At 39.0% G+C, this 72,089-nt stretch overlaps 3 protein-coding genes across 15 annotated transcripts in view; 2 read left to right on the top strand and 1 right to left on the bottom strand.

Annotated features, from left to right (window-relative positions):
- The first annotated feature begins 2,584 nt into the window (after window positions 1-2,584).
- Window positions 2,585-32,091, top strand: CRBN (cereblon). 2 transcript variants are annotated; one of them, XM_054480109.2, is made up of 11 exons: window positions 2,585-2,691; window positions 7,041-7,147; window positions 8,055-8,257; window positions 9,374-9,523; window positions 14,491-14,650; window positions 25,912-25,974; window positions 27,370-27,454; window positions 28,117-28,232; window positions 28,697-28,761; window positions 29,597-29,728; window positions 31,084-32,091. In XM_054480109.2, exons 1-11 carry the CDS (start codon window positions 2,625-2,627, stop codon window positions 31,262-31,264), a joined length of 1,329 nt encoding a protein of 442 aa, XP_054336084.1. In that variant the 5' UTR covers window positions 2,585-2,624; the 3' UTR covers window positions 31,265-32,091. The 2 variants fall into 2 exon arrangements, with proteins under 2 accessions (XP_054336084.1, XP_054336085.1); XM_054480110.2 differs by lacking the exon at window positions 9,374-9,523 and having other exon boundaries at window positions 2,620-2,691.
- Window positions 15,870-53,772, bottom strand: TRNT1 (tRNA nucleotidyl transferase 1). 12 transcript variants are annotated; one of them, XR_008501411.2, is made up of 10 exons: window positions 53,685-53,772; window positions 51,501-51,675; window positions 44,404-44,597; window positions 41,227-41,365; window positions 37,164-37,290; window positions 35,243-35,436; window positions 34,166-34,419; window positions 33,682-33,963; window positions 32,819-32,962; window positions 15,870-18,151 (listed from the first exon to the last, which is right to left on the bottom strand). XR_008501411.2 is itself a non-coding variant. In XM_054480113.2 (9 exons), exons 2-8 carry the CDS (start codon window positions 51,646-51,648, stop codon window positions 33,715-33,717), a joined length of 1,305 nt encoding a protein of 434 aa, XP_054336088.1. In that variant the 5' UTR covers window positions 51,649-51,675; window positions 53,685-53,772; the 3' UTR covers window positions 15,870-18,151; window positions 33,682-33,714. The 12 variants fall into 12 exon arrangements, 8 of the variants coding, with proteins under 8 accessions (XP_054336088.1, XP_063517892.1, XP_063517888.1 ...); XR_008501410.2 differs by lacking the exon at window positions 15,870-18,151 and adding an exon at window positions 28,755-29,771; XR_008501409.2 differs by lacking the exon at window positions 15,870-18,151 and adding an exon at window positions 28,755-30,789.
- A 16,208-nt stretch (window positions 53,773-69,980) lies between these two features.
- IL5RA (interleukin 5 receptor subunit alpha) overlaps window positions 69,981-72,089 on the top strand; it is a 44,048-nt gene continuing 41,939 nt past the window's right edge. Inside the window, exons 1-2 of the mRNA XM_054480115.1 lie at window positions 69,981-70,410; window positions 71,732-71,873. The gene's annotated coding sequence lies outside the window, so the exon portion shown is untranslated. The remainder of the gene's footprint in view (window positions 70,411-71,731; window positions 71,874-72,089) is intronic.

Genomic DNA, 72,089 nt, shown 5'->3' on the forward strand with positions numbered 1-72,089 from the left:
CTGGGCATGGTGGCTGATCCTTAATCCCTTAATCCCAGCACTTTGGGAGGTGGAGGTGGGCAGGTTATTTAAGCTCAGGAGTTTGAGATCAGCCTGGGCAACATGACAAAACCCCATCTCTATAAAAAATACAAAAATTAGCTGGCCGTGGTGGCTGGTGCCTATGGTCCCAGCTATTCTGGAGGCTGAGACAGGAAGATCACTTGAGCCCAGGAGGTGGCAGTTGCAGTGAGCCAAGATTGCACCACTGTACTACAGCCTGGGACAGAGCAAGACCCTGTCTCGAGAAAAAAAAATTATATATATATTTTATATATATATGTTATATATATAATATATATATGGAGAGAGAGAGAGAGAGAGAGAAAATACAAAATAAAGGCATACAGAAATGTCTTCTCCCAGTATATGTATCCCTTGCTGCTAATATTGTGTAGAAGCCAGAAATTGACAGAGCGATGGTCTTTTTCATTTACGTTTTCTCCCGTCTTCTACCACCCTTAATTCTGTACTATTAAAGTTAATTCTTGAGCTGTAAGACAGTGATCTATGAACATATATATTTCTTTTCCCTCTGGTTTGCAGAGCTCCTTATCCATTGATACTGCGTGCAAGCAAGAGGAAATGTTAGGAACAATTCAGTATGATATCTTCTTTCAGGATAAAGTTACCAAATTAAACATAAATGGTAAATGATCATGTTTTCCTTTTGGTTTTAATAACCAGTGCTTAATCCAAGAAACCTGCTTGCTTAGATATTTTTGTTCAATGATCATCTGTTATCCTTACTGAAAGGTGTAGCTGTGGATGACTGGGTAGACTCTGGAGAGAGAAAATGAAGGAGGGAGCAGGTGGTGAATGTGAAGACGGGAGGAGAGGAGGAGAATGGGGGAGTAAAAGATTCACAGATGTGAGCTCTGGTGATCTGTAGCAATGCACAAAAGAACAGAGAAAGAGCCAGTGCTTCTCCAGCCACATCTGTGGACTCCACCAGGCTTGCAGCTGTGCTTTCTTGTCCGGAGAATTCTTGATTGACCCAGGGTTCAGACAATTCTGGTATCACCTCTGGGGAGAATGACTGGAAAGTCAGAGGTTACTTGTTTAGAAGCTAGATGCTTGTGTAAAGAAAATTCTGCTGCAGGTAAGCACAGGTTATTGAAATTGTACAAACTGTAGTGAGACTGATAATGCTACAGCATCAAACACACACACATATTACTTAGTGCATGCTCCCTGCTTGCTTGCCTTCTCTCTTTCACGTGTGCACACACACACGCACACCAATACACTGGCCATTCCTTCATCGTTCTGTGCTGCCATTCTGGCATAGAATCATCCTTCAATTGACTAGAGTGATCACTTTAACTCCGTTAAATCATTACGTAGTATATGTAATTGTTATTAACCTAATCGTAAAAGGTGATGCTATGATTAATATTGCAGACATTATTAACTGGAATAAATAGGCGACACTATTTGGTTCGTTCTTATTTTGCAAATGGGCGAATTGAGGCCTGCGGCCATAAGTGATTTGAACAAGACCACAGACTGATTCGGAGACAGGAGGCAAAATGACACAGGAATGATTCACAAGCCTCTGTCACAAGGGAGTTTTCCGCTTGTAACTTATCAGGAAGGCAAATTTTCTGAAATCATTTTTTCAAATCTCAGATCCATGACTTTTCTGTTGAGCAATGCTGCTGCTTCCTCTCAGCCTCCGCCCACCACCACCACTACCATGTTTAGATGTTGTATTTCATTTAAGGACTTCTCAGTTTTCCTTCCTCGCTGAAAAAATGATACTGAAATACACTACGAAAACTTTTGTCCACCCTCCAAAACAAATATCTTACCAGTCACAACTCCACCATTATAACAGAATTATCTTCATTTTTTACATAGTCTTTATTTCTTTTTTGCCACATAGTGACTTGTTTTTACATAGCTGAAGTCATGAGTAGGCTAGTTTATATTCAGACAATTTTATTTACCAATTATAAGGCGTTTTCCATTCTGTGCAATAATCATTTCAAGTATGTTTCTGATTAATACTTGTTAATTTTGGAATGTAATGTACATATATGGAAACTACTGAAGTTATTGAAGTTGTATGTACATCTATTGAAACTACTGAAGAAAATCAGCAATAATTCAACCACCCTCGGAATAACTGATGGATTTCCCCAGCCTTCACATATATGCTTCTTATTTTAAGAATTGAAACTAATGCTGCATGAACAGGTTTCTATTTGCTCCCTGCCCCCTTCGTTTAAAAACAAGGTGGAGACTAAAGGCTCTCAGCCTCAGTTTCTCCATATGCAAAATATCAAGATTAAATAAGTCATGCTAAGGGCTGGAACAAGGTGAGGGCTCGGCAGCGTGTACGCCGGGCACTCAGCCGTGGATGGCAGGGGACGGCGTTCTGTCCCCGGGACAGAGCGCAGGCCTGTAATTGTCCCTCCCGCCTAGGGCATCACTTCCAGGCTTGGGTACCCGTCGCCGTCTGCTCCTCTGGGGCCGCCAGGGGGCGCTGTGGCCCCGGTGCACGGCAGCGGCGCGACACGGACCCTCCCTCGGAGTCTTCGGCACCGCCCTGTCCCAGCTTCCTTTGCGGGTAAACAGACATGGCCGGCGAAGGAGATCAGCAGGACGCTGCGCACAACATGGGCAACCACCTGCCGCTCCTGCCTGGTAACCACCCGTAGTAGTTCCCTGTAGTCGGGAGTGGGGCGAGGCCCGGAGCCGCAAGCGGTGTAGCTGGGCCTGGGAGGCGGGCGTGGGGGCGCCAAGACTGGCGAGCCAGCCCAGCAGGGCCGCACCGCAAAGCTGCTTCACGTCGGCCCTCGGCCGGCGATGGAGTCGCGGCGCTTTCTTCGCTGCTCTGTTGCCCCGAGCCCTGAGCCAGGGTGTCGGGGGGGCATTTGCTCTAAGAACAGGAAACCCATTCTCTCCATCCTCCCTGTGTCCTGAGTTTGGCTCCTAGGAATCAGAAACTAGAGGACCGGGTCAGATTCACAGCTGTTACTTTTGCTGGTCTCCTTCCTTTTAATAAGAGTGACAGCTAACATGTACTAAGCACTTACCATGTTACGAGCCTTGCAGTTAACGCTTTGCATGCATTTCGCCTTTTAATCCTTCCCACATCAGTTTTCAGTTTCCGACTTGATAAGCGAGTATTGGATTTGCAGATTAGTTCAATGACTTGCCCAAGGTTACACAGTAGAGTCAGGATTCCAATCCGGATGTGTCTGTCATTATAGCTCTAAACCACTTCTCTATTTTGTTTTTCTTACTATTGGTCTTTCTCAGGCATGTACGATTATGCTTAATCAGAGATACTTAGTTTTTCTTTTTCCTGTATGTTGTGTGAAATGTTTAGACTTTGGCCTTGTGTTGAAGTACTGAACAGAAAAAAAAAAAGACATGGAATATTGTATAAACTTTTCGTGGAATGCCTTTCAAGAGATGCTTTCCAAAAGGCGTTATCATCCAAACTTGAAAGTATTATTTGAGTCCCTTCGTTATGTGACAAGTATGTTAGGTGTTGTGGAGATGAAACGAGAGATAATACACAATCTGATAATTGAGGTTTACTGTCTAGGCCGGGCTGCTGAGAATATAACTAAACATAAATCAACTGCAGAGGCGGTTGATTTAGGGCCAGATAAATGAATGCTATTGTGGCTCTTCAGAGGCAGAGGTTGTTTAAGGGTCAGAGGATTGGGGAAAAACCTTTCAAGGTAGATCAGGAGACATCCAAAAGCACATATTTAGGATATGGTTGTGGGATATAAGGCCTAGGAGGTAGATTGGATCTAAGTTGCTGGGAAACTGGCATCTCTTGCCAGTGGGTTTGGGGTTTTTCCTGTGGATTGCCAAGAAACAGTTTTGGGTTTCAGGTAATTGCCTAAGGAAATCTATGCTTGGAAGATTAATTTGTCCACTGGTAGCAGCGTGGATTAAAAGAGGAAGAGACTGAGTGCATGCCCACCATATAGGAGAGAACTTTTCTATAAAAATAAACCATAGTCACTGGTTGTTCTTGAAGCCATTCTAGCTGAATTGACACAAGGGTAAGTGTGCCAGCCTTTGATGGAAAGCTGAGCTGTTTTTTCAGAGACATTAGCCCTACTCTCTGTGCCAAATCCGGTGTTTCAGGGAGAATGGTAAATAGAAGAGGGAGGATACTGATCTTCTGTCGGCATTCACATGGTGCCTCTGCATGAGATGAGTCATCAGACTTCACTGAAAGCTCTGAACAGTCAGCGTGTTTTTTTGTTTGTTTTTGTTTTGTTTTGTTTTTTGTTTTTCAGAAAAACATCGGGAGAGGGCCCAGAGATGGTGTAGATATAGCAATAATGCCTTTCCAAATTACATAAATTTTATTTGTAGAGAAACATTAGACTTTACATAATTCCATGTAGTACGAGTTGTTCTGAAGAGTAAACCCTCTAAGTTCCAACAAAAAGCTTTATATTTGAGATGTAAATAATTTATCCTAGGCAAATTAAACATTAATAGACATAACTGACTAGGGAAAAGTGGTTTTTAGCCGTATTTATGAAAAAAAAAGTTACTAAAGAAATTATTTAGAGACTAGGAGTCAGAACAGTTAAAATGTAAATTTTTAACAATATTAATTCCAGCCTTTGAGCTAATAGTTTATCTTTTAAATTTTCTGTAGTAGAGCAATAAAGTGGGTCGTGCTGCATGCCAAGTGATAGCCATGCTGTTAGAGTTGGAAATACAAATAATTTGATGCAGAATATTTTTCTCATCCATTTAGATAGCTCTTTTTTATCTCTTGGTGAAAGTTACATGTTCCAAGGAAAATGTGTATGAAGTGTTAGACCATTGACTGTTTACATATAAGTTGAAGTAATTCTGTTTTTGACAAAGTTTTATATCTAGGAAGTTGTAACAATAAATAGAAAGTCCAAGGCAGTTACCATATTGAAAAACATTTTTATTTTCTGTCAGTGGCCTGGCTAGAGGTGGTTTGACTTAAATAATGATATGCAAAGGAAAAAAAATGATTATTTCGTAATGACATTTTATCGATTTAGAAGTTTATTTGGGGCATTTAAAAATACATGAACTGGGAGGTGAGAAACGAGATTCAGTAATTCTTTATTGTTAGTCTAGGCCGGGGCTTCCCAACCTCAGCACTTGACTTTTGGGCTGGAGAATTCTTTGGGTGGCATTGCCTTGTGCATTGTAGGATATTTAGCTGCATCCCTGGCCTCTACCCACTAGATGCCAGTCGGACTCCCTTAGTTATTACAACCAATATCCCCTGAGGGGCAAAATCACCTGTGGTTGAGAATCACTGGTCTAGGATAGGAAATTTACTCATAGTTTGTATGAAAAGGACAGACTCACAGTTAGTAGAATAGCATATGTATTGTGTAGCGTTTTCTAATTTTCTTTGCTGTCATTGGTAACATCTGGTTTTCTAAGACATTCTTTTAAAATGTTTTATGCTTCATGCCAACTTTATTTTTAAATTTAAAATTAAGCAAAATAGCATGAAAATGATTGCAAAATTTTCTTTGTTTCTTTCTTTTGAGATGGAGTCTTGCTGTGTCGCCCAGGCTGGAGTGCAGTAGCACAATCTCAGCTTACTGCAACCTCCGCCTCCTGGGTTCAAGCGATTCTCGTGTCTCAGCCTCTCCAGTAGCTGGGATTACAGGCACCTGCTACCACACCCGGCTAATTTTTGTGTTTTTAGTAGAGATGGGGTTTCAACATGTTGGCCAGGCTGGTCTTGAACTCCTGACCTCAAGTGATCTGCCTGCCTCGTCCTCCCAAAGTGCTGGGATTACAGGTGTGAGGCACCACACCTGGCCTTCATTTTAAAATAATGTAGCGACAGCCAGGGAAATGTTGTCACTAGAGAAATGCTGTGAAATTCTTCCTGCTAGGTTATCTTTCTCTCAGTTTTAATTAACAGATCTTGCCTGCTTTGTTTCTTTTCTTACTTATGTAGGAGCTCTTTGAAGTTGAGAGTTTGAGAGAACGTTAGAGGTTGACTTGTTCAAGCCTATCATTTTGTAGATGAGGAAACTAAAATTTAATTGGGCAGAATGAGTTGTCTGAGTTGTTAAAATTAGTTACTGGTGAGGGAGAAGAGAAAAATCTCCCATATAGAAGAATTTTAAATAACTTATATAGATATTTCCCCTTCAAGGGAGTGGAGCATAACTCATCACTCCTGAAGTGGAGGCTACACTTAGTGATTTGCTTCCAAATGGTACAATGTGAAAAGGAGGGGGAAAGGAGCTTTACAGTGGAAAAACCTGACACATAATGCTTTAGCCAGGTGATCAAGGTTAACAGCAGGAATAGTTCATAATATACAGGCTTGATATGTAATAAAAACAGCACATTGGCGACAGACCCCATTTCTAAAAAGGAAAAGAATAACAACCCTTCACTTCTGTGGCCTTCCTCCCTAAAACACATATCCTCAGTCTAATCATGGGAATTACATCAAACAAAACCCAGTTGAGGGATACTCTACAAAATACCTGACCAGTACTCCTCAAAACTCAGAAACAAGCAAAGTCTGGAAACCACCCTAGCCCAGAGGAGGGTAGGGAGACATGATAACTAAATGTAATGTGGGATCCTGGAACACAAAAAGATTAGATAAAAACTAAGGGGATCCAAATAAAATACGAAGTTTAGTTAGAGTAATGTACCAAGACTGATTCCTTCATTGTGGCAAATGAACCATACTAATATAAATTAACTATAGGGGAAAAGGATGTGTGACACACGGGAGCATTCTGTACTATCTTTGCACTTCTCTATAAATGTTAAACTATTCTAAAATTCACAGTTGACTTAAAAAAAAAAAAAAACATAGCTACTGACAGAGCCCAGAATAGACCCCAGCCCTCTGGCTACCTCTTCCTAGTACTTTAGAGTTTACCAAATGCATGTGGTTTTAGAAGTACCCCTTTTTTGAAGAAGGAATTGTGTGTTTGAAAGGTTTTCATTCATCTTTTTTTTCTTACAATATTCTACTCTTACAGCAGAGAGTGAGGAAGAAGATGAAATGGAAGTTGAAGACCAGGATAGTAAAGAAGCCAAAAAACCAAACATCATAAATTTTGACACCAGTCTGCCGACATCACATACAGTATGTAATTTAGTGACAGATCTAATATAATAGATATACATTTAAATGTAAATAGAAGTTCATAAAAACAAGTGACTGATATTTGTATTACTAGATATCAGAAATTGTGGATGAGGACATGGGCTATTTGCCAGTAGATAAACATTTAACTGTAATTTTTAAGAAGCTTAATACTATGTTGTGGTAGAATTGTTTGAGGAATTGTTGCTCTTTATAGTCTTTCTAGTAATTGAGCTATTAAATACTTTTCTGTACTTCTAGGTACTAGAGTGTTATTGAACATACTAACATTTTATACTTGCTGTTTGTGATATTTGGACATAGAGATATTTCTTGGTAAAAATAAAATATTTTGTACTAAAAAAATTCTTGAATTTCTGTGGTTGTGAGATATTCTTCATAAAAGATTAGAAATTCTTCTAAGAGTTAAAGTTAGATTAAAAATTATATTTTCACATGGGATGCTTATATACCACATTTATTAAGTGTTTGTAACCCCATTTGTATTTTTTTTTCTTTTTTTTTTTGAGACAGTGTTGCTCTGTCGCCCAAGCTCGAGTGAGTGCAGTGGCACAATCTCGGCTCACTGCAGCCTCCACCTTCCAGGTTCAAGTGATTCCCCTGCCTCAGCCTCCCGATTAGCTGGGATTACAGGCGTCCACCACCGCACCCGGCTAATTTTTGTATTTTTAGTAGCAACAGAGTTTCACCATGTTGGCCAGGTTGGTCCTGAACTCCTGACCTCAGGTGATCTGCCTACCTCGGCCTCCTAAAGAGAGGGATTACAGGTGTGAGCCACTGTGTCCAGCCTGTATTTCTTTTAATGTGATTTGCTCTTTAGTCTGTTGAGCTTACATTTTTACTACATATCGATCATGACACTGTACCTATATATGTTCTTATATAGTACCTAGGCGCTGATATGGAAGAATTTCATGGCAGGACTTTGCACGATGACGACAGCTGTCAGGTGATTCCAGTTCTGCCACAGGTGATGATGATCCTGATTCCCGGACAGACATTACCTCTTCAGCTTTTTCACCCTCAAGAAGTCAGTATGGTGCGGAATTTAATTCAGAAAGATAGAACCTTTGCTGTTCTTGCATACAGGTAAAATATTAGAGTCCATTTGCTTAATACATTTCCTCTCATGGGTAATTGCAGTGGTCACTGTTGAAGCCAAAGCAGGCTGTTATTTTGCCTGTACAGGAGAGGTTGGGTAAGAATGTGAGGTTAGGAATTTGGTTAAGTAGAAGTTTGATAGTGCAAGTTGGAGTATTTTTGTTCATTTCATTACCATCTAACTCTGCTCTTCACCTTCATACACAATTTAACTTTCTGGTATTTGAAAATTTTTTAATCATTTATATTTGATGAAAAACATTTCTGGAATCTTAGTTTCAGTAACTGTCTTTATTAAAGAGAAGTAGTGCTTTTTTAACATAAAGGATTACTTTTCCAAAAGAGTGGTCTTTTCTTTCCCTCTCTCTCAAAATTCATAGGTTGTACCACTTTAAATTGAAGCTGAATTTTAAGTATCCCGTGGCAAATAAAGGAAATCTGCGGTAGAGGCAGGAAATACGTACAGGAAGCTCCCACCCCAGTACAGTGCTGCCAGTAAGCAGCAGAAATGATAAGTCATTTGACAGAGTGAAAGAATGTTTGGTTTGGGAAATGAGTTTAAACCCCTGTAAGTTCTAAATTATTTTCAGTGACTAGAAATCTATTATTTTCCTAAAGTTCTCTGATAGTACTTCCTGAGTCCTTCTCCTATATCCCCCATGTGATTTAAAACTAAATAAAATTGGCCGGGCACAGTAGCTCACGCCTATACTCCCAGCACTTTGGGAGGCCGAGGCGGATCACCTGAGGTCGGGAGTTTGAGACCAGCCTGACCAACATGGTGAAACCCCATCTCTACTAAAAATACAAAAATTAGCCAGGCGTTGTGGTATGTGCCTGTAATCCCAGCTACTCAGGCAGCTGGGGCAGGAGAATCACTTGAACCTGGGAGGCAGAGGCTGCAGCAAGCCGAGATCATGCCACTGCACTCTAGTCTGGGCAACGCAGCGAGTCTCCATCTCAAACAAATAAATAAATAAAATTATACTAGCTTTGTAGTAAGAGTTGATTCTATAAATTGTTTACCCATATGTATTGCTTTGCCTACTTTGCATATATTTAAAACTCAAATGTTCAAAATTCCTTTTAAAATTTTCTTGGAAGCAATATACAGGAAAGGGAAGCACAGTTTGGAACAACAGCAGAGATATATGCCTATCGAGAAGAACAGGATTTTGGAATTGAGATAGTGAAAGTGAAAGCAATTGGAAGACAAAGGTTCAAAGTCCTTGAGCTAAGAACACAGTCAGATGGGTAAGAAATAACATATACCTTAACGCCCTTTGAATGTTTCCTAATGAAATAGTTTTCTTGTACTTTTTCTATTCTACTGACCCTTCATATTTTGTAACTTTTAACTAGTTGTTCTCTTTCCCTTCTAAGGTATAGCCCAGTGGTTTCCAACCTTGCTATGCATCAGAATCACCTGGGAAGCTTTTAAAACTATAGAAGCTTGAGTTCCAACCTCATCTCCCATCTCCAGAGAGTGATGAGGCTGCAGCATCTTTTAAAAATGATTTTCAGGTGATTCTAATGTCTCTCCAGGTTTGAGAACAGTCATGTAAATTCAAAGGGAAGTGCTGTTTGGGATTTGGCTTCTTTAGGATTGAAGGCCTCTCGGAGCATAAGAGGATAGGGAGACCAGAGGCTTGTGAACTGTTTGTGTGCTCACCAGGACAGCTGTGGTTTTTGTAGCATTGCTATGATGTTTGAAAGCCACACTGGTTACATCTGCCAACTGCTCCAGCTGAGCTATAAAAGCCATTTATATTTAGTGTCCATCTCCAGTGTGAATTTTGTATCACCCAGAAATGCTATTTACATAATAAGTGATCAGTAAATACTTGTAGTCTGTGTGCCTTGTGACATTTAGAAATTCCCAGAGTGTACTGTTTTAGCAGTTATTCATTTTGACATAGCTCTCATGGCTGGGTTTTGCACAAATTCAAGGGATACACATTAAAACAGACACAAAAAAGTCCAGTTTATCTTATTTTATCCTCTTTTAAAAAGGAAACAAAGTAAAGCATTTGCTTTGATCACTGGATATTATCTCTTAAGGGAGTGCTTCTCAACTGTGGCACATCACCTGTGAGGTCTTACAGATACACAGTCCTGGTACACAATGCAAGTACTAGTGAATTGGTTTCCAATTTATACGCACAGTTGAAAATCTCATCAGACCTCTGTGTTGCCCAGGTAGTATCTTCTGAACACAGGCAAGTTCTGAGTATTTTGGGGTTTTTTTGGGCAGGGTGGGGGATTAAGACTAAAAAAACAATGTGAGCAGCATGAGGGCAGGAACGTTTTGTCTGTTCACATGGTGGGCGTTCCTATATATTTTTGAATTATGAAAATATTGACATGTTAGGCAGCTCCTTGGAGCTAAAGAGAGCATAGAGGAATGTGAGATGGGATTGCCAGAGCTCTTACGGTGTTTAGTTCTCCCCAGGTACTTCCCCAGAACATTCATTGTGCAAACTTTGATAGCCTTACCACATTGCACTGTCCTGACAGGATATGTCCGTCTCCCTCAATAGATAAGCTGCTTGAGAACAATGACCAAGACTTATTTATGTTTTACATTTAGGACCATAAATTTTATATAAATGAATGAAAGAATGATCTCCTGGGTGGGGGGGTTGGTCTGCATTATGATAATTAGCAAACTGTTTTGTTACTGTGGATTTTGCTAACAGTTCCATTTTTAAAGTACTTCTTATTTTCATATAATTTTGATTATTTGTGAATACTATTATAGAAATCATAAAGGAAAATTGACTTGGGGAAAAGTATATTTCTCAGACTGTCTTGACATTAGTGACTTTTGATTGTGGAAAAACTATTGAACACAAGATGGCAGTATACCGTTAACTCTGAAAACAAGACAAGGAATGGATTTTTGACTCTAGTAAAGATTAACATCAGGCCGCGCACAGTGGCTCATGCCTGTAATCCCAGCATTTTGGAAGGCCAAGGCAGGACGATCACCTGAGCTCAGGAGTTCAAGATCAGCCTGACCAACATGGAGAAACCCCATCTCTACTAAAAATACAAAGTTAGCCGGGCGTGGTGGCGCGTGACTGTAATCCCAGCTACTTGGGAGGCTGAGGCAGGAGAATCGCTTGAACCCAGGAGGCAGAGGTTGCGGTGAGCCAAGATCACACCACTGCACTCCAGCCTGGGCAACAAGAGGAAAACTCCATCTCAAAGGAAAAAAAAGATTAATATCAAACTGATACAGGTGGACAAGACTTGGAAAGGGCACATTCTCTGTAGTATTCTGTAGACCCATTATTAAGGCCTCTCATAAGGGTATGTCTGTCTTCATTTAAAAGGCCTCTGTGGAATGAGATTTCTCTTGGCTCCACTACTTCTCTGGCCCTGTAACCACCTTCGCTGGAAATGGTGAAATGAAAGAAATTCTGGAGATGATTTAGTTCAGTCTCCTCTTTTTCTATATCAGAATGCCAAGTACTAGAGAGGTTAAGTAATTTGCATAAACAGCAAATAAGCGACAGACCTGATTGATTCTAGGTCCCGTGACTTCCAAACTGGTACTCCCATTATACCAGAATTTCTCTATAACACATTTGAAACTCAAGCCAGCTTCCCTGTCTCCAGTAAAATATTTAATATTCATTTGTTTTTCTTAGAGAAATAAGCATATAGAAAAATAAAAATTAAAAAATAAAAATATCCATTTGTCTTTTACCTAAATGACACTTCATTTATTAAAAGTACACTACAGAGGCCAGGTGTGGTGACTCATACCTGTAATCTCAGCACTCTGGAAGGCCAAGGTGTGCGAATCATTTAAGGCCAGGAGTTCAAGACCAGCCTGGCCAACATGGTGAAGCCACATCGCTGCTAAAAATACAAGAAATTAGCTGGGCATGGTGGCATATGCCTGTAATTCCAGCTACTCGGGAGGCTGAGGCATGAGAATCATTTGAACCTGGGAGGTAGAGGTTGCACTGAGCAGAGATTATACCACTGCACTCCAGCTTTGCCAACAGAGTGAGATTCCATCTCAAAAAAAGAAAAAAAGTATACAACCACCAAAGTCATGTGTGTGAGAGGGGGGAGGGCGGAGGGGGGTGGGCATCTTCTGAACACATAGAAATTTTTTTTTAATAAAAACAGGTCTCATTGACATAGGACTCTTCAGAAGTTCCTACTTCTTAGCATGTAGAGAGGAGGGGATTGATATCCTATTGGCATCACAAGAGAAGATCTCTTACGTGTCTAGACTGAGACCAGTAATTGTTAGTCAGAAAGTTAGTTGAAGCTAGAAATCACAAAATGTTACACATATATAGCTTAAACATTTTGTTTTAACTTTATAAATTCATTCATTTTTCATTTGGAGAGACCAAGGTCTTTCAATTGAAGCAGGTCTGCAGATTGGAGATGACTGTAGACTTTCTGGCACTTTCATTGTACATTATTCACAGTTTATACTGCTAGTTTTTCTTTAAAGAGGGATTCTAAAGATAGTCACAAGGCAATTTGAGTGCAGAATTTTTCCAGATTTGTGCGGTTTTTTTCCTACTATTAGAGTTATCTGTACCTAATTTGAAAGCAGTGTGTGTCTCAACCTAATGTTCCTTGAAGCAATTTTATTGTTGTACTCATATTTCACTGGTTTTTATAACATTTATATAAATTATGTTGCTGTAATCACAAAACAACTGTGATAAACAAGTTGGAAAGAAAAAAAACTAGCTTATATTAAAAACAAAACTCAGCTGCCGGGAGAAGAACCAGCCACTGCATAGCAGTGGACCCTGGCCATGTTTAACCAAGTAAAGGAGAGCATTCTTTAATCCTTCAAGGCAGTTCAGACAGCTTGTACTGCAGACTAATTAACATGATCTGTAAGCCAGGGGATCAATAATGTTACTGTTTTTATCATAATCAAATCTTATACAATAGTTGGGTAAAGCATAATTCTTAATTCAGTTACCTATAACCTTGAAGAATCAGATTTCTAAAAATTTCTATAGGATGGTATATACTTCTACCTTCATAATATAATTAACAAGTTAGTTGTGTTCATGAATCAGGTGAAGAAAATTGAGATTTTGTTTCTAATGAGCTCTGATAATAAGAACACTTGACCATAGTTTGATATAGTAAAATTTTTTAACATTTTCCGAAGTCATGTAGACAAATTTTCTGAGTATTTCTAATGAGTTTGCAGGAAGGAAATAAAGTTAGTAGAGTGAATCTACTATTATCATTAAATTAAACGTAGATACTTTCTAACACACGAAGTTATTTTTCCTTTTAATAAATAAGTAAAATGTCAGAATTTCATCCATAATATCTTGTGGTCAAACAGTGGTTATTATGAAAGACTACTTTAGAAGTCTTAAGTATAACCTATAAAGCAGAGACTTTTAATATATTTGACTTTGTCAGTCTGACAGTGTTATATACTAGCATTTGAATATGGTTACATATTCTACATTTCAGAAGCTACACTCTAAGAGATAGAACGCCTCACAGGAAGATAGCTCATAGATACAACCTTCCTGTTTGCACTAGTTCATGATAAGATATTTGCAATTATGATATTCTCAAGTAGCATTTTGTTTATTGTGACATTTTGAATAACTTTTAAGAAAAAATCTAATTTATAGTTTGATCCTTTGTACAGTTAAACTCTTAAGAACATGAAAAGGAATGCACACAAAGGTTGCATGTAATTCTCTACTGTTATTTTAATTCATCCATGTAAATGCATTCTTGATTTTTCTCTTCCTTTCTCTACTTAGATTAGATGACTTATGAGAAAGAATAGATATAAGAGTTAAGCAGCATAAGAAGTGGGGGGATAGAAGAATTTGGGTGTCTTAAGAATGTTTAAGAAAGTAGAAGTATCAAGCAGTAGTTGGTTGTTATGTTGGTTTTTTTAAAACTTTGTTTCATTTATAGACTCTGTATTTATCTGAAATGTGTAGATCTCCCTTTCCATTCCACAGTGACATTGAAGATCCGTACCGTAGGTTATCTTTGGTTTTAACTTTGGTATGATTTATGAAATAAAATTATTTTCTGAAAGTTTCTGTATCTTAACATCAGTATTTGATGAATATGTTAAAAGATAAAACTTGGAAAGTCTTGGTATTTAAAATTATCACTGTTTAGAAACTTATAGTTTTGAGTTAGTCAGTCTTAGAAATGAATACCATGCTTGGTTCTCTTTATTTTAGAATCCAGCAAGCTAAAGTGCAAATTCTTCCCGAATGTGTGTTGCCTTCAACCATGTCTGCAGTTCAATTAGAATCCCTCAATAAGTGCCAGATATTTCCTTCAAAACCTGTCTCAAGGGAAGACCAATGTTCATATAAATGGTGGCAGAAATACCAGAAGGTGAGAAACTAATTTTTTATGCATCTTAAAAAAATGAAGACAGGTTGTTTTTTTCCGTTTTAAGAAAGAAACACAACTTTCATGATTCATTACCCAGACACCTTGTGTGGCAATATTCCAGCTACATTTGATCCTCTAAAAATTGCACAGGCAGCTATTTTATGTAAAAGCAGTTTACAAAAGCAATAAAATGTCACACAGCTGTAAGGTATCCTTGTTATTATGCTTATCAGCTATATTAATCGCTTATGATTTTTAATTCCATGGGAAATGCTTATTAAACTGTGATCAAATTAGATGTTTGGCTCTTGAATCATAAACATGCATTATCTTAAAGAAGGGAGGATTCTTTTGGGGTAGAGTAGTAGTAGAGAAGTAGAGTCTGTTTTCCTTCTTCCAAACCAGAGAGAAAGGTTTCTTGTGCTATGTGTTTCAATGAAATACAGTTGACATCGCAAAAATTGACTTGAGACTAGGTGCTGTTTAAAAATGTTGCTTGTTTGGGCACTAATTCCTGTGTTATATCCTTTGACTAAATCATAATTGTCGTAGGGAAAAAAAATTGAGGGAGCCTGTTTCTACTCATTTGTGAGATGTGCAATTTTAAGTATAGTTAATATTTATAATTGCTACCTAAAGAAAATGATTACTAGTTTCTAAATTTAGAATAATTGGGCTTTTTGAGTTTTTTTTTTTTAATATGGAAAGACAGTTTCCATTGTAACCTTAAAAATTCTGTATTAATCATCCCTTTGTTGAGTGGTGAGGATTTAATATTTTAATGTAAATATAGAATCCTAATTTAATGTAAATTATTATGGATAATTAATGAAGTGGACTTATATACTAGTTACTGTACCAAACTTTTATTGTTCTTGCAGTAGAATTCCTCCAGTTTTCAGCGAAAACTTGTGCAGAATGGGCACTTGATGGGCATCAGGGTTATAACCAGGTATCTATAAGACTTCCTGGTCTTATCTTTATTTCAGTTAACTGATCTGTTTCATGGTACAGTGTGTTTTGACTAGTGTTTCTAAGGAAGATTCTAATAAGGAAGATATAATTAGACTGCTTTAAGACTCCCAAACAACCTCGAAACTAGTATTTTTTAATGTTTAATAATATTGATACTGCCTTTAGTTAACAGGCAGCTTTTGTGTAGCTGTGTGTATTAGTCCATTTTCACGCTGCCGATAAAGACATAACCAAGACTGAGCAATTTACAAAAAAAGAGGTTTATTGGACTTATAGTTCCACATGGCTGGAGAGGCCTCACAATCATGGCAGAAGGTGAAAGTCAAGGAAGAGCAAGTCACGTCTTACATAGATGGTGGCAGGGAAAAAGAACTTGTACAGGAAAACTACCATTTTTAAAACCATCAGATCTCTTGAGACTCATTCACTATCACAAGAACAGCACAGGAAAGACCTGCCCCCATAATTCAGTCACTTCCCACTGAGTTCCTCCCATGATGTGGGAATTGTGGGAGTTACAATTCAAGATGAGATTTGAGTGGGGACACAGCCAGATCATATCACCGTGCAATACTTTTTTCCCCATACCAGATACAGACACTTTACGTGTTTACCCTTGTTTCTTTTAACTGAACTGTGGGAAATTTTGCTCCCATAGTCATTTTAAATGTTACTGTTGAAATAAGTATGTCAGTGATCACTGTCAGTATGTGGCCCCCAAAGAGTAGATCTGGAATATATTAAGTCATTTAGTGCCTAAAAGTATGTTTGGCACTGGTTTGCTACTGAAATACGTGGCAAGGTAACTGCATCAAGTTGTTGCCTATGTGTCATCTCAGTATTCACATAGTTATGTATTTCATACTAGAGTTTTTTTTTCAGGGGGTACAGGCATACCACGGAGATATTGCAGGTTCAGTTTCAAACTGCTGCAATAAAACGAGTATCACAATAAAGTTAGTCTCATGAGTTTTTTGGTTTCCCAGTGCATATAAAAGTTTTATTCACACAATACTGTAGTCTTTCATGTGTACAATAAGATTCTATCTAAAAAAGTGTACATACCTTAAATTAAAAAATACTTTATTGCTAAAAAATACAATCATCTGAGCCTTCAGTGAATCATCATCTTTTTTGCTGGTGGATAGTCTTGTTTTGCTGTTGATGGCTGCTGACTAACCAGGGTAGTGGTTGCTGAAGGCTGGGGTGACTACAGCAATTTCTTAAGACAGCAGTAAAGTTTGCCCCACAGATTGACTCTTCCTTTCAGAAAAGATCCCTCTTTAGCATGCAGCGCTGTTTGATAACATTTAAGCCACAATAGAACTTTCAAAATTGGAGTCAGTCCTGTCAGAACTTGCTGCTGCTTTATCAACTAAGTTTATGTAATATTCTGAATTCTTTGTGTCATTTCAACATTCACAACATCTTCAGCAGTAGATTCCTTCTCAAGAAACCACTTTATTTGCTCATCCATAAGAAGCAACTCCTAATCCATGTTTGATCATGAGATTACAGCAATTCAGTCCTATCTGTGGGTTCCACTTCTAACTTTAGTTCTCTTTTTATTTGTCACATCTGCAGTTACTTCTTTCACTGAAGGCTTGAAACCCTCAAAATCGTCATCCATGAGGGTTGGAGTAAACTTCTTCTAAATTCCTATTAATGTTGATATTTTCACCACCTCCCATGAATCATGATTATTCTTAATGGCACTTAGAATGGTGACTCTTTTTCAGAAGGTTTTCAATTTACTTTTTCCAGATCCGTCAGAGGAATCACTATCTGGCAGCTATAGCCTATGAAAAATGTATTTCTTAAATGATAAGATTTGAAAGTTTAAATTACTCCTTGATCCATGGGTCACAGAATGAAAATTTTGTTACCAAGCATGAAAACAGCATTAATCTCCTTATATGTCTCCATCAAAACTTCTGGGTGACCATGTACATTGTCAACGAGCAGTAATATTTATAAAGAGTCTTTTCTGAGTGGTAGGTCTCAACAGCAGGCTTAAAATACTCAGTAAACCATTCTCTAAACAGATGTTCTGTCATCCAGACTTTGTTCCATTTACAGAGCACAGGCAGAGTAGATTTAGCATCATTCTTAAGGGCCCTAGGATTTTTGGAATGGCCAGTGAGCATTGGCTTTAACTTAAAGTCACCAGCTATTAGCCCCTGAAAGGAGACTTAGGGACTTTCTCTGGATTAGGCTTTGGCTCAACAGAAATTTGTGGCTGGTTTGATCTTCTATCCAGACCGTTAAAACTTTCTCCATATCAGTAATAGGCTTTTTGGCTTTCACCAGAGTAGCATTTCATATTCACAGCTTTGCTGTTTGCCCCAGGAGGCCTAGCCTTCGGCCTCTTTCAGCTTTGACATGCCTTTCTAACTAAGCTTTATCATTTTTAGCTTTTGATTTAAAGTGAGAGATGTGTGACTACTCTTCTTTTCACTTGAACACTTAGAAGCCATTGTAGAGTTATTAATTAGCCATTGTTGTGTCTCAAAGAAGTAGGGAAGCCTAAGGAGAGGGAGAGAGATGGAGGGGCTCGTCAGTGGAGCAATCAGAACACATTTGTTAAGTTTACTGTCTTAAATGGGTGCAGTTTGTGGTGCCCCAAAACAGTTACAGTAATAACATCAAAGTTCACTAATCACAAATCATCATAACAGATATAACAATGAAAAAGTGTGAAATACTGTGAGAATTACCAAAATATGGCACAGACAGGTAGTTAGCACATGCTATTGGAAAAATGGCTTGATAGAGTTGCTTGAAACAGGGTTGCCAGAAATCTTCAATTTTTTTTTTTTTAAAAGTATCTGTGAATCACAGTATGCCTATATTAAGTATTTGGGTATATAAAATAGTTCTTCCACACCAAGATGGGTTAAAAATTCTTAACCATTAAAAATCCTAAATTAACTCTTCTTTGCAAAGTTCTAAGTATAGGGTGAGAGCACTGGTAGTTAATTCCTGACTCAAGTGCTCTGTACAGCTAGTTCTGTGACCTGCCTGTAGGATCCTGCAGTCTTAAACCTGAACTTGGGCTAAGCAAGTAAGACTGCTTTTTAAATTTATTTTTTATGTGAGTTACTACTTAAATTCTTCCTGTTCTATAGTTAAAGCATCTTGTTTACATTACATTCCGAATTTGGCCCATGCAACTGGGTTGCCACTGGCTTACTAAGACAAGAAAAGATAGAGCTGGGAAGACCAAAGAAGCACGTATTTGCCTGGGTTCAGATCCTCTGAACTTTTCCTCTTGTCTTAATTAGCCCTTGGTTATTTTCATATTCAGAGTTGCCAAGGGCTAAAGAGAAGATGCTAAGGAATGAGAAGGCCTAAAAGGTTTTAGGTGATACAAATGTCAGGTTATCTACAGGGTTCCCTTGTTTAAACGTTGGTAGAGTTTCTTAGGTTCTGAAATTTGGAATCTAGATCACTAGGCCAAGAGAAACCGCTAGCTGATCTATTTTGGATTCCAAGTGACCTACAAACTCTGTTCTGCTTTAGAGAGACCACTTAGAGCCATTCTGTGTGCATCAAAAAGGAATCTAACAGGGAAAGGGGATGGCAGATATCTTTGGTAGGACCTCCATATGCAGTGGGACCATCTGAGTGGTTTGGCATGCTGCACCTTTAGTGGGACACTAGCTTACCATGGGGACTGGATTATGTAACAGCACTTGTCTTTAGACAGATATAAGGTTCAATTCATTCCTCTCTTCATAGAGCTTGCTTGTATCTGACTTGTCCATCCCACCATAATCTGAAGTACTGCATATGTGTGTTCTCTCTCCGTGTCTGAGTAGTAGTTAAAATGGTCAGAGTTGGGAGATGCTTACATAACTAAGCTAACTCAAGCTAATAAGGTTGTCACACACTTTTCCTGCAGGAAAGGAACTTAAAGTATCCAGGATTGTAGTCTTCCTGAGATGTATTCAGTTAACCTTGAAACTGCACACAGTATTTGCCATGGAAACCTAAACATCCCAAATGACATGAAATAAAATTATTTAAGCTTCTGGAAGTGTTCTGTGTTATCTACCATTCTGACAAGGAAGCATTAGAGAAGATTCAGCACGTGTCTCTCTCATGATTAAGGAGTTACGCCAGTGTAATTAGGAAACACTTTCAAAACCCACTCCATCTGGAGACCTTTCTTGTTCTGGAATTCGAGCTCTGAAACTGTTTACTTCTTTTCCCATCACAGTGCCTTTCTCTATTCACTGGTTTATGTAGGGGGATTTGACAATCCCCCTATAGTAAAAATCCTCCTCCTCAAAAAAAAGGAAATTTTGTTTAAACCTGTTTGGAGTATGACTTAAATGTTTCTAAGTATATTCCCTGCTTGCCCAGACCATTTGCTTATTCATATATCAAGGCTTACTATGTTAATCAGAAAAGAGTTGAGTATGAAATGTAAAGATAAGTCAAATGGGAAACAAATAGATACCAAGAAAGTAATGAGTGCTCATCTTTCTGGCCTCTGTTGAACTTAGCCATGGTTGTTCCTGTTTATTGCGTAGAGCAGGGAGGAACTGAGCATGAATTTGGAAGGGCAGGGGCCTCACACATAATCTCCCAGATTAGTGTTTAAATCTCCTCCTAATTTTATCTAGATACAAATGTTCTTATTTTTCTTATACAGAAGGATACATACCTTTTTCTTAACAGTGTGTCTTATAGGAGATTCTTTTGTATTAGTTTATAGAGCATTGCTCATTCTTAAAGCTGCTTGGAATTCTTTTGTATGGATACACTGTATAACCAATCCCATACTGATGATAGATTTGTACTAAATAACATGTACAAATGACCTTTTATATAGATAAATATTTATAACTTTTAAAGAGTGAGGTTATTAGCTTACAGGGTAAATGCATTTATAATTCTGTCAGTTTTAAAAATAATTTTGAGGCCAGGCGCAGTGGCTCACGCCTGTAATCCCAGCACTTTGGGAGGCGAAGGCGGGTGGATCACAAGGTGAGGAGTTCAAGACCAGCCTGGCCAAAATGGTGAAACCCCGTCTCTACTAAATATACAAAAATTAGCCGGGCATGGTGGCGGGCGCCTGTAATCCCAGCTACTTGGGAGGCTGAGGCAGGAGAATCACTGGAACACGGGAGGCGAGTTATTTTCAAAATACTTAAGGTGTTTGTACTTATTTTTATTATTGTTTCATCATGGCCTCACAGGCAATGTAGTATCAAACCTGATGTTTGCTGATCTGATAAGTGAAATATATTACATTGAAGGTTCAATTTGAATTTCTCTGAGAGCAAGGGTAAGCATTTTGTTGTAAGAGCAGTTTGTGTTTCCTTTCTATAAAGTATTTGCCCATTTTTCTACGGCTTGTTGATTTCTTGGAGTTCCTTGTAAGCTTTATAGTCTCTGTAATTAATGAGTTCCAAACATTTTTCCTAGTTTGTCTTTTGTCTTTTAACTTTGTTTTTGGTGTGCTCTGTCATACAGAACTGTTTTTTTTGTTGTTGTTCCTATATAGTTTAATTTTTAATGCTTCTGTATTCTAAATCATAGCCAAAAATGATGTTCCCATGCAAAGGAATGTCTCATGTTTTCTTTGTATACTTACTGTGGTTTCATTACTTTTCCATGGAAAGCTCTGATCCTCGTGCAGTTGATTCTGATATAAATTCCACTTTACTTTTTTCCAGATGGCTCCCTATTGTCCTACTACCACTTTTTGAATAGTCCATATTTTCCCCCATTGATTTGAGATCCCACCATTGTCACAGACCAAATTCATGTTTATTTTACTTTTCTTCTCTTTTGGTCTGCTTGTGTGCCATCATCATATTGTTGTAAATGTTGGCACTTTATAATTTGTGTAAATAAAAATAGGGCTGGTAAGCCCCTCACTGCTCTTTTGTCAAGCTTTTCAGTGACTACCATTGATTAACATTTCCTTGTGAACTTGAGAATCTGTTTCACCTTGTTCCAGGATAATAATCATAAGAACAGTAACATTTATTGACTATTTTTATATAAAGAAGAAAAGTCTTGAAATCTTAGGCTATGTATAGTCAGGTGCTTCCTCAGAAAGACTGGTCATTTCCCAGGCATACATCTTGTATGTGCACTTGTGTATCTGCCATTAGCGTATAAGCCTCAGGAGTGGGAAAGAGCTTATCATTCCATTCCAGTTTTTATTACCATGTAGGAATTTGGTTCATGAAAGAAGGAAACAAAAACTGGTAACTTTTTAATTATTTATATAAATTATTTCTGTCATTTACATTGCTGATTGTAATAGGATTTAACACAATAAGTGACCACTTTTAGTCACTATATAAAGGAAGTCAATGGTAGCAATTTACTATTTATGTTTAGCTTTTCACGTTACTCTTTCCATTTTCATTGCACTTCAAAGACTCACTTAAATGGAGTTTCACATGTTTTGAATATTCTACATTGTTGGGAGGCAAAGCTGAAGCCATAGTTATGAGGCTTAAAAGTGGAGGACTGTGATAGATTACCTCCAGGTAACAGATTCATTTTAAGGGCTTTTATGCCTGCTTTCAGTAGTAAATCCTGTTCCCAGAGTGAATACTACTCTGCTGGAGAATCAGTCATTGGTCACTTTTAAGTGCCTAAACTTTTTGGCTAGTATTAAATTTTCTTGAGGTATAACCATTTTATGACATCGATCATGGTGTTGATATATTTAAAGAATGCCTATAAATTGCTAGAACTTATCATCCATTTTACCCAGATATAAGAGAGGAGCCTTTCCTGTTGTGCCAGAAAGCTAAATGGAACTCTTAAATTTGAGGATGTTGAAATGTCTTAAATTTTGGCAGTTGCTGTGTAAAAGCTAGCTAGCTAATCTTTTCTGGTATATGTCTCTTCAGTGTGTCTAATTGACTAACACACATCCCAAATATTAAGGATGTATTATGCATATTTGAATCTCTCAGGATGCTCCAAATAAAGAATTTTAGAGGTCTTCTGACTCTGAAAAGAAGCTACCTGAAACTGTAGCTTGCTCATGGGCATGGTGGCAGAGTGAATGCCTGATCCAGTGCATTGCCCTTAACATGCTAGTGTGCCACATTTTATTCTCTTTATACTTGAAATTTATATATTATTTCAGATTCTTTTTCTTGACATGGGTGCCAAATGAAATTACACTTTTGTACTATACTTTTTAACATTTTTTTGTATTACAAAAGTGACCATTCTGATATGTGAAGTATATTTTAATAATGAGGAGTGTGTCAGTCAGCGAAACTAAAACTTTCAGTTAGGTCTTTGTCATTTTGTAATTCTAAGAATATATAACTTAGTAAGCTGCTTCTCTCTAAAATATAAGCTCCACAGGGCATTGAATTTTGTTGATTTTTCTTTCATTCGCTGGCATAGCCTAAATGTATAAAAATAGCCTGACACATGTTAGGCACTGTTTTAGTCTGGTCTCACGCTGCTAAGACATACCCAAGACTGGGTAGTTTATAAAGAAAAGGGTTTTATTTGACTCACAGTTCAGCATGGCTAGGCAAGCCTTAGGAAACTTAACCATCATGGCAGAAGGGAAAGCAAACATGTTCTTCTTCACATGATGGCAGGAAGAAGTGCCAAGCAAAAGGGGAAAAACCCTCTTAATAAAACCATCAGATCTCGTGAGAACTCATCATCATGAGAAAAACATGGCGGTAACTGTCCCCATGATTCAATTACCTCCCACCAGATCCCTCCCACGACACATGGGGATTATGGGAACTACAATTCAAGATGAGATTTGGGTGGGACATGGCCAAACCCTATCAGGCACTCACAATATTTGTTGAATGAATGATGGTTAGAGTCAGACTCCCTGTATACAAATCCTAGCTCCTTCCTATTTACTGACTCTGTGACCTTGGGTAAGTTATACCATCCTTGTGTGCCTCTGTTTCCTTACTTTAGAATGGAGATAATAAACTACTGACCTTAGAGTATTCTTATAAGAAATGTGAAATTCTTGGCACAATACTAATGGTTGCCCTTGCTGTTCCTGAAGATTCAGAGCTACTTGATATGTTCTTGGTAGTATTTTCTTAAATTCTGTAACTGGACTGTGACAATAATCTTACCATTAGGTATTTAGTCTTAAAAGTGAGGGACAACTTATTGGAGAGTACCTGAAGGGTCTCATGGTCTGACTCCTCAGGCTTTAACCACTACCAGAGCACATAGTAGGAGGCCATCTCAGATCACCCTTGGCAGACGTCCCCAAATCCTGGCCCACGAACAAGCACTAGTCTGTGGCCTGTTAGGAACCGGGACGCACAGCAGGTGGTGAGTGGTGAACGAGCAAGTGAAGCTGAGCACCACCTCTTATCAGATCAGTGGCAGCATAGATTCTTATAGGAGCGCAAACCCTATTGTGAACTGCACATGTGAGGGATCTAGATTGCGTGCTCCTTATGAGAATCTAATGATAAATGTAATGCACTTGAATCATTCCAAAACCATCCTCCACTCCATCTTTGGAAAAACTGTTTTCCACGAGACTGGTCCCTGTTGTCAAAAAGGTTGGGGACGGCTGATCTTTGCATAGTCTCAAATATAAGGATTATATTAAGCCAGAAATGTTTCTCATTAAGGAATCCTTTGTTTTGAGCTGTAGGTCGTGTTTTAGAACAAGTCTGTCTTCTTCCATGTTGCAACTCCTAAAATATTTGAAAACAAGTATGTCCACTTGAGAGACAGCTCTCAACTGAACATCTCTGGTAACAAGACATTCCCTTTGAAAATAAAAGTTCCCATATTTGAACAGCATGGAATAGAATAACATTGTCTCTTAGATTCTAGTCTTCTATTAAAACCGCAGTTACTTTTGCACCAAACTAACATAGCTAGAATAGGATTGGAGTGGTGGGGAAGTAGAGGGTGTGAGTGGTGTAGCACATCGTATAGTTGCGTAGCACAATTCCAGCTCTCAGCTCAGTCCCGAGTCCCTTTTACGTGTGCTATGTTCCCACGCTTCCTGCAGATCTTACTCCTGCACTTGCAAGATCAAATGACTAGGTATGAAACATACCTAGGGTAATTATCATTCAGCATATGAAACATACCTAGTCATTTGATCTTGCAGGTGCAGGAGTAGGGTCTTCCTCTTGTTTTGTTAAATGTTACCTTGTTTTTCTTGTTCTGGTCTGTTAAAAGTGCCTTTTGATCTACCTTATTCCTTTTCTCTCTCACTTTCATGTGTCATGTCACATGTCAATTAACATTTTATTTACAGTGAAATTACAGAGATTTGTACATATGTAGGTTTTGTTTTGAGAAAAATGTGTGATAATTCTTTATATTCTGCTATACCTTGTTCTTTGATCACTTGCAGAGCATTCCTTGATATAAACATATTCTAATGTATTTCACTGTATTTTTGATTGATGTTTAGGTTGTTTGCAATTTGTTGCTATTAGCACTGCTGCAGTGCATCCCTTCAGTAATATTTTTGTGTCCTATAGACCATTTGCTTCTCTTTCAAAAATTTTGTGGTTACTTTTGCAGTTATTTTTCCAAACGAACTTTAAATTATACTTATAAATTCCATTCTCACGGGTATTGCACTGAATATGTAATTTGAGGACTGACATCTTAACAGTATTGAGTCTCCCCCTCAAATATTGAAATTCTACAGGAATTAAGTACAATTCACATTTTTATATGGACTTAGGCATGCTTCTGTTTGGATTTCAGTTACAATTAGAGGTGATATATAATCGGTTTCCCCTTTCTTTGAGTTTTATGAAATGAGGAACTTCATCATGAAGTCTCAAGTAAATGAACATTTTATCCTTCTTGGGATTCTGTCACTTCTTAATGTTTGTCCTTATAGTGATTCAGCTGATTCTCATTTAAAAGTTTTTACACAAAAACAGTTTGGATTGTATTTTGAGGTTTTCACTTCAGATACTGGACAAGTAATTAGTATAAAGGCAACTAACAACTAACATGGTCATAATAGAAGTATGGTGTTTACTCTCAACATTTATCTTCCCAAAGTTGTCTTCAGCATTGAAATTTTAATGTTCGACCTTTTTAAATAGGAATGAAGATTCTAGTTACAATATATATTTGAAGGATACAGAAGCATGATTTGACACTTCATAGATAGTCACGTTATGGGATTATCTACAAAATTTTTTATCTTTTTAAAATTAGATATTTTCCTAGGCCAAAATCATTTTTCAGATGTTGCTCATTCCAGCATTAGAATCTTTATTCTGTGGGGTTTTTTAAGTGCCTTTTTGTTTTGTTTTCAGAGAAAGTTTCATTGTGCAAATCTAACTTCATGGCCTCGCTGGCTATATTCCTTATATGATGCTGTAAGTAACTTAAATTTACTTTATATATGGTAGGCCATCTCATAATTAAGGGTCATTAAAAAACAAAGGTTTAGTTTTTCCAGTTTCTAGTGCCTTATAACTTAAGAACAAGATATAAGAGTGGTGGCTCACACCTGTAATCCCAGCACTTTGGGAGGCCAAGGCAGGTGGATTACTTGAAGCCAGGCATTCAAGACTAGCCTGGGCAACATGGTGAAACCCCATCTCTACAAATACAAAAATTAGCCAGGTTTGGTGGCATGTGGCTGTAGTCTCAGCTGCTTGGGAGGCTGAGGTGGAAGGATTGCTTGAGCCTGGGAGGTCAAGGCTGCAGTGAGCTGAGATTGTGTCACTGTACTCCAGCCTGGACAACAGAGCAAGACTCTGTCTCAAAAGAAAAAAAAATGGTATCACAAGACTCTTTAGAGTTTTATTAAGCATGTGAAATTTTGTTGGGTTGGGTGAGTTACATTTAGAACATTAAAGCATCCATATTTTACAGTTTTGGCTTTTCTCTAAACAAGTATATTAACTTACATCTCTTGATCATTAGTCTATTAATTAATGCATCCATGAGGGTTTTTGCTCCTTAAAGTTTAACACTAGGCATTGCCACATTTTGCAAAACTAAGTAAGGGACAGTGCTGAAATGGTTTAAAGAATCTGGATTTCAGATCAGAGACTGACTTCAGAGTCTGATTTCTGTCACTTATTCTGTGGGCCTGGAGCAAATTACTTCTCCAAGGACCTATAAAATGGATATATAATGGTAGCTATTGTACTTGGTGTGCATAGCGGGCATTCAATAAATGCTAGCCATTTCCCTTAATCACTGCCCACAAATCTGGAGTCCTGGGAAAACTCAACAACATGCACGACACTAAAGGAAACTGCAGTTGAGCTCTGCTCTTTAGCAGCTTTTAAGCAATTACAAAGACACAATATATGAGTTTTTGCATATGTTTTGCATATGCTTGTGAAAATTATGTAGTAAACAGGTGCCAAGTAAGGTATGTAGATAGCAAGTGCTAGTGCAATTTATAGGTGCCATAATCCGTATGGACTGAGTCAGAAATGGCCTAAAAGAAGGCAGAAGAGAGGCCAGTTCCAAGCAGGGGCATAGAACAGAGCAATCTGCAAGGGAGTTGGGAGCATATACCGCTGGGATAAGACAGTGAGTGAGAAAAGGCTGGGAGGCAGACTTAGTGCTGGGCAAAGGAGCTGGAGCTTGATCATTGCTGCGTAAGAAAATGGAGGCATTTAAACTGGGACTGTGATGGGACTGAGTGATTACTTAAATTGCTACCAATATGTTAGTTTTAAGAGTTGAAAAGCTTAATAGTAAATTTTAATAAGTCCATGAACTTGATTATGGCTACCCTTATTTTAAACAAGGAAACCTTAATGGACAGAATCAAGAAACAGCTACGTGAATGGGATGAAAATCTAAAAGATGATTCTCTTCCTTCAAATCCAATAGGTATGAAAAGTTAGTTTCCTGCCTGGAGCCTGGGATGTCTTGCTATAAAAAATAGCTTTCTAATGGATGCAATGATATCTTTTAGATTTTAAGACTGATTAAAACATTTTAATTCTGAAACGCATAATTTCCTTTGAGCAGTTGAAAAAAATGAGTATTTTAAAATTAATTGCAATAAAATCCTTATATTCTGTGAGCACTCCAATTTTAGACAAGTTTTCCATAAAAAGTTCAAATTGCAGGAAGTGGCTGTCATCCAAAAATACTTCCTGAGTGTAAGGACTCCTTTCCCTGTTCTTTAAGGTGCCTTTAAAAGAAATGACTCTAGTTCCAGGACTTGCCTTAATTATAGATACTCTCTTATCTGTTTATAAGGTATAGTTTAGTTATTTTTCTAGTCTCTTGGCAAATAACTTCTAACATGGATTTGAGTTCATGTTCAACATAAAAGGATTTTACCAAAGTATAGGAAAAGAAATTAAATTTAGAGCTTCTGAAAAGTATATCTTTGACAGCTGGTATATTTTTGTATTGTTTATACTTGTATAAAATGTGTAACCTTATAGAGAAGGGTTTATTTCAAAAGGATATTATCCGATTTGTAAGTTATCTGATGCTTATCTGACTCCTAAGTTTAAAACTTGAAAAACCATGTCTTGAAGATTTTTCTTACAGAGTAGCTGCTTGTCTTCCTATTGATGATGTATTGAGAATTCAGCTCCTTAAAATTGGCAGTGCTATCCAACGACTTCGCTGTGAATTAGACATTATGAATAAAGTGAGTAAAGTGAATATGTTTTTGATGCCCATGTTTTATTCAGGCTGGAGAACTAGGATGCTCTGTTGGGGCCGATGGAGCTCTGTATAGAGTCCAGTAATGTAGTCAGGCAATTCAGATTTCAATTGGGATCTTACAGATAAACTCATTGTTTTGTATTTGTCAAATATGAATACATTTATCAACTTAGTGAAAAATAACTTGATTTCTGCATGGAAATATCCAAGGTTATATATCACTATTCCTTTACCCCAGAGAAGGTCATTTAGTTTTATGTAAATATGTGGCAGATCTCAGTTTCAGTGATTTTCTTGCTCCATCTTTAAGTGTTTTTGAATGCTTGGAAGGAAAATACAATATTCAGAGAGAGCAATATCTTTTAAGTTTCTTGATGATCTGTGTGATTACATGATAAAGTGAATGCCAGTTTTTCCTACCAATAATTTTTCTCTCAAATTTTTTAGTGTACTTCCCTTTGCTGTAAACAATGTCAAGAAACAGAAATAACAACCAAAAATGAAATATTCAGGTAAGGTCTTTATTACATTTTTAATATACCTGCCTTATCAGAATTATAATCAAGACTGTATTTCTGTTTTCCATATACTTTCCTCCAATACCTAAAAATTACAAACATTCAGCAAATGAAATACAGGGAATTAGCTCACTTTTGCTAAGACCGTCTTCCAGATTGGGTACTCAGAGCAACAAGGCATGTCAGGGATTATTCACAGGTAATGAGCAAGGTAAAGTAAAACAACTGAGAAATTATTTTCCCCTTAATTCTTGTTGACAATCTATATATTAGACTGTCTTCAATTAGGCCCTAACATAGATGCTTCAGAAATTACATTTCAGTCATCAGTTTTGCCATATAGGGCCAAAGTAGGACATGCTTCTGAACACAACTGATGCTCTGATATAAGTGTTTGAAAATCATTTTATGACAAATTCATCAGAGTTATAAATCAAGAAGGTAAGGAAACTGCTTTCTGCAAAATAATCAACTGCCCCAAAATGACCACACAGGACCTTGTCATTGCACTTATACTCTCAGACTCCTTCAGAAGCATTTGAGTTTTATGTTCTTTACAATGTCTTTCTTGAGGAGGGTTTTAAAAACAAGTACTATTTCCTTTGAGTCATCACAGAAAACATTTAGACATTTAAGACAAAACAGGCCTGTCTGCCAGCTGCACCCCCACCCCATTTTCATACTAAGATGAGGTATTATATAAAACTGAAAGATTAAAAACTGTATAGCTCATACCTCATTTCTTGGTGAACTTCAATAAAATTCTAAGCATTTAATAGAATTAGACTTCTCATTTTGACTTGTTCTCCATGTTGATTCTTTGTTTTAGTTTATCCTTATGTGGGCCGATGGCAGCTTATGTGAACCCTCATGGATATGTGCATGAGACACTTACTGTGTATAAGGCTTGCAACTTGAATCTGATAGGCCGGCCGTCTACGGAACACAGCTGGTTTCCTGGGTAATATTATGGTGGTGGTTGCTTTTTTTTTTCTTTTTTTTACCTTAATTGGGCAGAAAAATCCAGAGTCCTAAGCAGAGTTGCCACAATCTTTATAATAAAAAGTAGTCAAATGAGTAAGTTGATACAAAAATTAGCCGGGTGTGGGGGCAGGGGCCTGTACTCCCAGCTACTCGGGAGGCTGAGGCACAAGAATCTCTTGAACCTGGAAGGCAGAGTGTTGCAGTGAGCCAAGATTGTGCCACTGCACTCCAGCCTGGGTGACAGAGTGAGAATCTGTCTCCAAAAAAAAAAAAAAAAATTTATTTAAATGTCCTTCATTCCACAAATAGCTAGAAACATCTGTTGCACTTTTTGTTTCTTTTATATAGCATCATTGAATGAAAGGAAGGAAAGGTTGACAACTGCAGTTGTCCTCAAATTACTGTATCCAGTTAAATCCAAAATTGTTTTTTTCTGTCACGTAATTCTGAAAATCAGCTGTCTTATGACCCAGTAAAACTTTATATCTGGACCATATTCTGTAGTAATGTAAAACTGGAGAATGTTTACAAAGCAATAATAGACTAAGAAGGTGCAGAACCCATTGAATCCTGCTTTTCTTCTAGTTTGCCTTTTTTTGTTGTTTGTTTGCTTCAGCTTAATGATTCTCTATGATCCTGGGAACCTGTTCAGTTCCCTCAGCTGTACTATCTTCAGTTTTCAAAGAGGGATGCTAAGAAGGGATTACATGCTACTCTGGGGTTAGGACTATGTCACTTGGATTGCCCTATCTTACTTGGCACCCTATGTAAGGACTAAAACTACAATACATTTGTTACTATAAATAAATGTGGCATGGTATACCTAGGGAAAAAAATAAGGAAACAGTTGCAATTACATGGTTTATCTTAAGAACAAAATGCCATGATTTGTATTTCTGGTTGCATTATCTAACAATCATTCTTATTTTAGAATAGTAGTTTTTCAGTATTTTTTGAGACGTGTCCTTCCTGGCCCATCCAGTTTAACTCAGACAGAAGTGCATTATTTCTGCAGGTGATTGCTGTTTTCTAACTTGACTGCAATACAACAAAGGAAAAGCCAGTACAAGTTAGAATGTGGTCTTGGCAACCAGCTATTTCTATGCAGTAGAAGAAAAATGTAAACATGGCGCTTAAGAGCATAAAAGTCATACATATTACAAAATTAGAAAATGTTTTTAGGTTTCAGGGAACTGTATGGATCAAATCTCAACTTAGAATCTCCTTAATCCTTAGAATTTGCTTCTAAGGTCTGTCTTCATGATAGGTTTATATGATAGGCTTGGAGTACAGAAGTGTTTCCTTAGCTGATATCTTTCCTTAATTTCTTAGGTATGCCTGGACTGTTGCCCAGTGTAAGATCTGTGCAAGCCATATTGGATGGAAGTTTACGGCCACCAAAAAAGACATGTCACCTCAAAAATTCTGGGGCTTAACACGATCTGCTCTGTTGCCCACGATCCCAGACACTGAAGATGAACTAAGTCCAGACAAAGTAATACTTTGCTTGTAAACAGATGTGATAGAGATAAAGTTATCTAACAAATTGGTTATATTCTAAAATCAGATCTGCTTTGGAAATTATTGCCTCTGATACATACCTAAGTAAACATAACATTACTTGGAGGGTTGCAGTTTCTAAGTGAAACTGTATTTGAAACTTTTAAGTATACTTTTGGAGAGCATGAACGGCAGTCTAGAATACCAGAATCATCTACTTGGGTAGCTTGGTGCCATTATCCTGTGGAATCTGATATGTTTGGTAGCATGTCATTGATGGGACATGAAGACATCTTTGGAAATGATGAGATTATTTCCTGCGTAAAAAAAAAAATCTTAAATTCCTACAATGTGAAACTAATAATTTGATCCTGATGTATGGGACAGCATATCTGTACCAGTGCTCTAAATAACAAAAGCTAGGGTGACAAGTACATGTTCCTTTTTGAAAGAAGCAAGGCAATGTATATTATTCTAAAAGGGCTTTGTTCCTTTCCATTTTCTTTAGCTTCTCTGAGATACTGATTTGTAAATTTTGAAAATTAGTTAAAATATGCAGTTTTTTGAGCCCACGAATAGTTGTCATTTCCGTTATGTGCCTGTTAGTAAAAAGTAGTATTGTGTATTTGCTCAGTATTTGAACTATAAGCCCATTTATACTGTTCCATACAAAAGCTATTTTTCAAAAATTAATTTGAACCAAAACTACTACTATAGGGGAAAGATGCCAAAACATGTCCCCTCACCCAGGCTAAACGTGATACTGTATTAGATACTGTATTATTTTGTTCAATGTAAATTGAAGAAAATCTGTAAGTAAACCTTAAGCGTGAAACTAAACATGTTCTTTGTTCAAATAATGTAAAAGTTCTAAAAAGACTGCTTTGCCACCTACCTCTTTGCTTATATTCAAGGGTTTAGTGGGTCCTTCCACATTTGTGTGATAACTTTCATTTTATTGATATTCCTTTGCTACTTTAAAACTAATCAGGTTATATGCTTACTCAAATATAGTAATAGTATGAGGCCAAAATACATGCCTTGAAGGTGGAGTGAAATCAGAAATCAGTTGAGTATCACATTGCATATTTATGTAAATAGAGTAAATGAAAATTCAAGAATACTTCTATTCAGGATATGCCCCTACCTTATTTTTTCTAAGCTCTACTTTTACTACTTTAATAACTTTGGGTTTATATGACTTCACTGGTCTGGTTGTTCATATAGTTCTTACACTGCACTAAAACTTTCTCAGTGGATCCCAGGAAGTTCTTTTCAGTAGCATAGTACATCTCTGTAGGCTGAAATCTAAACCAGTTGCAATGAGTTACCTTTTCCCCCTGAAAAGTTATAATTTCAGTATGTCCCATACTGTTTACTAGCAAATAAAATTTTCTAATCTGTAAAAACACACATACACTACTACTGAAAATGGTTTTATACATGACAAAACCAGACCCAATAGCTAAATCTGCATACTTTCTATACAGATCTATACAGAAATAGTATGTATTATATGATGTTGGGTCTATCAAAGTATTATTTTATAATGCATCTAATTACTGACCTGTGTGCAGTCATTTCTGAGGCTTTCTTGCATCATAGCCCCTGTGACACTTCCTCTTAGAAATATTACACTCTACAAAATTGTTTTATCAAGGTCCAAAATTACTATTTGCTCATAGAGTACAAAGATGTTATGACTGACTGGCTACACAGAAAAGAAAGAAATTATGAAATGTCAGTATAGCAGCTGAAATAAACAGTTTGTGTTATACATTTTATTTACCTAATGAAAGCATTTAGGACTCAAATCTTTAGAGAACAAATATAAATGTAAGCCATATCCTTTTAATTAGTAACACTTTAAAGAGAGGCATATTACCATTGTATATGACACGTGATACACATTGTCAGATACCACATAAACATATTTATCTTCCAATCCCAATGTTTTATTAAAATAATAGGCTCAAGAGTGACCCTCAAGTTAATCCCATGACTTTCCCAGGCTCTACATGCATATCAAGCACATACTAAAGCATAGCTTACTAGAACAAATCCTGTACCTATGAATGCCAGCAACTGGGGACACAGTTATTTCAATTGCAAACAATAAACATTTTTTCTTCAAGACAGTTACCACTTTTTAAGATCTTAGTACTACCCTATGCAAAAACATTTTTTTTTTTAAAGCCTGAACAGGTTAAGATAATAGCCAACTATGTTTTCTCAGGTGAAACTATTCCAAAAGAACTGTACATTCAGTGATATAAATCAGATCCAGAAAGGTGGATCTCAGTTTAGTTCTTGAAATATAATTCACAAAATAAGACCCTTGTTGTTCTACAGAGGTCCCCTAATCTGTCTTTTATTCTGGTGTAGTCTCTAAAACCTCATTAAGAGGGAGGGGGGAAAATTTATTCTTACCAGAAATGCTCTGCTTTTTAGTAGCCATCAGTTTTAGGTCTTCTTTATGTAACTCAGAAGTTCATCTTTTTCCATTTGGTAACCACTTTTTTTCCACTGTTCTCGCAACTGTTGTAATAGAGCCCCAATTTCTTTTCCTGAAGAAATGCCCACTTTTCTGATGTCATGGCCACTTACAGGAAATGGAGGAATGGACCACTGCTGCATTTCCTTTAGGAGACAGTGCTCTCCTTGGTACTTCAGTAGTTCACATACACGAGTAGGTGCATCAGGTTCCCTAGACTACGTGTCAAAATCAAACATTTAGTTTCATCACACATGAAAACATACACTTACAATCTTATCCTAAAATTTAAATACTAAACATAAATTTTTTCATTTAAAATAAGTAAAATTCACAGAATTGTAGATCTTAGTTTTAATAAATTAATTCTAAATTAGTGACAATACTTCATATTTCTGACCAAGCCTAGTATATACTTACATCTATAATGAAGTCTTGATAGGGTTTCAATGGTTCTGAACTATCTGTTGCTTTAATTAAATCTTTCTTATTTTTAACTATAAATAAGCCAAGGTTTTTCTCTTCTTTTGCGATCTTCAACCTCAAATCCAATTTTGTGACATCATCTTGTACTTTGAATAATGAGGCCAAAAGAGTCATTGGCTTTGGTGAAAAACCTTCAACATTTTTACTGACTTTGTCAAATTCTTCTAAACTTGCATTAGCAGGTAAACCTGTAGGGACAAAAGCATTTTTCACCTGTTTTTAGTGGGGATAAAAAAACCACTCATATCCTAAACCTTGCCACTGTTTTAGTATCCAGAAATGCTTTGTCACTAGGATACATTATATAGGTTCAGTCTGATGTTCCAACTTACAGGCAAACCACTATATATTGTTATCCTCTCCCCTGTCACCTTCAAAACCTCTAAAATGTTCTTGTTTCTATTAAAGCTACATCAAGAAGTCCAGGGGTGGCAGTGATGGTGGTGTCAGACTCACAAGGCATACTCTTTCTAATCACAAATTCCTGACTTTCCACTGATACAAGATCCACCCCCCATTCAGTAATGTTACTGAAATTTGAAATATGCCCAAGCTTCCAGAAGTGTGATAAACCATATAATCCCACTGTTCTTTGTGAAAATGAATTACAACATTTACTGAACAATTTCTGTATACAAGTCACTCTTCTAAAAGAGCTTTACATGTATTAACTCACTGAATCCTTTTAGCTTTTCTATTAGATAGAGGCTACATTACTTTTAAACCGCTTTTTTGGGTTAGAAACTAACCCAAGTTGCAAAGACTAGATAAGGGGCTGAGCTTCCTTCAAACCTAGATCTGACTAGAGACTACTCTACAAGCACCATAGGCTGTCTTTGAGCTGTTCCCTACTCACGACAACTTACCCCATAACCCAAACTTTGTCTTATTTTAAAATACTCCATTTCTCCATCAAGAATTCTTCAATCAAATGAGTCAAACTTTCCTTATGAAATTTGAAACCAGATATTTCACTGCCAAAAATTCAAACACTTTATAACTTGCTCTCACCTATATAAGGAGCCACATCAAGATCATAGATAAGGTGAATCAAATGATTTACATGGTTACCAACAAGAATTTTTTTCAGTTCCACCCAAATCCTTTCTCCTGATATTCCAGCCAAGCCTTTTGCATTTTCTGCAATTGCTTCCAAAGTTTCAGGATCATGGTCACCAGGTTTGTCTACAATTCTCCCATAAAACCTACAAGACAAAATCTTGACAGGGTATTACCTCTATATTGGCATATCATAAGCAAAATCTGTTTTTCATTTTTATTGGTACTATCTCATACATCTGCTTAATGAAAACAACATAGAATTAGGTAGGTCTAGAAGGGACCTTAGAAAGCAACTGGTCATTTCTCCACCTCCTCTTTCTTTTCCCAGATAAGAAAACCCAGGATCGAATAAAATATAAGTAGCCTTTTTGAGGTTAGCAAGAACTAAAACTTCAAGGTCTCCACCTCACTTCCAAATTACTGACTCAAGACGTTCCGAATGGTCATCAAATGCAATTCCTGAACTGGCACTTACACTTGATGAAAAAAAAAATAGCATTCTTGTAAAGGCAGCAAACCAAAAGAAGACTGCAGTGCCTTAACAGAGTAGTCTTAATTCCTCAAAGCTTGCCTGTCTGTACACATTAGTACTTTCAATGAAAACCTTCAAATATGACTAATCTAGTTGCACGCCCTGGAGTATATTTCATGGAATCTTAAAACTGGAAGCCCTAACGTACATGTGTTTTCCCTCTCATACCCTTAAAATTCTAATGAATACCCTCTATTCATCAGCGGTCCCAAAGTGATGCTAAATAAGTAAATTAATGCTAAATTTGGATTAGTGATCCAAATACAGCTAAGTCTTAATCTATGTTCTATTATTTATGAGAGACTACAAATACTCAAGTTTGGAGAAACTACATTGACAAAATATCCATGATCTGTTATAGAATATTCTGAGAGCAATCCCAACCAGTGAAAAATGAATATTACTTGACATAAACTAGCCAATTCGGATAGTTTTTTTAAAAAGGTGTGTGACATTTAAACATCATTGCTACCCACAAAACTAGTCATGCATTTCATATTTACCAAGTTTATCCAAGATTTTTTTTTTTTTTTTTTTGAGATGGAGTCTCACTGTGTCGCCCAGGCTGGAGTGCAGTGGCGCAATCTCGGCTCACTGCAAGCTCCACCTCCTGGGTTCACGCCATTCTCCTGCCTCAGCCTCCCGAGTAGCTGGGACTACAGGCACCCACCACCATGCCCGGCTAATTTTTTGTATTTTTAGTAGAGATGGGGTTTCACCATGTTAGCCAGGATGGTCTCGATCTCCTGACCTTGTGATCCACCCACCTCGGCCTCCCAAAGTGCTGGGATTACAGGCGTGAGCCACCACACCCGGCCTATCCAAGTTTTGAGTATGTCTTTATACTTTGATTTTTTAAATCATATAACAGGTATTTCTTTTCACCAAAATCATTTTGTTGTGAACCATCACCGATTTCCACGACCACCTAAAACCGTAAGCTGTATGAAGGCGAACACTTTCACTCATTCATTACCATGTTTAATGCACCTAATACAGGGATTGACCTGTGTGGTAAGCATTCAAACATCTGTGTAATTAATGAATCAATTGAGGAAATATCAATCAAAAAGAAAAATGGGCATTTAAAAAAATGACTTAAATCAAATTTGTAGGAAAGATCACATAAAGTATATGTGCGTTCTGGGAATGAAAATACAATATGAAGTAGCTAAGTAATTTTCACTCGTAAGTCATAGGGTGCTAGGTCTTCACTGGAGACAAGACATTTGGGATGTCACCATTTTGTACACTGACCTGCTGTGGGTTTCATATGACCAGTGTTACGCTCTAGTGATGGTATTAAAACTTTCATTTTTTATTTTTAAAAATTCTTACCTGAAGTATCTTAAAATTCTAAGATAATCCTCTTGTATTCTCTGTTTAGCATGTCCAACAAATCTAACTTTCTTATTTTTTAAATCTTCATAACCATTAAAGTAGTCAAATAAAGTGCCATCAAAACCTATTCATTAGAAAAGGAGGGAGAAAAATCACTATTGGCAAATAAGAATTTGAAAACACAAGAAAATCAGCTAAACACTATCAACAAACAGTAAAAATTCAGCAGAGTGAAGAGTTATTAAAACACATAGGTATTCATACATATCAACTATCAAATGGAAGACAATAAAAGACTGTCTTTTAGTCTGTTTAGCTGCATTTACAATTGCAACTAAAAAGATAATCCAAGAATAAACTAAACAAGAAATATGCAAAACTTGTATGAGGTGGAGTGGAGCCAACAAGACACCATACAAGCTGATTTTCACAATATGGGAAAATAAACAATAGCCAAAATAAAATGGAAAAAATACATAACAGGATTAACAGAAGAAACGAGGAAAATATTTTATAATCTTGGAATCTTTATAATCTTGAAGATCTTTCAAACTCTACTTAGCAAGAAAATAGAAAACAAAACACAAAACAACAGGATTTTCGAAGAAATAATTGAATGACATAAAAAATCAAATATGCCTGTATGGCAGGAACTGCTATCACACACAAAGTCATAAGTGACATTTTTGGAAAAATATATGTAAGTCCATATTAAAAAAATGGCTAATTTCCATAACATATAAAAGTTCTAATAAAAAGGCCACGTAAATACAAAAATAGGCTACATATAAAGGAAATACAGAAATCTCTTTAATAATGAAGATTTTCAACCTTAGTCATAAATCCTTTTTTTGTTCTTTGAGGCAGATTCTCACTTTGTCACCCTGGATGGAGTGCAGTGGTGCAATCTCAGCTCACTGCAGCCTCCCAGCTTCAGCCTCCCAAGTAAACCTGCCACTACACACAGCTAATTTTTGTATTTTCAGTAGAGACAGGGTTTCGGCAAGTGGGCCAGGCTGGTCTCGAACTCCTGACATCAAGTGATCTGCCCACCTCAGCCTCCCAAAGTGCTAGGGTTACAGGCGTAAGCCACCATGCCCGGCCAGTAAATACCCATTTCCGAGATAGCGTTTTTCAGATCAGCAACGATGCAAACATTTGATAACAGTGTTAGCAAGGGTGTGGTTAAACAGGCAGTCCTGTTCATTACAGATCAGGAGACTTCACTATAGAGCCTTTAAAACTTTGTGAATTTTGAACCATGTTAATCTATTAGCCATTCACAAAAATGGTAATAAACAAATGTTCTCATATGTTGAACCAAAAAAGAAAAAGTGACATAAAACTAATTTTATATATATGTACATAAAACCTTAAGTATTAATTAGTACAGCGACCACTTCATACTGGTTTGCCTGAGACATTCCTAGTTTTAAAGTTGAAAATCACACATCCAAGGAAGTATTTCAAGCTCAAGCAAACTAAGACAGTTGGTTACCATGGAGACTTAAAAAAAAAGAAAAAGGAATTTAGAGCTGAAACAGACACCATTCAGCTAACCAAATGGGGAGGTCAGTGATCCTATGAGATATTTCACTCTGCAGCATTACAGAAAAGAGGCACTGACAACTACTTATCAAAAATACCTCTTGGCTGTGTTTGAACTTGAATGTTCTCTGATTATCCCAAAAGCAACAGTATATTGGTAAGTTCACACTTAATGCTTAACTCTTCCCAAGCTGTTAATAGTTTTATATGCATAGTAACTTTTAAAAGGGAACCATCTTGATGTACATGGCAAATTTCGAAGGCTCCAGATTCAAAAAGACATAAAAGAAAATGAAGATAAAAAGAAAATGTGTAAATAGGCAAAAATATGATCACAAAGTAGCAAATAATATGGTATATCCATCTTGGTGTTATTTCTCCTAATGAAGAGACTTGTAACTGTCCCTGGGGAACCTAAAGGCCAGATCAAAATTTGGAGGAAAAAATCATAGGAATATGATCAAAGCAAAAATAGGGGTTTGAGAAGCAAAGTAACCAACCATAAATGCCAGAACTATGAATGCTTGATCTAATAAGGCTTGGAAAAAGCCAGGATAGAAAACTACACAAAGCTTAGTAAGCATCATACTGGTGTGTATTTTGTTTTGCTCTGATATCATCCTTTTAAAATACAGTAAATAAAAATATGAAATATGGTTGAGTTGCAGGGAATAATGTAGCGATTAAGAATGTGACCTCTGGAGTCAGGCTGCCTGAGTTGGAATTCTGATCCTACACTTTACAAGCTGTGCAACTTTGGGCAAGTTACCATCGGTTAAATAGCAGTATCTGCTTCGCAGGGTTGTCAGGAGATTAAATTTATATAATGTGCTTAGAACAGTGCCTGACATGTTATAAGGGTTCAGTAAATGTCAGAAAATGATAGTACCAATAAGAACAGCTTTTATTTCATAAACTAGGACACTGAAAAAGAGTATTAGTTTCTCTCCTTCAGTATGCTTATGAGAAAGAAGCCAGTTAGACAAGACTCTCTATATTGCACTATTTGGAGCAGTTTCCTCCATGAGTAAATATGAGAATAAATAAATACCTGGAGCTCTGACTACATTAACTGAGAGAAAAATGCACCAATTGGGCTTTCTATGGTCATATATTGCCTAGGCTTTGGAAACAAGCCAAAATCATGGTTCTCTGTTAAACGAAGTTACTTAATATCTCTCAGTCTCATGTTTCCTCTTCTATCAAGTGGGCTTAACACACTTTATGAAGTTTTTCTGAGAGTTTAATGAAATAAAGTATATCAGGTACCCAATGTTGTACCTAGAACCCAGTAGGTACCCTAGAAATTGTATCTGTCATTACTATAATCAGCAAGAGATCCCAGCTTAGCTTATAAACTTCTTGCCCATCTATGCATGAAGCAAATCCTATTACTTCATCCTTTTACCACTATTGTTGCTACAAACTAGGTTACGAATACTTTTTTTTCCAAAATCTTTAATCCAAAATCTTAAACATAAAGGGCTTGTCTTAACTTTAAAGTACAACATATGATGCATTAGTAATGTATCAAAACACTAACCTAATTCGTATCTACCCCCCATATAATTCCCAGTGCTTTCATTAAACAAAAAAGTTAAGCTGAAATAAATAGGTTTCATCATTCTGATTACTAATGATTCCTAGAATACAATGCTAAAAAAGAATCTGAGGTTGTGTGTAGGCTCAGCAGTAAAAAAGGTACTGAAGTCATTCACCATTGTTTGCCAGGGAAGCAAAAGAGAGGAAAGAGTGAATAAACACGCATGGAAGATAGTGCAAAGGAAAAAGAATGATCCTGGGTGTGTGTGTGGATGTGTGTGGAGTATGTACATGTACCGTGTGTGTGCACTTTTCTTCCCTGAAATAATGTTGTTTATATGCAGTTAAGTTAGCACTGACTGAATGTGTACATGTGTCAGGCACTGTTCTAAGCATTTACAATTAACTCTCTTAAACCTCACAACAGCTGTACAAAGGAAGCCAATATTAATTAACGTTTTTGTTTCGTGGCTAGTGAGTGACGGAGTCAGAATTTGACCCCAGGGATTTTGGCTCCAGAGTCTATTCTTTTTTTTTGAGACGGAGTCTCCCTCTGTTGCCCAGGCTGGAGTGCAGTGGCACAATCTCAGCTCACTGCAAGCTCCGCCTCCCGAGTTCATGCCATTCTCCTGCCTCAGCCTCCCGAGTAGCTGGGACTACAGGCACCTGCCACCACGCCCAGCTAATTTTTTGTATTTTTAGTAGAGATGGGGTTTCACCATATTAGCCAGGATGGTCTCAATCTCCTGACCCCATGATCCGCCTGCCTCGGCCTCCCAAAGTGCTGGGATTACAGGCGTGAGCCACCGTGCCCAGCCCAGAGACTATTCTTTTAAGCAATCTGCTAAACCATCTCTTAGAACAAATTAATGCAACTTCTCAAGTTGAAGAACATTTCCAGAATGTAGGTTTTACTTGAAAAGAAGGCATTCTGATAGACTCAAAACATGGTTTTATCTGCAAATATTACCTAAAAACATAGAATTTATAGTGAGATCTCTGCGTTCCGCATCTTTCTGCCAGTCAGTTGTAAATTCTACCTCAGCATGTCTTCCATCAGTGGTGACATCAATCCGTAGTGTAGTAATCTCAAAATTTTCTTCATGAAGCTGCAATTAAATACATGGGGTTTTTGTTGTCATTTAAATTAGGTTTTCATACTACTGAATTGAAAAAAATAAGTTTTTATCTTTATAAAGGGATAGTACTATAAGCCCTGAGAGTTACAGTCTTTTTAACGTCAACTACCATATCTAAACATTGAAACAGAAAAATATCCACGTTATTCAAAAACAGATCAAAAGACTGATTTTTTTTTTAAATGCACATCATGATTAAAAAAGATGAGTTTAACACACAAACATGTCACCTCTGCCAGGTGATGTGGAGAAACCCTCAAAACTGTTCTTCAATTTCAAATCAAGCTATTATCAGAAATATTTTTAATAGCTCCAGTTTGCAAAGAGGTGAATGTCAATTTATGGAACATATGCCATTGAGCAAAAGACTGATAAAGAATACAGTTAACAGATCTTGCAACTCCCTTACTGGTAATCCCCAGTGAAATTAAAATAAAGGCTGGGGGTGGTGGCTCATGCCTGTAATCCCAGAACTTTGGGAGGCCAAGGCAAGCGGATGACTTGAGCTCAGGAGTTCAAGACCAGCCTGGGCAAGATGGTAAAACCCCATCTCTACCAAACATACAAAAAAAACCAGCCAGGTGTGGTGGTGCATGCCTGTGGTCCTAGCTACCTGGGAGGCTGAGGTGGGAGGATCGCTAGACCCCGGGAGGCAGAGGCTGCAGTGAGTCGAGATCACACTGTGCACTCCCGCCTAGGCAACACAGTGAGACCCTGTCTCAAAAGAGAAAGAAATAGATTAAAATAAAGAGTTACCTCTATCTTAGGAAGACAGACTACCTCCAGCTGGGGAAGCTGAGTAACTTCGTGATACGGTGGCGTCTGTGCCAAGCCTTGAAAAAGCAGCAGGGTTTGTACATGCAGGTGTGGTAGGAAAACTTCAAATGAAAAGAAGAGATGACCAAAGGCACGGTGGAGAAAGAGGAATATATGTAAAAGAGAAAGTATATCTGACAGATAGCATATTAGCATTTAGGAGTAGAGAATAAAGTGTTTTATGTGCCAACAGTTAGGAATGTCTTTATTTAGGAAGTGAAAGCCATTAATGACCACCAGAAGTCTGTTGTAGGATTTCTCTCAATTTGATACATACTCTTCTCTAGATACAAGCTACATCTATCTCTCACTATAGAATTCCAGAACTCAAGAATTTGAGGCACAAGTATCTCTGAAGACAAAGAATAAGGTAAGGTTTGAAATAGGAAAACTGTTTGAAACTCATTTTAAGAAATAATCAGACCTACCTAGAATGACTCCCTTAACGAGGCAGAAAACCAGGGATTGATTCTCTAGAAAGGTTGAACCAAAAATAATCAGACCTTCCTGCACCAGGCACAGATGCTCATGGGAATGAAGCATCATAATGAAAACAAGATTAAAGTGAAAATTAACATGACCCTCATCCCTTTCCCTACTTGGTTTCAAGATGCTAACAATCAGGCTCATTCCCTGGCATAATACTGGAGTATTCTTCTCTGATTTCTCCTAATGAAAACTCCTACTGAGACTTAGATTGGGAGTCCCAATTGGCTGACACTTCCCATGCAAAACTACAATAAAGCCCTCAAGTATAGAACATCACCCAAATTTAAGGAAAGCCAACATGAAAGAAAAAACTCGGAGGAAACAAAGACATTGGCAAAATATAGTAGATATCCTAAGAGAAATAAAAGATCTTGCATCTGAAACATGAACGGGAAGCTTTCCAAAGAAATATACTAAGAAAGACCTCTTGAAATTAAATTCTACAAGACCACAGAAGTTGTCAGTATTATACAATGATTGGGAGATGAAGTTAAGGCACTCTCATAGAAAGTAAGACAGGAGAATATAAAATAAAGACAAAAGATAAAACTAGAAGGTCAGTCCCAGCAATTCAGTATCCAAATAATGAGTTTCCAAAGGAAAAAACATTTAACAAAAGGGATGAAATTATGAAAGAAACACGAGGGCCCACTAAGTGCCCTGCACAATAAGTGAAAAATCCAAAACAAGTTATATCATCTTGAAATTAAAAACATTAGACATAAAAAGATCAGAAAGACTTCCAAAAGGAAATAATGGCAATCAGGTTTTTAAACAAAAGAGAAATCTAAATGGAACTAGACTTAGTGGCAGTACTGGAAGCTAGAAAACAATACTTTTAAATTTCTGAGTAAAAATTATTCCCTGCCTAGAATTCTGTAACCATAACTATCAAACCAGTGTGGAGGTAAAATAAAAACATTTTCAGATGTGTAAGGCTTCCTCAGGTTTTGGATTATTAAAATGAGGGCTTAAGCCAAGAGAGAACAGCACATGGGACCCAGGAAACAGGAGGCCTAACAAAAAAGAGAGGCCAAGGAAATTCCTAAAAGTCCATATTGGAGCAGGAAGACAGCACCAGGTAAGATGTTTCCCAAAAACCCAACTGAAACTTGATCTAATGTGTTTAAATCTTTTGAGAGGAACTCTATAACTCTGGCACACAATGCAGGAATAAATTGGTGGTACATGGGAAGCTATGTAAAAGAAAAATGCCATTAACTGCAGGAAAATTAAAAAACATGCCAATAGAAGAAATGTCATCACAATATACTCCACAATCTGGCTGTAAACAATACAGAGTCATAAACGTGAACCCTGAATACTGACTTAACCAAAAATTATGATATAAATATACTAGGAAGAGAGGAGGAGAATTGTATGTGCTTGTTGTCGAGAAGGGTGTGGTAAGAAAGCTAAATCATCTTCCCTTATGGAAAGTCAATACATAACACATCTTAAAACTGGGATAGTAAAAACTGAAAAGTAAATACCGTAGCATACAAAGGTCTTTTTAGAAATGGAGAGGTAACATAAAAATGAAACATGGCTGCAAGAACAGAGGACTGCAGGGTTTAAGACGGGCGTAGAAGAGACTGACGTTTTTTATTAGACTTTTCGTTATTTACTTTTAACTAGAGAAAATTAAGTTTTTAAAAATTACCAAAAAAGCAATGTAATTAACTGTCAAACTTTTGACTCACCCTGGCAGTAATTGTTCCATGCTTTTCTCCTCTGTTGTTTATCATCCGAATCCCAGCCGACTGAAACATCTCCTTCATTTGAGTAGGGGTAGCAGTGGTGGCAAAATCTATATCCTGAGGCTTTACTCCATTTAATAAATCCCTCACTGCTCCTCCTGCTATTCTTAATTCGTGATTCTCTTTGACAAATAATTCTGAGATGAGAGAAAATAAGATTTTTATTCCCAAGTTCTTTATTTCAATGTGTTTATTTTAACCACAAAAGTACAAGGCTTTTCCATCTAGTTGGAACAGCAGAGATTCATTTAACTGAGGCTTTTCATATGAAAAATGAGAACAAGGCCCAAAGAAGTAAAAAGACTTGTCTACAGGAGAGTGCCTCTGAGGACCAACGGGAAACAGGGAACTTGCAGAATTCTTTGCTTATTCAGAAGATAATTCAGAATTCCACAATGCCTCAAAGTGATCAATATAAATTTGAAGTATTACTAAAGACAAAAGCAGGTCAGGCGCAGTGGCTCACACCTGTAATCCTGATACTTTGGGAGGCTGAGGCGAAAAGATCACTTGAGCCCAGGAGTTCGAGACTAGCCTGGGCAAAGAGCAAGACTCTATCTATACAAAAAATAAAAATAGCCAGGTTCAATGGCGCACACCTGTAGTCCCAGCTACTTGGGAGGCTGAGGTGGGAGGATGGCTTGAGCCCAGGAGTTCAAGGCTGCAGTGAGCTATGATCGTGCCACTGCACTCCAGCCTGGGTGACAGAGCAAGACCTTATCTCAAAAAAAAAAAAAAAAAAAAAAAAGTAAATCAAACAATTCTGCTTTCTTTTCCCAATTTATGTGCATACTTTAGAAATGGTAACATGTTCTTGTATTTCTCTGTGTTTATAGATAGATGTTGAGGCAGGATGTTCATGCATGAAACTATCAGACAACATTAGTCTATACCACTTATGATTAATGTTTATAGCTAAAAATCCTTCAAGAAATGATGTGTATATAATTCTAAAATCAACTCCTATCTGTGCTCTAGGTAGAACCATTTGAACACTGAACAACTATGAGCAACTACATAGCTGACTCCTCTATATGTACAGGATAAGGCAAAATCCACTATAACTATCCATATGCCCACATAGAACCTAGTGAGAGTGGCATCCAGGAGCTAGCCTGCCACAATATTAGGCCCTGGGGTCTGTGGAACAGAAACAATTTCACAAAACATCAGTATGAGACAAGCCCATTCTGTGACCATGATGGATCGATCAAGACAACTCTGTAATCACCTAAACATACACGAAACATGAGCACTGTCCATGACACACCCTACAATAGTTGGTAACAGTGACTGTGCCTTACCAATTAGGTTTAGTCTCACAACTGTACTCAACTTCTAGGAAAGCAGTATTAAGACACCCAATCACAGAATTACTTCTGCTTCCTGAGAGCATCTAACCCGCTGTAAAGCTCTACTACCTTAAATGCTCTCCAAAATGACCCAATACAAGCCCAACTCCTATAAGAAGTCATTTCTAAAGCCCTCTTACTGAGTATACCTCCAGGTTCTCCAGTGTCAGCATGCTACTCCTCACTCAGCATGTTGCTCCTCACTGCCAGGAGTAACAACCCAACTTGTATCCCTGTTGGTCTTTGGCTAGTGGACAGTGACACGAGCATTCAACTAAACTCATCATACATCAAAGTTCTAGCACCTCTAATCACAACTCAAAACATAATTCTCTGTCTCTACCTCAACATCTTCTGTTCTCTGTCTTGCCCACACTCCTCTTCCACCTACTCTTCCCACATCTTTTCAGCCCCATTCTCTGTAGACTCCTTAAAATGACGTACTTAAAAATAACAAATGCTCCCTACCCTCTTGACTTAATTAAGGGTATCTTTTCCACAAGCTCTCCCCAAGGGAAAGTGTTCATATTCCCCTAATGCCACATTTCCCATCAACGCCCACTTCCAGGACCACATCACCTCCCTTAAATCCAGCCTCCATCATCTAGACTTAGGGATTTAAAACACTAGGTTAATTGTGCCATGCATCAACTGCTCCTCCTAACTACTCACAACACAGTACCCAAAACACCAGGTTAATTATGCTACGCATTAACTGCTCCTCCTAACTACTCACAACACAGTACCCAAATTCCTCAGTGCTATATCCAAAGGATTCCATGACCTATTTGTCTCATCTCTTGCTAAACTCTGCATCACACTTTGTCTGTACCAGCTGTCTGCACCAAACTCTCCCCAGTTTTCCTCCATAATTTTGCTTGTGTGAGTCACTTCACTGAAACACCTCCCCAACTTACTCCAGCTCAGTGGCTGGCTGTCACACTTCTTGTCCCATAACCCACACTAAGACATTCACATAGCAGTCACCAAAATTTGTATGTCTACATGGCAAACAAAAGTATCATAAAAGAAAACCTGCCCTTCATACCATGCAATCTATTCTATTCTCTCTTTTTTTTAAATACTGGTCATGACCACTAAATTTGGTCATGACCACTAAATTGACTTCATGACCCACTAAGAGGTAACTACCCAGTTGGAATACATTGATCTAGCTCACTCTTACTTATCTGTTGTGATTCACTTTAGGAAGCCTCACCTGAAGGTGAGGTTAGGTGATTTTCTTCTAAGCAACTAGTACAGCATATCTCTATACATACCAATTATATTAAAATTACCTGTTTTATGTCTTTGTCTCCCCACTTCTCAGGGTAGAAAACCTATCTTATTCATCTTTATACCAATTTGGCTCATAATTAAACTGAATTATGATCTAGCTATTAAAAAAAAGAATGACTTCACTGGAAAGTATTGGGTTTTTTTAAGTTTTCTTAAAACAGTATCAAGTAGCTGTTCTGAAATTCAAGCAAATAAAGGACAAGTTTTACGTTCACTTGAACCTACTATAAACAGTGGGATGAAGAAGGTCAAGGCTTAATTTATATAGATAACTACTGTTTTAAGATTCTCATGCTGGCTTTACTAAAATAAAACGATAAGTTCAAATTTACTCAGTAAGCTAACTGCATTACAAAGAGATCCAGAACTCAAAGTAATATATTCACCATTTTGATTAGCCCTATGTTATTAAACCATTCCAAAAAACTTGCCATTCAGGATTTTTAAAATAACATTTAAGACAACTGAGAAAGACATATCAAGGCACATCTGTCTATATGAAAGAGCAGTCATAAAAATTATAAGAAAAGCATAATTTCACATTGGCCTAAAACAGCAGGGACTATCAAGCTTAAAGATTTATTTATTCCTGTTACTGATAATTTCAATCTTACAGAAACAGGGATGCAGTCAACATTTCAAAAGACTTTGCAAGCTACATTCAATGAAGTAATTCAGTGAAAATAACACCTAATGTAACTAAATTTAACTGTAAACTTAAGCCTAAAAGTCAAAGAATGCAGAATCTCATCATCCCCAAACTATGTTTATTTGCTCCAAATGCCACCTCTGATAGTAAGCAATTGTTAATTATTCTTATTAGCAATTCAAAAGACCATACATTAATGTGTCAGAAAACTTTTATAATTGTCACCTCTTTTTAATGTTAACTTTTAATTAAATTTTCATGAACGCCTTCCCTTTACAGCTTTGAATTTTGACGATTGAAGGCTGGGGTGGGGTAAGGGGCAGTGAGTGGGAGCTATGAGTGGGAAGATATGGTGTGAGCATTACTACAGGAAAACAGACCATCTGTTCTAAGAGCTCTGGACTTCAAGAGAGCGATCAGTTGTTCCTATTGTGCTAAATTTTAATATGATGGCCTTCTGACATCATATAACACTGAGCGCTATCACCCCCTATGGACAACAGCCAAGGGACCAAACAAGTCCTTGCTCATCCATTAATGCTGTTAGCTCAGGCAAAAATCATCTGCATTGGGAACTTCAGCCTCATCTCTGGGACAGAAAAATATTCTTTTTTTTTTTTTTTTTTTTTTTTTTTGAGAGAGGGTCTCACTGTCATCCAGGCTGGAGTGCAGTGGCACCATCACAGCTCACTGTGCAGCCTTGACCCCAAGTTCAAGGAACCCCCTGCCTCAGCCTCCTGAGTAGCTGGGACTACAGGTGTGCATCACCATAACTGGCTAAATTTATTATTATTATTTTTGTACAGATGGGATTTCACTATGTTGCTCAGGCTGGTCTCTAACTCCTGAGGTCAAGCAATTCTCCCACCTCGGCCTCCCAAAGTGCTGGGAGATTATAGGCACGAGCTACCACAGCCAGCTGAGAAATAATCTTATATGCCACTAGCATATGATTGTACTGAAGCAAAAAGATACATAAAATAACCTGACAAATTATAAAACCCTTATGATATGACAATAATACACTATTCTAGTCTCTCATATTCTTGCATACTGAAAACTAATTTTACACATGGCAAAGCAGCTATTAAGATTTGAAAATTGGTACAGGATTTAAACTCCGAGTATCACTATATAGCAGCCATCACAAAGGCTGTGTGTTTTTGTACGTTTTGCTTTTATACAGAACATTACATTTTACCAGGGCACCCAAATCTTTGACATTCTAACTTGTTGATCGTTGCACTAAAAGATTCCATTCTTGCCACTTCTCCAGTAGCCTAGAAAAAGTCAACTTTAGAATATATCCATGTTCTCATTTGCCAGTCCTTCAAGGACCGGACTCTGGAAGCAATCACCACCTCTACCTTACCATACCATTTAGGCTCTAACTTCCTTAGGACCTCATTTCTCAGGGTGGAAAAAATCCAGTTCTTAATGTCAGGTTTAGAGAGTTAAACACAATTGTTAAAATGATGTGCAAGAAACTATAGTAATCAATATTTAGAACCTTATTTCCAAAAAATGCAGAATGACCTGAGTTAAGCCATCAAGAGTTAATTACTACTCCTTCTTCCAAGAGGCTTCTTGCAATTGAAGTTGAAAAATTGGGGGCTGTGAAGGGCATACACAGAAAGAAAAAAGCTTCAACTCAACCCAAAATCAGAGCTTCAAAATCTGCGCTATTCAAACAGTAGCCACTTGTACTTACTGAGCACTTAAAATGTGGTGAGTCTGAATTCTGATGTGCTGTATTAAATGCATACCAGATTTCAAAGACTTCCAAGTAAGAATATAAAATATCTCATTAATTTTCTTTTTTTTTTTTTTTTGAGACACGGTCTGTGTCGCCCAGGCTGTAGTGTCGTGACACAATCTCCGCTTACCGCAACCCCCACCTCCCAGGCTTCAGTGATCCTCCCACCTCAACCTCCCAAGTAGCAGGGACTGCAGACATGTATCACTATGCTTGCCTATTTTTTGTATTTTTAGTAGAGATGGAGTTTCACCGTGTTGCCCAGGCTGGTCTCAAACTCCTGGGCTCAAGTGATCCATCCGCCTCAGCCACTCAAAAGTGCTGGGATTACAGGTATGAGCCACCGCATCCAGCCTCCCAAAGTGCTAGGATTACAGGTGGGAGCCACTGTGCCCAGCCTCATTAACAATTTTTATACAAAATTCATAGTGATAGTATCTTAGATATATTGGATTAAATTAGATGAACTAAAAATAATTATTAAAATTTATTTCGCCATTCTATCTTTTTAATGTGGTTAGTAGAAAAGTTTATATTACATATGGGCTCAGAAATTTCTATTGGACAGCAATTTTTAGCAATTTTCAGCAATTTTCACTCTCTCCAATTAAAAAAGATAATGAAGCATCGGCATAACCAAACGTGCATTTAAGCCCTCTACTTAAAGTCTGCCTAAAAGAATCTAAAAGAATCAACATATTCTGGGCCATTTATCTCTGGCACGTACCTAAAAAGCCATCACCTAATTTCAAGAACGGGAAAGTAGCTTTGAGAATAAGCTAATACAAGGTGAGTCATGTTAAAGTAATGGTTTGTCTATCTTCTGTGCATCAGAATTAACTTGTGGAGCTTTTATTAAAAATATAGATGGTCATCCCACCCAGAGATTCTAACTCAGTAGGCTGCAGGTAGAACCCGAGCATGTGTGTTTTAAAAGCTCCTCAAGTGAATCTAATAGATAGCCAGTGCTGTTTAGGTCATATTTCTATATATACTACTAAATATATTTATGAAGGTGCTATTAAAATTCCCACAGGCTTTGTAATGCTACTGTGTGGCTGCTTTAGCAACATCAGTAGATGACATTAAGAACCAATACTAATAAAACCGTGGCAACAGCAAGAAGCTACTGGAGTCAGGCACTTAGCTAAAGCCATTTCCTATGCTCCTTCCAGACAGGTTTTGCAACGTGCACAATGGAGGCAACTCCTATTTCCTTCTTCCTTCAGTTCTCATGGAAAGCATTTACACCTAGGAAGGAAGCAGAGCTTAGTGGTTACAAGCTGGGCTCTGAAATCAGACTGCATAAGTTCGAAACCCAGCTCTCCAGTTAGTAGTTACAGAAACACAGGCAAAGCACTTCACATGCCTAACAATCTGTTTCCTTTTCCACATAACAAGTCAAAATGTTTGTACTCATTAAGTTAGTAGGACCGGTCCCGTAATGTATGGAAAGTACTTAGCACAGCATACAGAAAAGCCATGCTTTTTATTGCAGTCAACTTCTTGCCTTTTCCAGTGATTTAGCTATATTTTTGGATCAGCCATATGTAAGCCTTTCTTTTTTCTTTTAATATTCCTTTCTTTTTTTTTGAAACAGGGTCTCACTCTCTTGCTCAGGCTAGAGTGGCATGATCATAGCTCACTGCAGCCTCAAACTCCTGGGCTCAAACAATCCTCCTACCTTGGCCTCCCCAAGAGATTACACGCTGGGTACACCCAGCCAAGCCTTTCTTCCAGCAATGAAAACGTGCATACTGGGCACCGTGGCTCACACCTCTAATCCCAGCATTTTGGGAGGCCAAGGAGTGAGCCCAGGAGTTTGAGACCAGCCCGGACAACACAAAGAGACCCTCTACTTATTTTTTTAATAAAAATAATTAAAACAACAATAAAAATATCCGAATGTTGGCTTAAAAAGTTAACCCTCTACTTCTCCATTTATACAGGTTTCCAGTCAAGAAAAGGTATCCTAATCTCTCACCTGTCAGACTCTTCAATCCTTCTGTGAAAAGTGACTGGAATTCGGGAGACTGCAACTTCATTGTAAATAGATACCGCTTCAGAAGGCACAGCCTACTCCACCTACAGTTCAGCACTGGCCTGTGCCAATGATACAGGCACCTCAGCATCTGGAGAGGCAGTCACCAACTACACATCTACAAGGCAAATACACAGGCATACCAATGAAATTAAAACTGAAGGTAAGTGAAGGAAAATAAAGGGACATATTGCAAGTTTATCAACTCAGAAATTCATCTCTTGTTCAGATGAAAAAACTGAAAAAGGTGTCAGTTTGAGGGATTAAGACTAGATCTATGTATCTACCTGGTTTTGTTCTCCAGAAGCACTTACTGTGGCAGGCGGGGTCTCACTAACGCAGGCCTCCATAAGAACTGTTTCAGTACTGACTGAGTGGTTGAGTTACACATTAAAAGCTGAAAGAGCCAGCCAGTGCCCTTAAACAAGGCTGGAATGTAACAAAAGCCCACCAAGAGTTTTGCCTAGGCCTTTCCTGGACCTTGAAGCATGATAAAATAACAAAGGAATTCTTTTTTTGAGATGGAGTCTCGCTCTGTCGCCCAGGCCAGAGTGCAGTGGCACGATCTCGGCTCACTGCAACCTCTGCCTCCTGGGTTCAAGCGATTCTCCTGCCTCAGCATCCCAAGTAGCAGGGATTACAGGCGCACACCACCACATCCAGCTAATTTTTTATACTTCTGGGTAGAGACGGGGTTTCACCATGTTGGCCAGACTGCTCTGGAACTCCAGACCACAAGTGATCTGCCCGCCTCGGCCTCCCAAAGTGCTGGGATTACAGGCGTGAGCCACTGCGCCCGGCCCCAGAGGAATTCTTAACAGGACCCGTTTAGAATTAAACAAGTTTTACTGGGGATCTGAGGAAACTCCCCAGGCCTCCAGGAACAAGTTTATTAGGGGTCTGAGGGAACTCCCCAAACCTCCATGATTTAGCAGGAGAGAATATAAGGGTAATCACCCCAGCACCTGGACCCATTTAGATTAAGTAAATTGACTCAGGCTCCAAAGGAAGGTCTTCAGGACTCAGATCTTATAGATAAGAAGTTAATCACTTGTATCTTTAGATGAATGCACACTTACACATAAACATATAACTTAGAAGGTATATAAGCTCTGGAAAACTTTGTAATTCTGAGTTGGTCTGGGATATTTTCCAGGCCTTCTCCCTGTACCTGGTTACAGAAATCAACTCCCTTCTTTCCTAGTTTATCTGTATCTCATTATTGGGCAGCGAAAATAAGCAGCCCAACCCTCGGTTTGGTGGTTTGGTCGGGGAGCATTACCACTACACTCGCATGCCACATGGTACTGTGATGACACTCTCCCCAGAGCAGGGCTTCAGTCAGTATGTGAGGGGTGCGGGGTTCTAGAAACTCTATCCGAGTTTCTGGTCTCCAGAACTTGTCATGGTCACAGGTGGGTATCACCCTACTTCCCCACTTGCACTCGAGAATTCATGACCCTGGGATAGCGCCTAGAAACTGTATTTTCCCATGAATTTAGTTTTGCTGCCCCCATTTTCCTGATTCTTTTCCTGCCATCTTGCAATCTCCTCTGATTTCTAGCACACCCCTGCCTTCCCTTCTATATATCACATCCTCGTTCTCCCCATCCGGGGCGTCCTGCCCATATGGAGGCAGCAGCAGCTCTCGAGTGACCCCGGTGTAAACTTGCAGAGAAAAACCATTCCATTCCACGGAAGCGGGCTGGAGGAGCCGCGCTTCCCAGCAGGCCACGTGGGGCGGAAAGACCCACTCAGTTTCCTTGCACCTCCGCCTCAACTTAAGAAAACGCTCTGGGGACCCCAGCTCTGAAAAGGCGCGTCCCGCCCCCCACGCCGGGTGCTGGCGACAAGGCCCAGTGAAAAAGCGTCTCGGGGCCGTCCGCGCGGAAGGGAAAGTGCTGAGGGAAGCCAAGGAATCTGCGCCTGCGGTCGCCAGTAAACGTGACGGGGACACGACCTCCGCGTCGGGGCTATTTTGCCCAGTCTGAGGAGGCCTCTCGCCACGTCCCGCTCCCGTCTTCCTCGAGGACCCGGGGCGGTGGCTCCCCTGGCCCACAGCAGGAAGGAAGGGGCAGCAACTCACACCACCAACTCTGCCCCTCTGGGCGGGGCGCGCCCGCTTACCGGCCCCGCTGCTGCCGCCGCCGCCACCGCCGCCACGCGCACTTCCGGGATGGTGAACGCGGTGACGTCTCCAACGCACATGGGTTGGCGGCGAATAGGAAGTCGCGGCAGGGCGAGGGCGAGGGCGAGGGCGAGTGCGGGGGCGGGGCCCGGACCGAAGGGCTTCCGGCTCCTCTCGCCCCTCCCCACAGTGAGGCAATGCTCTGAGCCGGTTTCCCAGACCCACCGAGGCCCGCCTGGGCAAAGCGGAGCCCCGGGGGGCCCTGAGCAAAGCGGCGCGGGTTCGTTTAATTACGCGCCTGTCACCGCACCTCTGGCTGGCCCTGAGCTGCTCAGAAGCCCATCTGCGCGGCATGCCTGTGCGATCTGGGACAACTGGCAGCTGTCTTCCTTTGCAAAACGAGACTGTTAATAAAACCTACCCCAGGGTAGGACGGATTGTTCGGTAAATGTTAACTTATTCGTGTTTGACTATTCTGTACTCTAATCTCTGCATAGAGTTAAGTCCACAGTTGACAGAGTCACACGCATTCGAAATCTAAGCCCTCCGGTCCTGTGAAATTACTGGGCATATTTTATTTTCTTACCTGGTTTGTGTAACCATTGGCCTCCTTGGCCTGGAGGCTTCCCAGCTGTAAAGTGGAGAACTTAGATTTGATTCAGTTCATTAATTTTTTCTAAAGCGGAAAAGAGCAAAGAGAGTGGCAAAGGAGTGGGAATACAGCCGTTGAGCCCTTAAAGTGTGAAAATGTGTAGTTTTTTGTTTTTTGTTTTTTTTTGAGACGGAGTTTCGCTGTTGTTGCCCAGGCTGGAGTGCAGTGGCGTGATCTGGGCTCACTGCAACCTCCGCCTTCCGGTTTCAAGCGATTCTCCTGCCTCAGCCTCCCGAGTAGCTGGGATTACAGGTGTCTGCCACCACGCCCAGCTAATTTTTAGTAGACAGGGTTTTGCCTTGTTGGCCAAGCTGGTCTCAAACTCCTGACCTCGTGTTCCACAGGCCTCGGACCCCCAAAGTGCCGGGATTACAGGCGTGAGCCACTGCGTCCGGCCGAAAATGTGTAGTCTTTTAAGTGTAACTTTTTACATCGCTTAGCTTTCCCTAAAATTTTCCTAGAAAAATGCATGTGCATGTTATTTCTGTTCTTTTGCCCTCACCACATGCCTACCTGTTCTTCCCAGACTTTTCAGCCCCACTCTCTGTAGACTTCCTAAAACGTAAAAAGTAAGATGTCCAGTTACCACACCTCTTCAAGGTGTTGAATATCCTGTTTTTGGAAGCACAAGACTGGCTTTCCAAATTGACGTTCAGAGGCACAGCATTGATATAATCCGGTGCAAGGATTTTCTTTCTCTCTCTCTCTCTCTCTCTTTGGGGCAAGGAAAGCCCCAAATCATCCTTTCAGGCTTGTCTCGTATTTCTCACCACCATGACCCTAGACAAACTGGACCAAAGCCTCCGTTGCTGTACCCACCTAGAATAGATTCTCCAAATCACCACCTATGAAGGCAACGCTAATACAACTATTATAATGACTTACTTCGTGCCAGTTCCTGTGCTGGGCACCCTCAACAATTTCTGGCCTTGTAAATATATAGTTTATATATACATGTGTATATACAGTTGTCCTTCCGTATCCATGGGGTATTGGTTCCAGAACATCACCCCAACCAGTGTTCAAGTTCTTTATAAAAAATGGCATAATATTTGCATATAGCCTATACACATTCTGTAGTATAAATCATTTCTAGATTACTTATAATACCTGATATAAATGCTATGTAAACAGTTGTTGTGCTATATCGCTTCTTTGTATTTTTTAATTGCTATTTAATTTTTTTTTATTTTTTTTGAGATGGAGTTTCACTCTGGCGCCCAGGCTGGAGTGCAGTAGCACGATCACAGCTCACTGCAACCTCTGCCTTCCAGGTTCAAGTGATTCTTCTGCCTCAGCCTCCCAAGTAGCTGGGATTACAGGCGCCCGCCTCCACGCCCGGCTAATTTTTGTATTTTTAGTAGAGACGGGGTTTCACCATGTTGGCCAGGCTGGTCTTGAACTGCTGACCTCAGGTGACCCACCCACCTAGGCCTCCGGAAGTGCTGGGATTACAGACATGCGCCATGGTGCCCCAGCCTTATTTAATATTTCGACCTGTGGCTGGTTGAATCCACTGATGGAGAACCCATGGCTATGGAAGGCCAACTGGAGAGAGAGAGAGAGAGAGAGGAGAAAGAGAGAGAGTAAGAGAATTCCTATTGTACTGGCCAAGACAATGAAATGAAAATAGGGATATTACTACAGATCATATAGATATATATGAGGAGATATTATAAACAATTTTATGCCAATTAATTTGACAATGTAGATGCAATGCATCAATTCTATAAAAAAGACAATTTATCAGAACTGAAATAGGGTAGAATTTAAAAATCTGAATAGCTTTTCATTTTTAAAGAAATTGAATTGTTGTTCAACAGACTTCCCACAAAGATAATTCCAGGCCCAGATGGTTTCAGTGGTCAAATTTATCAAACACATAAGGAAGGAAGAACTCCAGTCTTGTGCAAAGTTTGTTTAGAAAATAGAGGAGGAAACAGTTTTCCTCTCATTTTGAGGCCAGCATAACCTGCATAACATAAAATCAACACTACAAAAAAATTAATATATAGCTTAATAGACCACATGACCATAGAAACAAAAACAACTTTAATAAAATGTTAGCAAATTGAATCCAACAGTATATAGAAAGATAATACATCATGATCAATTTGGGTTTATCCCAAATGCAAGGAATGCAAGGTGGATTTAATGATCTAAAACCAATCAACGTAATTCACCATATTAACTGAAAAAGAAAAACTGTCGTCATCACAATAGATGCAGAAAGACCACTTAAAATTCAATCCCTACTCATAAAAACTGCCAAAAAAATAAGATTAGAAGGGACTTCCTCAATATGGTAAAGGCCATTCATGAAAAATCCATAGCCAATATCAGACTTAATGGTAATATATTGAACACTCTCCCCCTTATATCAGGAAGAAGGCAAGGATGCCCCATCTTACCACTTCTCCTTAACATTTGTCTGCAGTTTATAACCATTAACAAAGCAAGAAAAAGATATGGAAAGTGTAACAATTCAGAAGGAAGTAAAATTGTCCCTATTTTCAGATGACATGATGGTGGTTTACACAGAAATCATAGGAACTGACAAAACTACTACTAGAACTAACAAGTAAATTTAGGAAGGTCTCAGGATACCAGGTTAATATACATAAATCAATTCTATTTTTATATATTATCAGCAAAAATATAGTATGTAAAAATATATATCACATATGAAGAAATAAGTGTAATAACAGAAGCTATATGGTTAGCAACCAAACATATGTAAAGATACTCAACATCATCAATCACTAAGAGGCCGGATATGGTGGCCCTTGCCTGTAATCTCAACACTTTGGGAGATTAAGGTGGGAGGATCGCTTGAGCCCAGGAGTTTGAGACCAGCCTGGGCAATATAATGAGACCCTTTCTCTATAATTTTTGTTTTAATAGCCGGGGTTGGTGTTGCATGCCTGTATTCCCAGTTACTCAGGAGGCTGAAGTGGGAGAAACACTTTGAGCCCAGGAGGTCCAGGCTGCATTGAGCTGTGATTGCACCACTGCATTCCAGCCTGGACAACAGAGTGAGACATTGTCTAAAATATAATATGTATATATATATAAAATCACCAGGGAAATACAAATTATACAACAATGAGATACCTTTTTGTTTTTTTAAGACGGAGTCTCTCTCTTTCACCTAGGCTGGAGTGCAATGGCATAGTCTCGGCCTACTGCAACCTACGCCTGCCAGGTTCAAGCAGTCTCCTGCCTCAGCCTTCTGAGTAGCTGGGATTACAGGCATGTGCCACCACACCCGGCTAATTTTTCTATTTTTAGTAGAGACGGGGTTTCACTATGTTGGCCAGGCTGGTCTCGAACTCCTGACCTTGTGATCTGCCGCCTCAGCTTCCCAAAGTGCTGGGATTACAGGCATGAGCTACCACGCCTGGCCAACAATGAGATACCTTTACATACCCATTAGAATGTCTAAAATTGAAACACCTGGAAATATCAAATGCTGATGAGAATGAAGAGCAACTGCAACTCTCATACACCATGGGTGGGAATACAAACTGGCCCAGCCACTTTGGTAAACAGTTTACTGGTGTCTGATAAGACTAGCTATACATATACCTTATGGCCCAGCAATCCCACTCCTAGATATTTACCTGAGAGAAATAAAAACTTATGTTCACACTAAAACGTGTATGTGAGTGGTGTAGTCACTTTATTTATAATTATTCCAAACTGAAAATAACCCAGATTTCTTCCAGCAGATGAATGGATAAGCAACCTGGAGCATATCCATACAATGGAATACTACTGAGCAAGATGAAAGAACAAACTGCTGATACACACAGCAACACGTCTGACTCTCAAGTGAAGAAAGCCACTTTCAAGAGGCTGCATATAATAGACTCCATTCATATGACATCCAGAAAAGGCAAAACTATAGGTCGGGCACAGTGGCTCACGCCTGTAATCCCAGCACTTTGGGAGGCTGAGGTGGGCAGATCACGAGGCCAGGAGTTCAAGACCAGCCTGGCCAACATGGTGAAACCCCGTCTCCACGAAAAATACAAAAATTAGCTGGGCATGGTGGTGGGCGCCTGTAATCCCAGCTACTCGGGAGGCTGAGGCAGGAGAATCAATTGAACCAGGGAGGCAGGGGTTGCAATGAGCTGAGATCACGCCATCGCACTCCAGCCTAGGTAACAGGGCGAGACTCCATCTCAAAAAAAAAAAAAAAAAGGCAAAACTGTAGAGACAAAAATTATCAGTTCTTGCCAGGGGGCTCAAGATGTGAGGAGGTATTTACTACGAAAGCGCATTAGAGAATTTTGAGGGGAGAGAAAGGTGATAGAATTGTTCTATGTTTTGATGATAGTGGTGATTAAATAACTCTGTATTTGCCATAATGCATAGAACAGTATTGTATTAGTCCATTCTCACACTGCTATAAAGAAATACTTGAGACTGGGTAATTTATAAAGAAAAGAGGTTTAATTGGCTCATGGTTCGTTCGGTAGGCTGTACAAGAAGCATGGCTGGGGACGCCTCAGGAAACTTGCAGTCATGGTGGCAGGTGAAGGGGAAGTAGGCTCCTCTTACATGGCCAGAGCGGGAAAAAGGAGTGGTGGGGAGGTACTGCACACTTTTAAATTGCCAGATCTCACTGCAACTCACTATGAGGAGAACAGCACTAATGGGGAAATCCATCCCCATGATCCAGTCACTTCCCACCAGGCCCCACCTCCAATATTGGAGATAACAATTTGATGAGAGATTTGAATGGGGACACAGACCCAAACCATACCAAGTACATTTAAAAGGTAAACTTTCCTGCTTATAAATTATACCTCAATAAACCTCCCCCCAAAAGTAATTAGATTTTTATATATTAGCAAAAAAAAATTAAGAACATGAAACTTAATTCAATTATTGAAGCATGTACCTATGAAAGCAGGACAGAACTTTGAGGCCATTAAACTAAAGGGTACAAGAACTCTAGACAGAATGCCCAGTTCAACCCCTTAGGACATGGTGAAGACAACCAAAGCGATCTCAAACTCCTCTCTCCCACACAGGACGTTTTCTATTATCTCTTAATATAGACCCATCCTAAAGGAAATAAAACTTTATCTGCAAAGGAACTGACATTTACTGCACAGAAATCCTACTGGAAATATTCTTTCTCCGTAGAACATACCCAAAAGTAAATACCATAGACAGGGAGTACTGTTAGCATCTGGCAAGTTTATACCTTTCTATGGAAACACCACAGTCATGAATATTACTCTTCAGTTAGAAGGCTACACATTATTAAATAAATTCAGGAGGCCAGGAGTGGTGGCTCATGCCTGTAATCCCAGCAATTTGGGAGGCTGAGACATGCAGATCACTTGAGGCTAGGAGTTTGAGACCAGCCTGGCCAACTTGGTGAAACTCTGTTTCTACTAAAAAAAAAAAAATGATAATAATACAAAAACTATCTGGGCCTGATGGCACATGACTGAAATCCCAGCTAATCAGGAGGCTGAAGCAAGAGAATCGCTCAAACGTGGGAGGTGGAGGTTGCAGTGAGCCAAGATCCCATCACTGCACTCCAGCCTGGGCAAAAGAGTGAGACTCTGTCTCAAAAAAAAAAAAAGAAAAATTCAGAAAAGTAAGATGAGAACAGCTTAGAAGTATATATCAATATTTCTTAGATACACCAATGTTAGGTCTGAATGCTGGTTTGAGTGTCCTTCAGTGCTTACTAGAGATGCCCTCAGGAGTTTCGCAATTGCCTCAAAGAGCTTCCATCTTTCTTTGTAGATCCTGTTCTTTGTACATCTAGTAGCCAAAATGTGGTCCCCAGTGTTCAGTTGTCTCTTGGTTTATCTAAATTTTGACTGTGTGTCTGTGACACTGATTCATTCTGCACACTAGAGAGAGAAGCAATGGTACACATAGAGAAGTTGTGAATGTAACATCACTTCCATTCATTTATGCATTCATTCATTCACCAGAGGTTTCAGTGCTCACGATTTGCCAGTGGCATGGGTAATACAGTAAGAATAAGGCTACCTACCAATTGTATTGTGTTTTTAATAGTGCCAGGCATTTTATTTTGATTAATTTGTTTAATCTTCACAAACATCCAATTAGGTACTGTATAGAAGAGGAAACTGAGGCATAGAGAGGTTTATTTGTCTAAGGTTCTACAGAGAGTAAGTGGCACAAGCAGAATTTGAACCCAGACATTCTGCCTCAAAACCACCATTGAACACTGATAAGGCTGGAGAAGAAGGCAGGGACTAGAGCATGCAGTGCTGGGTGCTTCTCGGGATGACATTTGGATTTAATTTTAATGGCAATAGCAAGATATTAAAGGTTTTTCAAAGCAGGGGTTTTCATAAACCTATTTGTGGTTTCCTGCCATCAGGCAGACTGCAGCATGAAAACGGGTTGGAAAGCCCAGGCAAGAGGCTGGGGCAGTTGTGCCCAGGAGGGTGGGCCAGCACGTTGCCACAGTGGGGAAGAGAAGTGAGTGGATACTAGAGTCAAACTGGAAGGGGGTGAGGGTGGAGTGGAATGAGACATGAGGAGAAGAGAAAATCACCCATGACCCCTGCATTCATTTCCTATGGCTGCTGTGACAAATTACCACAAACTTCGAGGCTTAAAACCACATTGGTGTATCATCTCACAGTCCTGAAGGTCAGAAGTCTAAAATGGGTCCACAGGGCTGCCTACCACAACCTCCGAGCCTGTGCTTTAGTAACTTAGTGGATGAAAAGATAACAGGACTATCAAGGAAAATGATGTCACAAAGAATTGATGGCTCGGCTTAGCACTAACTGCATCAGCCTCAATGCTGAATACTTTTTCTATTCCCTGCCCCCCTTTCTGGGTTTTTGGGCAGGTAGTTCAATTTCATTTTTTCATTTAATTTTTTATTTTACTTTTTTTTTTTTTTTTAAGATGGAGTTTCACTCTGTCGCCCAGGCTGGAGTGCAGTGGTGCAATCTCAGCTCACTGCAAACTCTGCCTCCCGAGTTTAAGCGTTTCTCCTGCATCAGCCTCCAGAGTAGCTGGAATTACAGGTGCCCACCAACACGCCCCACTAATTTTTGTATTTTTAGTAGAGACGAGGTTTCACCTTGTTGGCCAGGCTGGTCTGGAACTCCTGACCTCAGGTGATCCGCCTGCCTCAGCCTCCCAAAGTGCTGGGATTACAGGCATGAGCCACAGGTAGTTCAATTTCAAATGAAAACCCACAGCTGAGTAGAGGTAGACCCATCAAATAGGGTGAGACCTTTCTGATGGAGTTTGCCACTGCCCACCAGCACTTACTCTAGGACTGTCTCCTCCACATCAGCCTTCCCTAATATATCACTGTTCCCAGTGCACTTATATTTTAAAATAGGACAGAGAAGGAAGAATAATGCTTTCCATAAAAATAGGAATTAGGCTGGGTGCAGTGGCTCACACCTGCAATCCCAGCACTTTGGTAGGCCAAAGTTGGAGGATCACTTGAGCTAAGGAATTAGAGACCAGCCCCAGGAACATGGCCAGAACTTGTCTCTACTAAAAATAGATTTTTTAAAAAAATCAGCCAAGTGTGGTGGCACAAGCCTGCAGTCCCAGCTCCTTGGGAGGCTAAGATGGGAGGATCACTTGAGCCCAGGAGATTGAGGCTGCAGTGAGCCATGATTGTACTACTGCACTCCAGCCTCAGCAACCTAGCAAGATTCCAACTCAAAAATAAATAAAATAGGACAGTGAAGGGAAAATAATGCTTCCCATAAAAATATGAATTAGGCTGGGCACAGTGGCTCACACCTGTAATCCTAGCATTTAAGGAGGCTGAAGCAGGAGGATCATTTGAGCCCAGGAGTTTGAGACTAACCTGGGTAACATAGTGTGACTCTGTCTTTGCAAAAAAACTTAAATTATAGCACTTTAGGCCTCCTGGGGAAGATATTTGAGGCAATATTTAGACAAGTCTGAAAAAACATAAATATGACCTAATTTTAATATTCTGCAAGTTATTCACACCCCTCCCCACCCTCACTTTTCATTGTAAGTGACACTGAGTAATTTGTTTAAAAGAACAAGTTCTGTTTCAGGAATGTGTTCTTTCTTTGAAACAGCAAAAAGTACCTGTTTGGAGAAAAAGTCATTTGCTAGTTTTGTTCTCATAAAAGTTTACTAGAAGGCAACTAAAGTTTAAGATCTCCCAGAGGACAAATAAAGATATTTCTCAGCAAATGTAGAATCGTAATTTTCATTGGTGCTGGGGGATTTTACACACAAATGCAATTTTATTTTACATTTAAAAGAGGTAAGTAAATAGACGAATCAATTTCAGCTGCTCTGAAATGTCATACCGGGTCATTAATTTTAAAAGATGAGACTTCAATAATAGTTAAAAGAACAAAGGCCCAAGGGTAAAGACTGAGAATAATCACCTTCAAAATTCTGAATTATCAGCAGCCTCAGATCAGAATCAAGAGGAGCCTAATTCAGTTTCCTTGTGATGTTCTCCATTGCATTTTTTACCTTCAAAATATAAGTTCAAATGGAATTCCCTTTTACAAAAACAGAAACCCTCTTTCCTTAAAGCACAAGGACCTCCTCTGTGTGCTGGATACTAGGATGAATTCTGGCAAAACCAAGCTCGATAAAATAAAGACCTATTGTCTAATCTGCATTCAGATCAGAGGTATGAGACTTGCACCTGGCCATCTCTGTGGTGGAGACAGAGATATAAACATAATATTTGGTATGATATAAAATTTAAATGAGGCCAGGCATGGTGGCTCATGCCTGTAATCTCAGCACTTTGGGAGGCCAACGCGGGTTTATCGCTTGAGCTTAGGAGTTCGAGAACAGCCTGGGCAATATGACGAAACCTTCTCTCTACAAAAAATACAAAAATTATCCTGGCACGGTGGTGTGCGCTTGTAGTCCTAGCTACTTGGAGGGCTGAAGCAGGAGAATCGCTTGAGTGCAGGAGGTCGAACTGCAGTGAGTCATGATTGCACCACTGCACTCCAGCCTGGGAGACAGAGTGAGACCCTCAAAAAAAATTACATACATATATATATATATATAAAATATATATAGTTAAATAGACAAATACAAGCAGCAGTTTAATGCACACTTGAGGGAAAGACAAGAGAGAGAGTGATCTTCCCAAATAACATCACATTCAGACTTATTCTGAAATAATCAGGAGTTTCTCAAGAGGAACGCCACACTCACCACCGTCAAATCAGATAGTCCAAGTTAAACAATTGTACTGTTTTGTGAAAATAACAATTATGACAATCATAGAATTAAGGTTTTGCCATTCTAGGCAATGTGAATTTGGAGAGCATCACAAAGAGTCTGTGCTATGTAAATTCTCTAAGCCTCAGTATACTCATCTGTAAAATAGGTTTATAGAGCTGTGATGTGATCATGTGTATAAGGCAATTGACAGTCCCAGGAACATGGTAGGTTCTCTTTTGACTGAAATGGGATGTTAATCTACATTAACAACATAAGTTGAGCCCAGGTGTGGTGGCTCATGCCTGTAATCCCAGCACTTTGGGAGGCCGAGGTGGGCAGACCACCTGAGGTCAGGAGTTCGAGAGCAGCCTTGCCGACATGGTGAAACCCCATCTGTACTAAAAAATACAAAAAAAAAAATTAGCCAGGCGTGGTGGCACACGCCTGTAGTCCTGGTTACTCAGGAGGCTGAGGCAGGAGAATAGCTTGAACTCAGGAGGCAGAAGTTGCAGGAGCCGAGATCGTACCACTGCACTCCAGCCTGGGTGACAGAAAGAGACTCCATCTCAAAATAATAATAATAATAATAAGTTTAATTGTATAGTTTTTGCTATTGTTTTTACACATTCTGGTTGATTTCCTGTATCTGGTTTTCAGAGCAAAGAACTGGTCTCTGACTAAAGAACTGAAAAAAGGACTAAAGAACTGAAAAAAGCTTAAGCTACTGAAATTCTTTACTGAATAAAGATATGCTTTTAATTTTAGCTACGTGTGATAACTCCACAGACTGATTTTACACTAGAATTTTTCTAACGACTACCCGGAATTCTGTTTCAATCCTGTGAGGGTATCTAATCCTGCTAGGGTATTTTTTAATGACAGTTTTATTGAGATATAACTTACATATCATAAAATTCACCTATTTAAAGGGTACAAGTCAATGGTTTTAATATATTCACAGAGTTGGCAACCATCAATACAATCAATTTAAAATATTTGTATTATCCCAGAAGAAAATCTCATACCCATTAGCAGTAACTTCTCATTTTTCCCAAACTCCCTCCTTCCCCCGGCAGCCCTAGGCAACCATGAATCTATTTTCTATCTCTACAGATTTGCTTATTCTGGACATTTCATATAAATGGAATCATGCAGTGTGTGATCTTTTGTGACTGACTTCTTTTACTTAGCTTCATGTGTTCAAGGTTCATCCATGTTGTAGTATCAGTGCTTCTTTTGATGGCTGAACAATATTTCACTGCATGGATATACCACATATTCTTTATCCATTCATCAGTTGCTGAACATTTGGGTTGTTTTCACTCTTTGGCCATTATAACTAATTCTTCTGTGAATATTCACATATAAATGTTTATGTAGACACATGATTTTAACTCTCTTGGGTGGGTATTTGCCTAGGAATGCAATTGCTGAGTCGTATGGAAACTCCACATTTAACCTTTTGAGGAACTGCCAGGCTATTTTCCAAATTGGCCGCCTCACTTTACCTTCCCAGCAACAGTATGTGAGGGTTCCAGTGTTTCCGCATCTTCATCAACAGTTGTTATTGTCCTTTTCATTTCAGCCATTGGAGTGGGTGTGAAGAGGTATCTCAGTGTGGTTTTAATTTGCATTTCCAATAGCTAATGATATTGAGCAGATGTTCCTATGCATCTTCGCTGTTGGTACATCTTCTCTGGAGATATGTCTGTTCAAATTCTTTATCCCATGTTTAAACTGGGTTATTTTACTTTTTTCTTTCTTTCTTTCGTTTTTTGAGAAAGGTCTTGCTCTGTCACCCAGACTGGAGTACAGTGGCACGAACACGACGCACCATAGCCTCAAACTCCTGGGCTCAAGCTATCCTCCCACCTCAACCTCCCAAAGTGCTGGTATTACAGGCTAAAGTGGGTTATTTTTCTTTTTATTGTTTGGTTTTAAGAGTTTTTGACATATTCTAAATAAAAGTTCCTTGTCAGATATATCTTTGCAAATATTTTTCCCATGCTGTGGCTTGTCTTTTCACTTCCTTGTATTTTATTTTATTTTATTTTAGACAGAGTCTTGCTCTGTTGCCCAGGCTGGAGTGCAGTGGCATGATCTCAGCTCACTGCAACCTTCACCTCCTGGGTTTAAGCCATTCTCCTGTCTCAGTCTTTGAGTAGCTGGGATTACAGGCACCCGCCACCACACCTGGCTAATTTTTGTATTTTTTAAGTAGAGACGGGGTTTCACCATGTTGGCCAGGCTGGTCTTAAACTCCTGACCTCAGGTGATCTGCCTACCTTGGCTTCCCAAAGTGCTGGGATTAGAGACGTGAGCCACTGCATCTGGTCTTTTTTCATTTTCTTGATGGTATCCTTTGAAGCACAAAAGCTTTTAATTTTGGTGAAATCCAGTTTATCTATTTTTTTCTTTTGTTGTGTCTGCTTTTGTATCTTATTTAAGAAACCATTGGGTGGGTGCGGCAGCTCATGCCTGTAATCCCAGGTCTTTGGGAGGCCAAGGTGGGTGGATCACCTGAAATCAGGAGTTCGAGACCAGCCTGGCCAACATGGCAAAACCCCATCTCTAGTAAAAATATAAAACTTAGCCGGGTGTGGTGGCACACGCCTGTAATCCCAACTTCTCGGGAGGCTGAGGCAGGAGAATCGCATGAATCCAGGAGTCAGGGGAGTTTGCAGTGAGCCGAGATCATACCACTGCCCTCCAGCCTAGGTGACAGAGTAAGATTCTGTCTCAAAAAAAAAAAAAGAAAAGAAAGAAACAAAACGAAGGTCATGAAGATTTATGCCTATGTTTTCTTCTAAGAATTTTATAGTTTTGCCTCTTACTTTTAGGTCTTTGATCCCATTGGAATTCATTTTTGTCTATGCTGCGAGGCATTCTTTTGCATGTGGATATGCACCACTTATTGAAAGGCTGATCTTTTCCCCACTGAATTATCTTGACACTCTTGTCAAAAATCAATTGATCCTAAATGCGAGAGTTTATTTTTGGACTCTCAATTCTATTAAATTGATCTGTATGTCTCTAATATTTTTTAAAATAACTTTTTCTGCGTGCATTTTTACAGAATAAAACATTTATAAATATAGAAACACAGAATAAAAGTAAGAGAAACACTAACTCTGCCGTGGTAGAATGAACTGTTGGTCCCATTTCTTCACTCCCCACTAGGAGTTGTCCATGTCTACATCCTTATCACGGCCTTATCGTGGTAGAATGTACTTTGGGCTTCATCCATTTGACTCTGGGCTTGGCCATGCAATTTGCTCAGCCTCTTGAGATGTCAGGGAGTGTGACATGAGCAGATGCTTGATGTGTGCTTGTGCAGTTGGTCCTGTTCTCTTGCACTTTTGCTGTCACCATAAAAAGATTATGCCCTGGGTAGCCACTGGTTCCAAATGAATGGCAGATACTTGGAACAAATCTGAACTCACTTTGTGATCTGGATCCCAGCCCAAGATTAAGCAGACCCCAGTCAAAACTCAGACACATGGGCTAGAAATACATGCCTATCACAGTTTACCACTGAGGGATCTGTGGTTGTGTGTTCTGTAGCAATAGCTGACTAATACACACCTACCACTTAGAGATAACTATTCCTATTAGTCTGATCTTCTGACCAAAAATAAGATTGTAAAAAAAATTATATGTGTGTATACCCTCCTGTTGTTTTTACTTAACATTTTTTCATAATACCCTATGTTATTAAAAGTTCTTGATTGGCTCATGCCTGTAATCCCAGCACTTTGGGAGGCCAAGGCAGGAGGATCACATGAGGCCAGGAGTTTGAGACCACGCTGGCCAACATGGTGAAACCCTCTCCCTACTAAAAATACAAAAATTATCTGGCATGATGGCACATGCCTGCAATCCCAGCTACTCCGGAGGCTAAGGCACGAGAATCACTTGAACCCAGGAGGCAGAGACTGCAGTGAGCCGAGATCCTGCCACTGCACTCCAGCCTGGGTGACAGGGCAACACCCTGTCTCAAAAGAAAAAAAAAAGTTCTTGATAAACATTCCTTTTAACATCCACATCACATATTTCAACCTTGAGCAGTTACATATTTCTCTTCACCATTCCTATATTACTTTTACTATTTTACTATTGTAAAGGTACAATGAATTTTGCTCTCTTTTGTATAAATCTTGATCGACATTTTTCATTATTTCCATGGAATCAAGTTCTAGAAGTTGATACATTTAATAAGCTCCTTTAACCAAAGTTCATGGTAGAGCCACTGAACCATGATTTTCGTTTTATTACTATTCATATTTCTATTTAGCTAAACTCACATTGTTTTGCTTAAAGGATGCAGACACATTTAATTTCACTTTTTAAAAAACAACTTTTGTGAATTCTTCCAGCATGTTCTATCATACTGTCTTCGGACATTTACACTTTATTATAAAGAATTAAATTATTGCCATAAAAAAACAAACAGGCCTGGCTCAGTGGCTCACGTCTGTAATCCCAGCACTTTGGGAGGCCGAGGTGGGTGGATCACCTGAGGTCAGGAGTTCAAGACCAGACTGACCAACATGGTGAAACCCCATCTCTACTAAAAATACAAAAAAATTAGCTGGGTGTGGTGGCAGGGGCCTGTAATCCCAGCTGCTCAGGAGGCTGAGGCAGGAGAATCGGTTGAACCCGGGAGGTGGAGGTTGCGGTGAGCTGAGATCACGCCACTACACTCCAGCCTGGGCAACAAGAGTGAAATTCCATCTCAAAACAAACAAACAACACCCCCCGACCCCCACCAAAAAAAAAAAAAAAAAAAGTCCCTGCCTCTCATTTTTTTGTTTGTGCTTATACAGAAACATAGAGACAATGTTTCTGTATGAGCATGTGCTTGCTTTGTTTGCTTGTTTTTATTGGCGTAGTTAATTAAAGATCATATACTCAGGAAGGTGGTATGGAAGGAGTAGCCAGATCTAATTTTCTTTATACCCTTCACCATGCCTAGTATAGTGCATAGGTGCATTCAATGAATATTTGAGTAAATGAATGTAAGAAATATACAGACCACTGGCTAAGTGTGGTGGCTCACGCCTGTAATCCCAGCACTTTAAGAGGCCAAGGCGGGTGCATCGCTTGAGGTCAGGAATTTGAGACAAGCCTGGCCAACATGGTGAAACCCCATCTCTACCAAAAATACAAAAAATTAGCCAGGCATGGTGGCAGGTGTCTGTAATCCCAGCTACTCGGGAGGCTGAGGCAGGAGAATCGCTTGAACCCGGGAGGCAGAGGTTGCAGTTAGCAGAGATTGTGCCACTGCACTCCAGCCTGGGCGACAGAGGGAGACTTCGTCTCAGAAAATATACATATATAGAGAGAGAGAGACCATTAAAGCAGCCTTTTAAGCCAGAAATTACTGCCTTCACAATGATTAATAAGTATTTTTAAGGCTTCATTAGTGACAAATATGTTACATCTATAAACAGATGTGCAGGACTTAAAAGAGTAGGCCAGATGGTTGATACTATATCTAAACTTTTCTGGGTGCCTGTTAGCAAATAAATGGATCTCTCTCTGTTCCTTGTTTTACTTCCCCTTTCCCCAAGGAAAATCACATTTTTCAGGTCTGACAACAATTTTCAACCTGACAACAATTGCTCCGGTTTCATTTTGTCAACTGCTAAAATGGTCACCTTGGGAATCCCAGGCACACACGCTGACTGTACTTGCACAGTTCCTACACTGAGCCTTTCGGAAATTTCCTCCAGGAACCCTGTCTATCATCTCACAAACAGAACCACTGATCTAACCTGGGCAACCATCTTTCTGCATCTGCTCTGTCTGAGACTCTCCCAACTGGCTCCTAAGAAGACAGGGAATCGTGCATCACTCATCCCTTAGGCTAGACTGAAGGTCTCCTTCCAAAGGCAACTACTTACTACTCTCTGCCTTGGGTCACACAATAAGCACTATTCTTATCTATTCACACGCTAAGCTACTTTTTTTAAGCCAGCTTTGCTAGCTAGCCACTTCGAAATTCCCCAGAAGAAATCAAACAGAAATGGAACAAAGGACAGGAAAAGCCAAGGAAGTTTGCTGAAATTGAAGCATTCTGAAGACAGCTGGGTGGTACAATGGGTGTGATGTGAGGAAGGTGGTCTTGGGTGCACCCACAGACCAACACTGCATTGCTACAATTTATGTAGGATGATCTCAGGTGACAGACAGCAGCAATTTATCACACCCAGAAACACATCCCCCACACATATTTACTTGAGGGTACCAGACCTGCGCACAAAGCAGAGAAGAGCTAAGGCGGTTCTCTAAGGGCAGAGAATTGCTGCTACTGCCTAGTGAGTAGGGAGAGGGTACTCCTCAGGCCTTATTTCCTATCAAATCATGTGTCAGTGTTGCCTAGGAGATAGAGGCACAGTAACTATTGTAGCCAAACAAGGCACATAAACAAAACAGAAATGCAACGCTTTAGAGTACCCACAGAAAACTTGATTACCTTGTCACCATGAGTAAAAGTTAATTCCAACTCCTGAAGAGAGCAAACCAACTCTGAAAGAGAGTGAAAATGCAGACAAGACAGTTATCAGATAATGGCTATCTGGACGAGAGATTCTTTCGTTTGACAGCAGTTTGGTTGTTGGGAGTTCCAGTGCAGCTCCTGCGTAGTTGCTCTGTACAAATCTTCCTCCATATTTGCTTAGAGAAAACGTGTTGCCATCCCATCATGAAGGAAGCTGCCTGAGAGTTTTTAACCATTACAGCTGTGATGATGAAAGAGTGAAGAACCGCCTCTAAGTTAAAAAGTGCACCCAGAGATAAGGTTCATTCTCAATGCCCTGCCGCTGCTTCTGATCGCATGGCCACCGCACTTCTCAGTAAGTGGGAATCAAATGCTTCACTCACCACAGAGTAAGCAAATAAATATCTTTTTTCTATGACATGGGCTGTAACAATACCCTGTGCTCCACCTCCTAATAATTTCACTACACCCAGGGTGAGGAGGAGGGTTAGGAAAAGCAAGAAACAATGATTTCTAAATATATGACAAACTTGTAAACAACAAAAAGGGGAAACAAAACTCCTTATAATTCTATTATTATTAGCAGGGACAGAACTAATAATGGTCCTATTAAACTTGCATTATTAGGCAGGTCATGTTGATTCTGGGTATAGCAATCTATTCTTGTGTTTTGGCTCAGTAACTGAGATGTGCAAATCCGTGGCAAGGTGAGTCATATTAAAACAACACCTATGGTTTTGTTAATGCTGATATAAATATAAGACATTTGTTTTCCACCACTCCAGATAATTATGCAATTAAAATGAGAACATATATTCTGCCAAGATTTCTTAGAAAATAAATGAGTTTCCAAAATAGGGTATAGGGTTTAATAAAATATCTCAGGAAGTTTCAGAGTTAAGCAAGAAATCTACAAATAAAGAAACAACAACAAAAAGTAGAGAGAGGCACTTTGTCTAACTGAAGGAGGCGTTCTGCTTTTTCTTTCTGGTAGGGGTTCTTGGATTTCCAAGATTGTTGCATTGTATATAAAATGTACCCAAATTTGCTGAAATATTTCACTTGGTTTTTTGTTTCACTGTATATAAAATGTACCCAAATTTGCTGAAATATTTCACTTGGTTTTGTGTTCACTAATGTATTTACCTAAAGCAAGGTAAGCATATTTCCATGTAGACAGAAAAAAAGGATGAAATGGAACCAAAAAAAGGGGAAAAAAGGAGAGACAGAGAGAGAAGAAAAATTAGAATATTTTAATATCCATGAGCCTAAAATTAATAAACACATGAAAAGTGATGGTGCTTTTATAGCCATTTGAATAATATACTTAGTACTTGCTTTAATGAATTACCATACTGAACATTTTATTACCTGGTATGATTTCTATTTTAAATGAATATGTCCTCTTTCATGGTTATCGAAAAAGGAATTTATGTAGCTATTTGTTAAAAGTTTGCATTTCAAAGCATAATAAAGTTTTAGAAGTTAAATCACCTCATTTGTTTATATTACTTGAAACACTGCATGGGAAATGTTTCGGCAAAGTACCAAAAGTGGGCCAGGCTTGTTACACACTCCCCAGCCTGCTGCACTCCTGACCTAACTCATTCCTCTGTTAGGTTTCACCGCATATTGCACATTAGGGCTGTGCACTAATTTGCTTCTACTCCACACAGGGCCAGGCACATTGAGCGTCGGTCCTGTGCCTGACACTGTGCTAGATGCTGGGGTTGCAGCCACGAGCATAGACACGACAGACACGGTCCTCGCCATCTTCTGTTGAGTACTGATCGGAACAAGAGGATCGTCTGTAGACAGGTACGCCCAGGAGCATGGATGTGAGATGACAAATTGCACCGTGTGCAATTGGCAGGAAATATTTAAGCACTGGGATATTTGTAGCAAACTCCTTCTTCTGTTTTTCCAAATACTCAAGGTGGCAACATCATTTCCACTTGGACTGACAGAGAGTTTTATGTTTACAGTCACAACCTGAACTCATGAGTTATATTTTAGGACTATTTCAGAAATTTA

This window comes from Pongo pygmaeus, chromosome 2, assembly GCF_028885625.2.
Source record: "Pongo pygmaeus isolate AG05252 chromosome 2, NHGRI_mPonPyg2-v2.0_pri, whole genome shotgun sequence".
Lineage (NCBI taxonomy): Eukaryota > Metazoa > Chordata > Mammalia > Primates > Hominidae > Pongo > Pongo pygmaeus.

Excerpts from the sequence above, each read along its gene's own strand:
- CRBN (XM_054480109.2), top strand. The coding sequence starts at position 2,625 with ATGGCCGGCGAAGGAGATCAGCAGGACGCTGCGCACAACATGGGCAAC. Across the intron at positions 28,233-28,696 it reads AATTAGACATTATGAATAAA|TGTACTTCCCTTTGCTGTAA; the intron begins GTGAGTAAAGTG and ends CAAATTTTTTAG. Across the intron at positions 29,729-31,083 it reads GAACACAGCTGGTTTCCTGG|GTATGCCTGGACTGTTGCCC; the intron begins GTAATATTATGG and ends TTAATTTCTTAG.
- TRNT1 (XM_054480113.2), bottom strand. The coding sequence starts at position 51,648 with ATGCTGAGGTGCCTGTATCATTGGCACAGGCCAGTGCTGAACTGTAGG. Across the intron at positions 44,598-51,500 it reads AGGATTGAAGAGTCTGACAG|AATTATTTGTCAAAGAGAAT; the intron begins GTGAGAGATTAG and ends CTCTCATCTCAG. Across the intron at positions 35,437-37,163 it reads AGAATTTTAAGATACTTCAG|GTTTTATGGGAGAATTGTAG; the intron begins GTAAGAATTTTT and ends TTTGTCTTGTAG.